This window comes from Lactuca sativa, chromosome 1 (assembly GCF_002870075.4).
Source record: "Lactuca sativa cultivar Salinas chromosome 1, Lsat_Salinas_v11, whole genome shotgun sequence".
NCBI classification, from domain to species: Eukaryota; Viridiplantae; Streptophyta; class Magnoliopsida; order Asterales; family Asteraceae; genus Lactuca; species Lactuca sativa.
Genome location: NC_056623.2, coordinates 105363737 through 105435825, shown reverse-complemented (window position 1 = coordinate 105435825; position 72089 = coordinate 105363737). Strand labels below are relative to the sequence as shown.

General features: G+C 35.6%; 2 protein-coding genes across 2 annotated transcripts; both read right to left on the bottom strand.

The window, feature by feature from the left end:
• Positions 1-28181: 28181 nt before the first annotated feature.
• LOC111879247 (F-box/FBD/LRR-repeat protein At1g13570) lies at positions 28182-41274 on the bottom strand. Its single transcript, XM_023875716.3, has 5 exons — positions 41180-41274; positions 30275-30369; positions 29083-29954; positions 28832-29002; positions 28182-28748 (listed from the first exon to the last, which is right to left on the bottom strand). Exons 1-5 carry the CDS (start codon positions 41272-41274, stop codon positions 28449-28451), a joined length of 1533 nt encoding a protein of 510 aa, XP_023731484.2. The 3' UTR covers positions 28182-28448.
• A 26378-nt stretch (positions 41275-67652) lies between these two features.
• LOC111879246 (uncharacterized) lies at positions 67653-68219 on the bottom strand. Its single transcript, XM_023875715.1, has 2 exons — positions 68199-68219; positions 67653-68081 (listed from the first exon to the last, which is right to left on the bottom strand). The coding sequence occupies exons 1-2, from the start codon at positions 68217-68219 to the stop codon at positions 67653-67655; spliced, it is 450 nt and encodes a 149-aa protein (XP_023731483.1).
• Positions 68220-72089: the final 3870 nt, after the last annotated feature.

Below are 72089 nucleotides of genomic sequence, written 5' to 3'. Positions count from 1 at the left end.
ACACAAATGTTCTCGATCAAACTTGAGCAATGGAAGACCCCGAACATGGCCTCCTATGACACGTTTATTGATATCCTTGAAATTTAGATGGGAGAGCCTTCGGTGCCACAGCCAGCTTTCGTCAGAATGTGCTTTGGATAACAGACAGATAGCTGGATTTCCTTTAATAGGTTTGAGATTGAGAGGAAACATTTCGACTTTGCGCTCTGATTTGAGAATCACTCTTTTTGTTTTCTTCTCTATTATTTCCGAACCCTCATCATCAAACGAAACTTTAAGATCGGTACCTCCAACAAGTTGAGATACACTGATGAGGTTATGTTGTAGTCCTTCAACATATGCAACCTTTCTAATCGTGAAGTCTCCATTTGTAATCATCCCATAACCTTTTATTGTGTCGTATGAGTTGTTCCCGAACTTGACATTCCCGCCGTTTGGAAGAGATTGGAATTCCCTCAGCTCTTCCTTCCTCCCTGTCATGTGACGTGAGTAGCCACTATCAATATACCATTCTTCGTCGAACTGCTCGTCACTGATAACCTGCAAAAATCAAGCAGATTTAGGAACCCAAAGTTTCTTGGGTCCACGTGAGCCTTTCACAGGAACATGAATAGTAAGAGAAATGTCAACTAGATATGTTCTTTTTATTAAAGTTGTTTCATCTTTCTTCTTAATAGTGAAAACTTTAATTTTGTTGGGATTTGTTATAGTCGGTTTGGATTCAGGTTCAGGCGTTTGTGCCTTGGAATGCTTTTGATCATTCTTGACTGAGGAAACCCTCGATTTTCCTTTCAAATATGTTGAAGATTTTGGATTTTGAGTTTGAACAGAATTGGATTTAGAATGGGGTTGAGAAGAATTAGAATGAGAGAATTTAGACTGAGAAGTTTTCTTGACTTGAGGTTCTAGGTGGCCCTTTTGTTTTTGGTCATTAGTGGGACCGAACCTTGAACCTTGGTAGCTTTTGCTCTCGAAACCGAACCTATGCTTTCGGTAGCTGGTGTTCTCTGAACCGAACCTTTCCCTTCGGTTGTAATTCCTTTCAGAACCGAACCTGTCCTTTCGGTTGTTATTACTTTCTTGCGGACTGACAGTACTTTTCTCTGATCTTCTGTCATAATCAGAAAAATGGGCGTTTTGAGATCGCCAGAACTGTTTTCGCTCTGAGAGATTCTTTTTGTATCTCAGATTCCTTTGCTGCTTTTGATCCTTTACTTGCTTCGGCTGTCGGTGGATGTTGGCTTTTTGCTTTTGCTTTTTGTCAGCCGGTTCACTTTGAACTGATGATGTTTCGCATGAAGGAGTGACTTCTTCTACAGGAACTTCGTTTGCACCACTGGTACTTGGCACATCGAAGTTGTCAGGCTTGTTTAGTGGCTCTGGCACATATCTTCCTTTGGTTTTCCAGGATGTTTGCTCTGACAGACCAACGGTTTCATCAGCATTATCTATAGGAGCAGACCAGAAAAATTCATCACAGCCATCTGCATTATCTTCGTTTACAATGGCGGTGAGTTCGGCTGTCTGATGTTCGGTTAATCCTATGACCTTATACACCTGATTTGGTGTTGTTCTCACCTTTTGGTACACAACTGCCTTTTCTTCTAGAATCGGGGACTTATTTTGGGACAAACGAGCAAACTCCACAGAATTTTCAGAAATAAGATTTTTGTGGTTTTCGAATTCGCTCTTGACAAACTCAGAACAGTCGACTTCATCCGCTACAGAAATTTCACTCATATCATCATCCTCATTGAGCTCAGACGCGTTTTCAACATCAATTTTATTTTCAGAGCTCAAGTTGGCATTCAATGAGTCAAACTTTTGTATGGTTTCGGTCCTTAGTTTCAGTTTATCGTTTTCATCCAAAAGGTTTTTCAACATTTACTTATGGTCCTTGGACTTTATAAAAGATTCGATTTTGTCCAGACCATACATATAAGTCGGATTCACATCATCAGACGAAACTACACTTTCACAATTATATGCTTCAGCGTCGATTTCATTTTCCTTAAATTCAAGGAAGGGCAAAATCATGCGATGAATTTTCTGCCCTATTTCACAGTTCAGATGAAGTTGAGTGATGTTAGCATAAAGACGTTTAGCAATCAAACAAAAGACATTTCTTTGTTTCAAAAGTTTTAAATTGTCTCTTTGCAAATAAATGTTTTCATCTTTGGATTTAATCAACTCCGACTCCTTCAGCTCTATCCACATCCTCCGTTCCTCACTCTTGGAAGACACCCTGCTTATTTGGTCAGTTAGGTTAGAATTGGTGACCCGTGTTTGAGTTAAACTGCTATCTAGATTTGAGATTCTTGAATTTAAGCTTTTTAATTCTTTTTCATATGAATTTTGTGGGACTTTGAATGAAACAAAAACGGATTGTACCTTCTTGATCAATTCATCTAGCTTATTGATCTGCACACTGAGAGGTTTTGCTGTGAAGCATAGGTCCTCTCGCTCCTTGGAGTCTTCATTCCCACCATCCGTATTGTATCCCCTCATTTGAGATACATCTGTCACCATCAAACACTTCCCACCGCTTTCTTCACCTCTTGCAACGTATGTATTTCCGTGAGATGGCTTCCTGACCTCATCATCCTCTGAGTCGGTTGACCAGACCTGCATGCCACCAAACTCATCATCCGCTGCCGAACCCTGCACAATTAAAGCATTCATTGAAGGGTTAGCAGTAGCTTTCTTTCTCTTGACCTCTTTCAGCTTTTTCACCAACACGGCCTCTTCATCTTTTTCCTCATCCTTCTCTGCCATTTTCTTTAGAACGCAGTCTTTGGCATAGTGGTTCTTTCCTCCACAGTAGTAGCAGTTCACACCTGAATCTCCTTCAACTTTCGCCTCTTTCTTTGGTTCCTCTGTCTTCGGTTCCTCTCTAACTTTTTCAGAACTGTAGCTTCCCTGCCAATTTCGGTTCTTATTGGTAGGGAACCTTTTCTTAATGAACCTCTTTGGATTCGACACCATCATTGCATAGTCTTCAGAAGTAAGATCATAGTCTTCTAAGTTGAGATCTTCATCTTCTACCACACTTTTGCTTTTGGACAAGAGGGCCAAGGACCCTAACCTGGAGACCACATTTTTCTCTTGCAAAACAATCTTCTCTTGGGATTTCAAAATCCCCACTAGCTTTGCCAACGAATAAGATTTAAATTGCTCATGAGCTTTAACAGTGGACACAACTACTCTCCACTCAGATCTAAGGCCATTCAAGAAGGTAACCTTTTGTTCAATCAGCTTCCTTTCTATATCATGTTTGATCATCTTACTAAGAAGATGATTGAAGCGATCGAATGTCTGAGTAACAGTTTCATCGGGATTCTGCTTAAATTCGCCAAACTCAGACAAAAGCAAGGTCTGAATAGAATGCTCCAAATCTTCATCTGTGGAATCTAGTTCTCGCAGCCTATCCCATATTTCTTTAGCGGTGCTGCATGAACTCACTAGCCTGAATGTATCTGATTGCAGAGCGAATCGAATCAGTCTTAATGCTTTAATGTTGCATTGAAACTTTTCCTTTTCGTCTTGAGCAACATCATTTACATCCTTTAACAGATCATTGTACTCTTTCTGAGTTTTAATGATTTTTGACGTTCCAGAGTGAGCAAATGGTCCAGAAACGATTGCTTCCCAAATAAGGTATCCATTTTCTTCCGATCCGATGACATAATCTTCAAAGTGATGTGCCCAGACTTCGTAATCCTGGGTGTAAAGAATAGGAATCTTCGTCGTCGATCGAATGCTGTTAGAGATATTGATGGGATTAGATTGTGACTCGTCCATGCTTGATCGTTTTTAACCTATTTGAAAGATCAGACTTGTAATATTTAATATTAGGGCAAACAAATAAATGCTGAGTTACGTCAATAATGGAATGACGACTCAATAAATATTAGTTAATGCGGAATAACCCTAATCGCAAACTCTTTCACAGAAAAGATGTGTATGAATTACACAGCCTCCTGCTCTGATACCAATTGATGAGATAATAATTAACTCTTTGATCGATTAGATCTTTGTAACAGGTATACGATGAACGTAAAAACAGTAAACTAAACACAAGTATGAATCAAGATGTGTCGAATGATTAGATTACTCGATCCTCAGCAGAGCTCGACTAAGAACTTCCACCGTAGAGGATACTAGGGTTACAAAACAAGAACGATAAATTTGCTTAACAATCAATCTCTAATCATCACTGATCGTCCTCTGTTCTAGGATGCATGCAAGCATCTATTTATACTAAACCCTATAAAATTCACGGATGGACAGGCCCATACCGGAGATACATATTGGACTAGCTAACGAGCCCAATAGATGCAACACAAAATATGACCCAACAGAATCTTATATGTCAAGGAGTCAGTGGGAGTCTCAATGGTCTTGAAAGGTTTCAAGAACAAATCAAGAATAAAACTTATCGATCATCACTAGCACACGACTTGAGGTTCACAACCTATCGTGTTGACACTATCTTGTTTTTGTGTCGTTCCAATCGAGTTAATTATGCATGTGATTTCTATGAGTTCTCATTTGAACACATAAAAGGAAAGCACCTTGATCAATTAAAAGTACATTGATAGGAAAGGGTGAGCTGCTTAACTACTTGGAAGACATGGTGGGCAGCCGTGTCACCACAAGACAAGAAATCAAGATTGAGAAGGTTCGGTCCATATGAGTTTGGATTTGTCACAAACTTTAGTTTTGAAAAATTCGCATGGATAGGAACACATACACCATTAAAATCTAAGTGTCATAAGATTCCCTCCTTCATGAAAATGATTGTGAGGAAATGCTTTCACTAAGAGAGATTTTAAGAAGATACTGATTGTCAAAATTATATTCTCAAATTCGATTATGGTTACGGTATCCCTTTCCATGATTCGAATTGTGAGATTTGGCAATTAGTTTGAATTGTTTAGACACACATATGAGCTATCTAAGGCAAAGGTGTATAAGTTTGAGAAGCTTAGATAAAGGATTATCAAAGCATTAGGTATTAGAAATATGAATTTAAGAAATTCAATAGGTATTGTTTTCTAGAAGTTAAGTTGTTTTCTGAATACATGTCAAAGCTAGTGGGAGCATAAGTGTTATGCTTATATGATAATAATCATCATGATAGTGGGAGCATAAATGTTGTGCTTGTATGATTATTAAGGCAAGTATTGCAAGTTAGCAATATTAATTGTAGAAAACAAGAGTTATACTTTGCAAAGTCGTAAAGGTTGAATAGTTGTTTTGCTATAATTAGGGGATCGAGAGAATATTATGCTTCATTTCAAATCTAAAGGCTTAGGTTGTGGAATGTTAATAAATTTAGTCAACGATACATAGTGTGTTCTCAAATTTCGATTATGATTATGGCATCCCTCTTCATAGTTCGAATTGTGAGAACGTGGCACATAAAATATTATGGCAGAAGATTGATAAAGTATCACATCTTTATGTAAGAAATTATGCATCGTATCCCATATGCTTCGGGTATAGGATTGATTGCAAATGCTATAATATTTGACCATTCTAAAATTTTCCAAATGACTAGCGCATTTAGAGGGAAAGAGGACTAGAATCAGTTTTAACTAAGATAATTAAACAACTATCAAAGGACGATCCAAACTTCGCTGAGGATTGGTTGCTTGTGAGTAGTTGGAAGTATGGTATTGGATGGACCATATTGACATTATTATGAATAGATAAGATTCTATTAAGAATGAGTTGTCATATGGCAAATATGGAAATGTTTCCATATTGGGAGTTGGACATTGAGAGTCTATGTCTAGATTAGAAAATTTTATGCAAAATGATGTTCGAAGGAATGTACTTTGAGTGAGAGACATCACGTCTATGGAATTGTCTTGTAACAATCTCCAATAGTGGACTTTGTAATTTTATTGCATAAAATATTAGAATCTAGTATACTCTATAAGTGGCCAGAATTTGATATTCTTACACTTGTGATAAGGATTGGGAGTTGTGAAATGAGTATGATTGGAAATGTGTTCATTTGATCTATTTCACAAAGTTAGGACCGTAGGTAAACATTGTGTGCATGCTGAGAGCATGAGACAAGTGTAGTAATAATTCAAGTAAGAAGTTGATAGCCCGAAACAACAAATAATGAGTAATCAATATGGTGATTAAATAAAATGTTTTATTTATACCCAGAGTTTGGGGCCATATAGGATTAGTATTATTCTTGTGTTTCACTTTGCATGTTTTGACTTCCTGAATAATTAAATTATTATTCGAACGGACCATAGTCATTCATATGTTGGAAGTAGGTATGAATGAAGACTGTCGTGAATTGGTGTGTGGATTGTCTAAAGTGTATTAGACATAAGCAAATGTTTGCTGCAACGTTCATGAGTGCTTATGAATATGATTTGAGCATTGGATTAAACCCACTCTCACTTGGATCACTTCATGGATCTTATCACGAGTGATTGGTGAGATGATAATATCTTATATTTTTGAAACCGAGATGTGTGAGTTGTATCTTGCGAGTCGGTTACACATTGATAATATGTAAACGCACCAGTAACTTGGTGTCATAAAACATATTGTTGTGTGTGATTTGGTGAGTGAGTGCAAGCAAGCATTGAATCAAAGTTTATTCGTTCCTTTTATCCAAAGTAGGATAAAAGTGATATATTTGGGCCCCTCGATGATTTAGTGATGGCACCTAAGCGCTTGGCCAAGCCGGGACTAATTTGATGTGTTCAAATGTAGTCTGTTGTCAGTCGTCATAAATCGGAAATCGGGAAACAGTATAGAGAGAATGATTTCTATCCATGTCTCATGTCTATACGATATCTAGAATGGAGGAATATATGATCCCTTATCTAAAGGACACGCATATCTGATAAGATCAGAGTTGACAGCAGCTTTTGAAAGCTACGATTGCAGATCAGGATCTGAAGTCGTACGCAGAATAGTTATTAGACTTATCCAAGTGGGAGACTGTTGGATTAGTGTCTAAGTCCATAACTATTTTGGTATGTACTTGACCCGATGGTGCATGGTCCTTTTGGGTTGCCTTCACCAAAGCAACTTGATAGGATGAATTATGGAGAGAAAGGATTAATTATGATTTATTAATATATTATGAGTATAATATATTAAAGGAGAAATCATATTGTTTAATTAATATTAGTCAAGAATTAATTGATAATTAGTTTTGTGGCTAAAAGAGATTAATTAAACTTAAGGGACTGGAACTGTAATTATAAGATAATTGCATTTGGGCTATGGATCACCTTGGAATAATAGGTTCGACGAATTCTATGGGGAAACCCATTAGAAATCCTCCAAGAGATATTCTAAAAGGGTCAATGGGCTGCTTAGGGCTTAAGCAGTCAGATTAGGGTTTCCTAGTTGAAAACCCTAATAGCCTACATGTATATATAGTACCCTTATGCCCCCAAAACGTGGCTAAGAGTTCCACTAGGGTTTCTGGACGTTTTGGGCAGCCTCCTCTCTCCTTATTCTTCATCCTCTTGCTCTTGGTGTTGGTGAGCCATTAGAGGAGTGACACTTGTGACTCTAAGCTTTCTAAAGTCATTACAAGGAGGATTTGAATTCTTATTGCTACATAACAATCAAAGGTAATTCTCTAAACCCTAATTTCAGTTTATAATATGTTAGTTCTAAGATTGTAAGTCTTGGATACATTACATGTACAATAGAGAAACCTAGAACCAAGCAACTAGGGTTTGCATTAGCACATAGGATGTTCTTATGGCTAAAACCCATCAATATTAATCTTGGAAAACCAAGATGCTCCCTATAATTGGTCATATAAATCATCGATCCTTGGCAATGGATAACGATTTTTCACTATAAGCTTACTCAACTGACGATAGTCGATGCACGTCCTCTTCGATCCATCCTTCTTCTTCTTCACAAAGAGGATTAGGTCTCCCCTAGGGGAACAGCTAGCTCTAATGAGTTCTGCCTCAAGAAGTTCCTACAATTGTTCATGTAATTCCTTCATCTCGGGAGGGGCAAGTCGATAAGGTGCCTTGACCACCGGTGCAACACCCATTACCAAGTTAATTTGAAACTCCACCTGTCGTTCGGGAGGCATCCTTGGTAGGTCCTTGGGAAATACATCCAAAAATTCTCGCATAATCGGTACATCAACGCCCTACTTCTTCTCTTCTTCCATCTGCATATCTACTAGATATGCCAAGTACCCAATACTTCCATGTTGCAAGTACCTCCTTGCTCTCGCTGCAGAACATATTGTTGGGCTTTATCTAGCTATGTCCCCCTGGACTAATAACACTCCCCCGCTTGGGGTCTTGGCCCAAACTTGCTTGTGACGACAAAGTATCTCAACATCAAAGGCATCCATCCAATTTGTAACAACCCAATTTTTACGTCCAAAAATTTCATTTTATAAATTACTTTAATTCAAACATTCGTAGGAAAAACATTGACAACTCATAACATCTTATAAAACTATGTATAATGTCTAAAAATCCAAATCATAAAATAGTGATAATGTCTGAGTACAATCCCAAGGAAACTCGTAGTGCGGAATCTGGGGTGTGTGTATGATGTGCAGCTACCACGCCGGCTCCTTCCCCTTCACTGAAGAGGTACCTGAAACAAAACTGAAAACTGTAAGCACGAAGCTTAGTGAGTTCCCCCACAATACCACATACCATACAATATATTGTCAGGCAATTCTGGGGCACCTGACTTCCCAGGTCAAACCATTCTGGGGTGTTTGACGTACCTAGGTCAAGCCATTCTGGGGGTGCTTGACGTACCTGTCGGTCTATTTCACCCGACTACCGGGGACTATTTCACCCCTACTACTACCACATAATCACATAGCATAATATAGTATACTGTCATACAATTTTGGGGTGTCTGACTTACCCAGGTCAAGCCATTCTGCGGTGCTTGACGTACCCGTCGGTCTATTTCACCCGACAACCGGGGACTATTTCACCCCTACTACTACCACATAATCACATAGCATAACATAATATACAGTCAGAAAATTCTGGGGTGTCTGACTTACCCAGGTCAAGCCATTCTAGGGTGCTTGACGTACCCGTCGGTCTATTTCACCCGACAACCGAGGACTATTTCACCCCTACTACTACTACCACATAAACACATATCATATAAGCACATAACATAACAGGTAGCAGCAAACCTAGATAAATATCACTAAACATCCAACTCCTACTAGTGGGCCAACATTGTGGCCGTAGACCCATCGCTACTAGAAGGTAACTCACCTCGAAAGGCTGACTGCTGAAAAACTGCTCGGCAACTGACTGACTGCTGCTCTGGTAACCCTCCGACTATAATCCTACAAAACACTCATCTAGAATCTGATATCTACTCTTAGGGTAAAATGACTATTTTACCCCTAACCAAGTCCAAGTCAAAGTTAACTTCTAGTTGACCCGACTCGTCGAGTTGGGCCGCCAACTCGTCGAGTCCCTAACTTTTTACCCGCCCTTATCCATGACTCTACTTGTCGAGTTCAGCAACGAATCGACGAGATCCCCCTTCTTTATGAACATTGAATGAATCTTCATCCGACTCATTGAGTCGGATGAACAACTCGTCGAGTTCACCTTCATCTGATAAACAAGTCATGTCCTTGACTCGTCGAGTTGTATGAACAACTCGTCGAGATCATCTTCAACTGTAAGGAGATTGCCTTGGACTCGCCGAGTTTGTTCTTGCACTCGTCGAGTCCCATGAACTCCAAATCTAAGGCTAATTCCAATACGTTGGGTCACTCCCTTGGACCCTCTAAAAACCCTTCTAGTGCTCAACTGGGTTCCTTCAAACCTTAACAGAAAAGGGGAGTTTTGCCTCGGACTTGCCGAGTCCCAAGAACGACTCGTCGAATCAGGCATGTCTAAGTCTCGTTTCTCGATTTCCAGCATACAACTCTTGACCAAAAGGTAGATCTAAGTTCCTTCAATCGTTCTAGCACGTAAAGTTACAAACTTTACGTGCATGCATGGGACTTTGAACTCAAAAGGACATAAAATAAGCTCTTATGATGCATGGGACCTTAGATGGGTGCAAAAGCAACCCTTAACTGCCTTGTGACTCCCTTAATGACTTGATTCTGAATCCTCAACCCCCAACCATGCTTGCAATCATGGTTGGTCACCAAAAATGGCTTATAAAAGCCCTAAATCTCCCCAAAAGGGATCTAACAAATGAAAGAGCAAGGTTACAACTTTATAACTCCAATGAACTATGGAAGATGCACAAACTCGGGTTCCCTTGGTCTTCACTTGTTTCCTCAAGCCTTTCCCTCCTTCCTTATGGTCATAACTAGCAAGATCCACTAAAATGCCTTAGTTCTTCTTAAAAACGGTTAGGGTTTGCTATGGGGAGTTCTGGAAGCATTGGGGACGAAAGGGAGGCTGAATAAGTGGTTTAAATAGGGTGCAAACCCTCATCTAGGGTTTTATCCAGACAGTGCCTACTCGCCGAGTCCAGACGCGGACTCGTCGAGTAGGTCATTAAACTTCTGTGTCCAATACGCTCCGACTCGACGAGTTGGACCTCAACTCGCAAGATACTAGAAAAAAATACATACCAGGAACCAGGTGCTACAAATCTCCCCCCGCTTATTTTAGACTTCGTCCTCGAAGTTTGCTATTTGATACCGGAAGAGTTCTGGATAATGCTCCATCATCTCATCTACCGGCTCCCACGTCCATTCTGAACCCTTCCGATGCTGTCATTGCACCTTCACCAGCTCGACCTTCTTGTTCCTTAGATCCTTTGACTTCCGGTCGAGGATAGCCACATGCCGCTCAATGTAGTTCAGGTTGTCATCAACCTGAATATCCTCTAGGGACACCACTGCCGAGTCGTCCACCAGGCATTTCCGTAGCTGGGAGAAGTGGAAGGTGGTATGAATCTGAATGATTTCGGCTGGCAGGTCCAGTCGATACGCCACCTTGCCCACCCGAGCTATGACTTTGAAAGGTCCAATATACCTGGGGCCCAACTTGCCCCGCTTCCTGAATCGGATGACGCCTCTCCAAGGCGACACCTTTAGGAGAACCATATCCCCGACCTGGAACTCCAGGTCTGAACGACGCTTATCGGCATAGCTTTTTTTCCGACTCTGTGCAGTCTGAAGTCTGCTCCTGACCTGCTGAATCCTTTCTGTCGTCTTGAGCACTACTTTGGTGCTCCCCATGACCCTCTGGCCAACCTCGCCCCAACATATCGAGGTTTTGCACTTCCTCTCGTATAACATCTCAAAGGGAGGACGATCGATACTCGCGTGGTAGTTCATGTTGTAGGAGAACTCAACCAACGAAAGGTAAGTATCCCAACTACCACCAAAATCTAACACACACGCCCGCAACATATCTTCCAGAGTCTGGATGGTCCGCTCGCTCTGGCCATCCGCCTGCGGGTGAAAAGCGGTGCTGAAATGCAGATGAGTACCCAACTCATCGTGGAATTTCTTCCAACACCTGGAAGTGAACCGAACATCCATGTCAGAAATCACAGAGACCGGTGTCGAGCCACCACTTCTCGAATATAGATATCAGCCAGCTTCTCGGTCGATATTCTCTCCTGGATCAGTATAAAATGGGCACTCTTGGTCAACCGATCCACGATGACCCATATGGAATCCACTCCCGCACGGTCCTGGGAAGCTTGGTGATGAAATCCATAGTAATATCTTCCCACTTCCACATGCGAATATCCAACGGGTGCATCTTGCCATGTAGCCTCTGGTGCTCGGCCTTGACCTTCCTGCAGGTCAAGCACCGCTCCACATACCATGCTACCTCTCACTTCATGCAGGGCCACCAATAATCAAGACGAAGATCCATATACATCTTCGTCGCCAACCGCTACAACTTCTTCTATCTCGTTGTTCCGATAAACCACTTCCAACTCGCGTTCAACACTTTCTCTCTAATATCCGATGAAACACCACCAAATTTGCATCAGGTATATTGAGTTTTGTTTTGATTGTTTTTCCTTCTGTTAAAGTGTGAATTTAATATGTTAATCTCTCCATTTGTTGTTATTTTTTCTAATATTATTTTTACATGTTATTAAGTTGTGAATCCTAGTTTGTTTTCTTATTTGCTAAGGTATGAATTTAATGTTTTAAACTACTTATGCTTTATAGTCGTTACTCGTTATGTTGTGAAATGAATTTTGAATGTATGTTATATTGTTAATGTTTTTTCTCAAATAATGTAAATTTAACTATTTTTAAGGTGTGAATTTGATGTGATAATTATTTTTTAGTTGTATTAATGTTAGTTTTAATTATTATTATATGGAAAATATAAGCTTTAAGTTGTGAATTCATGAGTTTTTATCCGTTTTAAGCTGTGAATTAGTGTTTGAACTAGTCTATTAAGCTGAGAATATAACTGTGAAGGTATATTTTATATGTATTCAATTGTAAAATTATTACATTGAGTTGTGAATTTTATGTATTAAACTGTGAATTTATTGTATTAAGCAGTGAATTGACTGTATTAAGCTATAAATTAACTGTCTTAAGTTGTAAATTTTGTGTAATAAACTGTGAATTTATTATATTAAACGAGGAATTTTATTTATTAAATTGTGAATTGGTTGCATTAAACTGTGAATTGGTTGTATTAAGTTGTGATTCTTTTTTAAAAATTTTGTATTTTCTTCGTAAATATAAGAAGAAAGAATCATTATACACATATATGGTTTTCTCTATCTTTAAATAAATTATATAAAATTTAAATTGTGAATACTATGTAAATTAAACTTTAAAAGAAACATTAGCCTCAATATCTGAAGGTATAAATGTAATTTTTTTAAGTTAAGAATATGATATTTTTGTGTGCTAAACTGTGAATTTACTGTATTAAACCGTGAATTTTGTGTACTAATCTCTGAAGTAACTATATTAAACTGTGAATTGATTGTATTAAGTTGTGCAATTTTTATAAATTGTGTGTTAAGATATGAATTATTTATGTATGAATGTTTGTATTAATTTTCTTATAAGTATATTAATTTTTTTGTATTGTACAAATATCTAAGAATGTAGTAGTTTTTATAATTCTTTTGCATTAAATTCTAAATAAGCGAATTAATAGGTTTATTAAATTGTGAATATAGTATTTAATCTGTCAATACATGTTTTTCCATACAGATATGATTTGGAAGGAATGAGGTTGCAACGGTGACACATGTGGTTGTTAGCAGCGTGTTGTAGCTGGTGGTGGTGTTGGCATAGTTTGAGTTCAAATTTTTTTTTTTGAATTTTTAAATTATTGTAAATTATAATGTATTATGTTGTGAATTTTATGCATTGGACTGAAAATGGGTTGTATTAAATTGTGTAGTATATAATTATTTTGTGCTAAAATATAAATGAAAATTTTAAACTGTAAAAATTACGAATTTAAAATTTTCTTACAAAAAAGACAAAAAAATCATGAGTTTTACATATTTAATATGTATTCACATGTTTATTAACCATGATATGGGGTTCTTAGACTTCTTATTCTTTATATATATATATATATATATATATATATATATATATATATATATATATATATATATATAGAAAAACTTGATAAATACGTTATCAAAACATTTTCGAAGAAACGTATTTTATTCATTTTAAAACGTTTGAGATGTCATTGTCAATACATAAACATAAGCATAAACAGAACTTATATTTATTTACACTAGTGATCTACATCTCTTTAATCTCTCAGTGTAATGTCACTTCATATCGACACCTATGATATAAATAAACTGAGTGGGTCAGGTTGGGAAACCTGGTGAGTACATAGGGTTTTCAACCCACAATAATATAATTATTAACTTTATCAAACCAAGCAACCCGATTACCCGTTCCCGTTATCTTCACTTTACGTCCCTAAAACATCTAACACAAGGGACCTAGTCTAAAGACTATCATCGGGATGGACACTACTGCTAAAGGGATTCCTCAGCAATAAATGTCCTTAAGGCAACCATGTGGGGGATGGAGTACACCTGGTGAGCACACAGTTCAAATAAACACACAATCCAAATAAACACCTACAGGTTGCGAGCCTGCTAGTGTTCCACTAGACTGTCTAGAATAGTCCGTGGTCGTCATCTATACTCCGCTAGATGACTGGATCATCCATAACATCTATAACGAGGCCTCTCATTATTTTATTTGGTCACACAGCAACTATTACATCTACCCATGTTTTACCCAGCACATTTTGTAGATATAAAATACATATATAGTTTATATCATTTAAAAAATGTATAAAATCTATGTGTAAGCTGAAAGTAACTATGCACTCACCTGAAAGGTGGTGACTCAGCACTCGGACAGCGCTTCGATACTCTCAAAACAATTTCCTTCGATAAAACCTAGTACCAATACCACTAGGGTTTAGTCTAACGATAACCGCGACAAATTAATAGTCTGACTATTATTATTATTATATAAGCGTTAAATAACACTCAATATAACTCATAATAATAGACCAAATAATTATTTTAAAGACCTAATAACATTACTATAATTATTTGAAAACTATATTAAAAGTTTCGTAAGCGTAGGTCACTTACAGCGGATTTTAAAAAAAAACCGGGATTTGCTCGGAGCAGCGTTTCCGAAACCGAAAGACCCTTTTTCTCGAAACTCCGGGAGCCTCCGGGCTTCCTTAGGGTGCTAGGGGTTTCATGTAGGGTTTATGGAGCTTAAGGAGCTAAAGAGAGAGAGAGAGAGAGAGAGAGAGAGAGAGTAGAGAGAGAGAAGAATTGAATTTGTATGGAAAGAAGGCTGCACCTCGCACCCTTTTATAGCCCTGGAACCTCGGTTACGCTAGGCGTACTCTCGCATCGTACAACACGTGTCATACTTCGGATGGTGGTACGTGGCTCATTTGGGTTCGCAAAGCATAGCTGTACGCTGGGCGTTCCGAACTCGGACGTTGGGCGTACCGAGGGCCAGGTGGCCGAATCCAAAGCGAGTACCCTGATCATAAATGGAGGGCTGGGATCGTGCCACGTCATCACTTTCCTCGCAGTTTCGCATTTTTCTTTCTCGATTTCTAAAAATCATAACTTTCGCATACGATCTCCGTTTTCGGCGTTCTTTATATCCACGGGAAGGTGGGAACGTACTCTACAACTTTCGTTTAGACTTCGTCGGCTAATTTTTACTCGATTTTAAATTTTATATTATTAACAGGCCGGGACAGGATTGGTCCGTTAAATCGTCATAACTTCTTCATCCGATGTCCATTTTCGCCTATCTATTTCTCATTACGCTACTCTTAACGAGATCTTCGATTCTTGTTTAGGTCGTGTCGGCTAAAAACCGCTCGATCTAATATTCGAATTTCGGGTTGTACACTGTTAATCTGAAACTTCGAAAAATCATAACTTCTTCATACGAAGTCAGATTTGGGCGTTCTTTTTATCGATGTTCTTAGTTTAACGTATTCTACGACTTTCGTTTAGATCGCTAAGGCTAAATCCCGCTCTATTGTAAATTCTCTATTTATGATTCCCGGTGCCGTGCCGGTTTTGCCGTAAAACTTCGACGGGCCATAACTCCTTCGTTATAACTTGGATTTCGGCGTTCTTTATATGTACGGAAACCTTGTGACATATTCTAAAACTTGGTTAAGATTATTTATTCTAAATAATCTTTTGTCGAAAAGTCGTTTTCGACCCCTATTGCCTCTAAATTGACTAGTCCGGATCTGCGCGCGTTACAATTATCTCCCCCTTAGGATGATTACGTCCCATAATCATCAATGAAATAGGATTGTATAATGACTCCATACGTTATATCTTCATCCTAGGTAATAACTGTAACTTCTATGATGCTTCGAACGAGTATCTAACTCTTGGACTCCTTGACTACAGGCGGTTCTCAGTCTTGCACCTGCTAGTTAGACTTTCAATCATGACCTTCGTGTCACAACCTCATTCTTTATCAGAGATTCCTTCTTCTTAACAAACTTAGGATAAGTTAATTTGATTACTACAATTGATCGATGTGTCATATTCTAATGACCTATCATCGTATGTAGCAACGCTTAGACTCAGGTCTCTTAGAGTCAAATTCCAGAACAGACTATACCTTCCTTCATGTTCTAAATCACATTTTAAAAAGGTAGCATTTCTAGCTACAAGCAACTATCGCGATACCTCTACCGATTGTTTTTATTATCTTTTATTTCAATCTTCCGGCTTAAATCAGATGCTACATCAAACTTGGTTCTCTGAACCACGTAACCTACTCATCGTATTCGGACTCAATGTGATATGACCACTAGTATAGGCCTCTACTACCATTCACACCTACTCATACTCGTCCCAAGTATTGTCTCGCAGTCCCCAAGTCCTAAAATCACAAAACAATTTAACACATACGAGTGTGTCCAAATAATCATAAAAATTTCCCTAAACTCTACTAGGACTTCTTCCATGCGTATCTTCAATCATCAATTCCACTTCAACTCGGTTGGTGATGGAAATTCCAGATGATAGGAAAACTTTAGGAATTACATCAATCGTTCTATCCCCCCGCCAATCAAATGTGTACATTCAGATGTACCGTACTTCTCTAGACGTATTGATTTTATCAAAGGTATTCTAAAGGCAAGATACCTCCCTTATGATATCTTCCGATAGGTATCATTCACTATCATAAGCCTTTTCATTTCCACCATTTACATAATTTGCTACCAGCCTTCACCATGACGTTACGTTCACGGAAGCATGCGTTCAGTGCATCAAGACGAGAATATAGATAAAGAAGATTTAGACGTGTAATCCTCCTTATTACTCCGAAAAGTTACATGCCAGTTCTAATATCGTAATTAAACATTTAGAAACCTGAGCACATAAAATTTCCAGATCCGGTCGACAATAGACCATAGATCCGAACAAATAACATCATATCAGGCACAAGCATTTAGCACATAAAAGCATTTTAGGCACAATCCCTAAAATAATCTAGTTCTCACACCTCACAATCATCGCTTAGCATTCTAAGTTTAAGTCTGGAAATAAATCCATATTCCTAGTTCGCTTAAACTAATGCTCTGATACCAACTGTGACATCCCCATTTTTCACAGCCAGAAAAGACCGATTTTGTTTATGCTTTATAAAAATCAGAGTACTTCTTTTAATAAAAATATTGCGGAATTTGTTCCCAGAAAAACTCGATAAATATGTTATCAAAACATTTTCGAAGAAACGTATTTTATTCATTTTAAAACATTTGGGATGTCATCGTCAATACAAAAACATAAACATAAACGGAACTTACATTTATTTACACTAGTGATCTACATCTCTTTAATCTCTCAGTGTAATGCCACTTCATATCGACACCTATGATATAAATAAACTGAGTGGGTCAGGTTGGGAAACCTGGTGAGTACATAGGGTTTTCAACCCACAATAATATAATTATTAACTTTATCAAACCAAACAACCCGATTACCCATTCCCGTTATCCTCACTTTACGTCCCTAAAACATCTAACACAAGGGACCTAGTCTAAAGACTATCATCGGGATGGACACTACTGCTAAGGGGATTCCTCAGCAATAAATGTCCTTAAGGCAACCATGTGGGGGATGGAGTACACCTGGTGAGCACACAGTTCGAATAAACACACAATCCAAATAAACACCTACAGGTTGCGAGCCTGCTAGTGTTCCACTAGACTGTCTAGAATAGTCTGTGGTCGTCATCTATACTCCGCTAGATGACTGGATCATCCATAACATCTATAACGAGGCCTCTCATTATTTTATTTGGTCACACAGCAACTATTACATATACCCATGTTTTACCCAGCACATTTTGTAGATATAAAATACATATACAGTTTATATCATTTAAAAAATGTATAAAATCTATGTGTAAGCTGAAAGTAACTATGCACTCACCTGAAAGGTGGTGACTCAGCACTCGGACAGCGCTTCGATACTCTCAAAACAATTTCCTTCGATAAAACCTAGCACCAATACCATTAGGGTTTAGTCTAACGATAACCGCGGCAAATTAATAGTCTGACTGTTATTATTATTATTATATAAGCGTTAAATAACACTCAATATAACTCATAATAATAGCCCAAATAATTATTTTAAAGACCTAATAACATTACTATAATTATTTGAAAGCTATATTAAAAGTTGCGTAAGCATAGCTCACTTACAGCGGATTTTAAAGAAAACCGGGATTTGCTCGGAGCAGCGTTTCCGAAACCGAAAGACCCTTTTTCTCAGGACTCCGGGAGTCTCGGGGCTTCCTTAGGGTGCTAGGGGTTTCATCTAGGGTTTATGGGGCTTAAGGAGCTAGAGAGAGTGTGTAGATAGAGAGAGAGAGAAGAATTGAATTTGTGTGGAAAGAAGGCTGCACCTCGCACCCTTTTATAGCCCTGGAACCTCGGTTACGCTGGGCGTAATTCCGAGGTACGCTGGGCGTACTCTCGCATTGTACAACACGTGTCATACTTCGGATGGTGGTGCGTGGCTCATTTGGGTTCGCAGAGCATGGCTGTACGTTGGGCGTACCGAGGGCCAGGTGGCCGAATCCGAAGCGAGTACCCTGATCATAAATGGAGGGCTGGGATCGCGCCACGTCATCACTCTCCTCGTAGTTTCGCATTTTTCTTTCCCGATTTCTAAAAATCATAACTTTCGCATACGAGCTCCGTTTTCGGCGTTCTTTATATCCACACGAAGGTGGGAACGTACTCTACAACTTTCGTTTAGACTCCGTTGGCTAATTTTGACTCGATTTTAAATTTTATATTATTAACAGGCCGGGACAGGATTGGTCCGTTAAATCCTCATAACTTCTTCATCCGATGTCCATTTTCGCCTATCTATTTCTCATTACGCTACTCTTAACGAGATCTTCGATTCTTGTTTAGGTCGTGTCGGCTAAAAACCGCTCGATCTAATATTCGAATTTCGGGCTGTACACTGTTAATCTGAAACTTCGAAAAATCATAACTTCTTCATACGAAGTCAGATTTGGGCGTTATTTTTATCGATGTTCTTAGTTTAACATATTCTACGACTTTCGTTTAGATCGCTAAGGCTAAATCCCGCTCTATTGTAAATTCGCTATTTATGATTCCCGGTGTCGTGCCGGTTTTGCCGTAAAACTTTGACGGGCCATAACTCCTTCGTTATAACTCGGATTTCGGCGTTCTTTATTTATACGGAAACCTTGTGACATATTCTACAACTTGGTTAAGATTATTTGTTCTAAATAATCTTTTGTCGAAAAGTCGTTTTCGACCCCTATTGCCTCTAAATTGACTACCCCGGATCTACGGGCGTTACATGTTTCGATCGAGAAGATGAGAATGGGGTTTAGTCGATAGTTGAAGATGATTTTAGTAGGTGCGATGGGGAAGACATGGCGTCCAGAAGTTAATGACGTCTAGAAAGTTTTGTAATACTTAATTAGGATTAATCATAATCTTTAATTTTGGAAGGCTATTTTAGTATAATCATATGAAAATTTTATATCTAGATAAATTTTTAAATATTAGATTAATTTAAACCTAATTAAAGTATGAGTTTGGATATAGATATGAGTTTTATAGTTTAAAGTGGATACATATGTAATTTTAAAACTTGTAAGGACATAGAAATAGAATTTAGAGTTTGTAAATATACAAACAAAATTCTCTATTTCGAGTAAAGAGGTACTAAGGGAGAATTGCATAAATTAACCATTAAGAGATGTTACTTTAATCTTTTACTAGATTATGACAAATGTGGGGAAATGCATAAAAAACATAGAAACATCTACATATATTCCATAATAATTAAAAAATATATTTATGGGTAATGCTATTATTGAAATGTGAAGAAGATACAATGAAATCGATAAATATCTATAATCTTTGAAGGACCTCTTTGTAGTCAACATTTTTTGTTTTATTAGTTGAACGAACTTCCTCGTCACATAAGAGTACCTTCAACCCTTTTTTGTTTGTTACACAGGAAACAACTACATATGGCTGACCATGAGTGAAGACAGGTCTACGCAAGTATATTCCAACATTTGATAATGACTGTCCTTGACTTTTGTTAATGGTCATAGCGAAACAAACAGCTATGGGGAATTTCCTCCGCTGAAAATGAAATTGAATTTTTTTATCAGACATGCTTAACTTCATCCGAGGTATATAAGTAGTCTCGTTGAAAAATTATTGTTGATACCTTAGGAGTCCTTGATGAACCAGATCTCTTGAAACAATTTCTTCCTCCTTGTAAAACAATTTATGTTGACTAGTGTTCAAAATCAAATCTTATTGGTGAAAACTGTTATCAAACCAAAAAACAAATCAGTGTATCCATATATTAGAGTAAATTTTGAAAAGACTATGGAAAGAAAAAGCACTCAATTGAAAAACCTCCACAAAAGCTTATTTAACTTTCTTCAACTTATTTGACCCAAAAAGCTTATGAATCAAGAACACAAACATACTTATTTGACTTTCTTCAACTTATTTGAGCCAAAAAAACTCATGAATTAAGAACATAAACATACCTCTTTTACATGAACTACATGCTTTTCTTGGCAAGTACGCATACAAATCTTATGCTCTTCAACTGTCTTCAGGGATTTTTTTTCTAGCTTCATCCTGGAACAAAAATTAAATTTTGGAAAAGAGATGTGAAATCAGATCGTGAATAACTACATAACATATAAAAGAAAATTATGAAAAGAATAATATTAAAGTGAAAACACACCTGACTTGTATCTTTACCTCAGTTAGTTTCCCCTCATCTAGAACATCAAAAATGCTTGAAAGAAGTTTCTCATGTCCTTATTCTAATAAAAGACCCATAAAAAAATGCCACGTAGCACTTTTCTACACCTCTACTTTGCCACATGGAAACCATAATAAAATTCAGGTGTGCTCCTAACTCTTATGGAACGCCTCAGAGGTACATACTCATCTATCGGCTCAACAAGAGTTTCCTACTCGGGTTGATTGCTAGTGTTTGAGGTTCCTTCACCACTTAACTCTTGAAGTTCTTCAAGGTCAATTTGCCTCCTACTGTTTCCTTGGTTTATAAACGCTCTCTCTCTCTCTCTCTCTCAAGACCCCTCTCCTTGCTATAAAGACCACATTCTCACTGGGTCTATAGTAGAGATAGCCGAAGGAATTCTGTGGGTAGCCGATGAAAATACATCGCTCACTACGAGGTTCGAGCTTGTCCTGCGCCTTGCGTGTCACGAAAGCCTTGCAACCCCAAATCTTGATGTGGTCTAATTTGGAAACTTTCCCAGTCCACATATCGTGAGGTGTTTTTGCAACCTTCTTGGTAGGGACTAGATTAAGGATATGGGTGGCAGTCTCTAAGGCATACCCCTAGAATGAGATTGGTAATGAAGCTCGACTCATCATGGAACGAACCATGTCCAACAAGGTTCGATTGCGCCTCTCAGCCACACCATTAAGCTGTGGTGTTCTGGGAGGAATCAACTGTGAAACAATTCCACATTCCTTAAGATAGTCAAGGAACTTTGTACTAAGATACTCTCCTTCTTGATCGGATCGGAGCATCTTAATGTTCCTGCTCAACTGATTCTCCACTTCCTGTTTAAACTCTTTGAACTTGTCAAAGGTTTCTGAATCGTGCTTGATTAATTAGACATGACCATATCTATAATAATCATCAGTAAAAGTCACATAGAAGCGGTTAGCATCCCTTATGGCGGTTATGAAGGGTCCACACACATCTGTGTGTATGAGGTCCAACAAACCTTCGCCCCTATCACAAGTACCAGTGAAGGGTGGCTTTGTCATTTTTCCAAGCAAACAAGACTTGCAACTATCATCTGACCTTAAGTCAAATGACTCCAAGACTCCAGCCTTCTAGAGTTGGCCTATGCGCTCTTGTTGACATGTCCAAGACGACAGAGCCACAAGGATGCCTTATCCAAACTAGTGGAAGAATCAATGTGTAAAACATTATTTCCTAAGTTTTCTACAACATTCACAACTTCATACACACCATTACAAGGTAATGCTTTAAAGTAAAATACATCATTATAGAAAACATTAATAGCACCGATTTCATTATCAAACGAAAAGGTAACACCTTGTTTGTACAAGCCATGAAAAGAAATAATATTTCTTGCCATTTCAGACGAGTGACAACACTTATTCAAATCTAACACTAACCCACTACTGAGCAACAAATAATAAACTCCAATCCTGGTGACAGGTGAAGCTTTCCTATTCCTCATGATCACGTTTATCTTTCCGTGCTCCACATCCTCACTTCTTCTTAGGCACTGCAAATTAGAACATATATGAATACCGCAACCTGTATCAAGAACCCAAGAAGTAGTATGTGGTGAGTTATTAGACAATATAGTGTAAATACCTGCATTGGTAGGTTTGACCTTCCCATCCTTAACATCTTGCAGGTACTTGGGGCAGTTTTGCTTCCAGTGCCCCTTTTCCTGAAAATAGAAGCATTGAGCTTCCTTTGGGTTGGACGAAGGAGTGACAGAACCACCTTTGGTTCCACTTGAAGAGGAGCTAACATTAGTTTCCAGTGCCCCTTTCCCTTGGTACCCTTCGAAGGGGTTTTCCTCTTCTTCCTTCTACTTTGCCCACTTGCCAAGACAGGGTCGGTGTTAGGAGTAGGAGTAGTAACAACCGATTTACCCTGGAGACCACTTTAGGCGGTCTTCAAAAGTCTTTGAAGCTTGCTGAGTGTAACTTCCTCATTGTTCATGTGATATGTCATTCAGAATTGATCATAACAAGTAGGTAAGGAGTGCAGTATGATATCAATAGCCAACTCCTTCAACTTCAGCAAACGGTCCACATACCTTTGCATTTTTTATAAGTGGCCCGTGATGGATTCACCATCCTTCATTCGGGTTGTTATCATGGAAGAGATGATATCATACCTCTCTTGATGAACACTTTGATAGTAGTGGTCCATCAGATCCAAGTGCATCTCAAAGGGGTAAAAATCCTCATAGGACTTCTGGATTTCAGCTGTCAATATGGCCAACATGATACATGCCACTTTGGTAGCATCTCTCTTATGTGCCCTAAAGTCATCGATCTCCTCTGGAGTAGCAATAGACTCATCAATTTCTTTTAGCTCCTTGTCGAGGACATATTATTTGTCCTCATAACGCATGGCCATCCCGATGTTCCGGATCCAATCCATAAATTTGGAACCATCAAAGATGACTCTCCCACAAAGGTTCACGAGAGAGAAGGAGTTGGTAGGGTTTGAGCCAGAAGCAACATTGTTGGAAGACATCTGAAAAGAAGAAAGATAAGTTTAGAATAAATATGGAATCCTTAATAAGATACCCAAATGTAATATTAAGGCTAGGACCCAACACAATACTTTAAAACTTGGAAGAGGGATGCCGTAATCTAAGCTATAAAATATTTGAAGGTAGGCAAATGACGATTCACCAATTTCCACCATAAAAATGAAATAAATTATTAGGTTTTAATTGAAACTCCTAGATCTTTTGAGATTCATTGAAATTTTCAATGGCATGTTTAAATCTCGATTCTACCCTCTAAAGTTTGTGACTGGGATGCCGAGAATCACAAACAAGGTGTGAATAACCATGCAAATTAACTTGGTACCCTTAATCTTTATCACCTAATCGATGTGTCGGTTACCCACACACGCTCCACCGATCTGTGATAAATATTAAGTCACCCTTTGCCACTCTTACTAGTCCATGTTAGTGTCCCGGTTACTCACACACGCTCCACCAATGACTTGGTAATGTACAAAGTGTAATTTCATGGTTAGCACCAAATTCACATTTTCCTAAAGTAACTAAGATTGGGAATTAATAAAAGGTTTAGTTACTTTATTTATCATTATACCTTTTAATGAGAATTATAGTCCTTGTCCTACTCGTTCAGATAGGGCTGTCAAATCAGGCAGTCGTGTCGTGTTTTGGTCTGACACAACACGACACCACAATGTTTTGTATAACACAAACACGATACGAAATGATGTCGTGTTTTTTTTCATTAACACAAAAACGAACCAATAAAAATACAACAACACGACACGACACGACAAAGATAATATTACATAACTATTAGTGTATTTCATTCATACTTAAAAATATATAACACGAGAAAAACGACAAACACGAAAAACCCGACAACCACATGCTTAATCGTGTCGATTTTTGAACACGGACACGACATCGTGTTTTTTAATCTTGACACGAACACGACACGAACACGAATTCAAATTTTGATTTCATCCCGATTTCGTTTCGTTTCATGTATTTTTGTCGTGTCGTGTCATAAATTGACACCCCTACGTTTAGATAATGACCCTCCACCAGTCAAGGAAGCGGCGGGTAAGAGTGGACACTTATTAAGCTGTCATTTTATAGGCAACAACCTTATACCCCCATTATAGACCAGCTTCAAGAATGAGGCCTACTAATGGTAAAACTGACTTGCTCTTATATATATATATGTATATATATATATATATATATATATATATATAGAATTAAGTTCATTTGAGAACAGTATTTATTGTGAGAACGTGAGAACATCATTTGTATGCTATTATTCTTGTTTGAATTTAATATGTATAGTATTGTAGTAATTAAAATATGAATATATTCAATTTTATATTGTCATTCTACTATAAAATTTATATATATATATATATATATATATATATATATATATATATATATATATATATGTAGTAATTTAGTATATTCTAATGTGAATGTTAAATATGTGACTCTTCATATATTCAATGATGAATAATGTCATAAAGTTGTAGATACTAAATTTTAATGTGAATATTAATGTGTGATTGTTCATATATTTGTTGATGAATAATGTTATAACGTTGTATATACAAAATTCATAGCAGAATAGTAACATAAAGTAGTGTTCTCACGTTCTCACAATAAATATTGTTCTCACATGAACCTAACCCTATATATATATATATATATATATATATATATATATATATATATATATATAATACTATAAAGTATAAGAGTTGAATTTTAACTTTTAAAACTCTAGGGTATCGAATTAAAGTTTTCTAAAGTGACTTTACAAATTCCAAAACTTGAGGGCAAGATTTGAAACTATTCAAAATCTTTCATTTCATAACTTATGAGTTTAATGGTCTATTAAAAGGAAGACTCTTCATTTTATGTAACCTATGGTTCTTTAATGGATCTTTAAAAGAAATGACTTTTGGTAATCCATAACTTGAGGACAAATTATGGACTCCATTAAAAACATTTAGATCAAGAATTAAACTAACAAATAATTTGCAAATGATTCCTATGATCTACCAAGACTCATAAGTGTATGAACATTCATATCAACAATTTCAAGAATCATATAAACACACATAAAATTTGAAATTTTGATAATAACCTTTGAAATTGGATTAGCATAATCATTACCACATCAAATACGGGTTTTATAAGTCCAAAACAGTTTAGTGTAATGCTTCTAATCCAATTCCATCTTAAAAACTCGAAAAACTACACTCTGGGCCTCCTACTCGTCGAGTGCACGAACCTACTCGACGAGTAGGATGAAGATACACTTGGGCTCGTCGAGTCCCCCATTGCACTCGGCGAGTCCACTGAACAGTGAACAGTTTTCGAAATTTTCAAGCATTTTGTATCAAGTATATAGAAAACAAGCCTAGGCTCTGATACCACTGATGGGTTTTAAGCAATCTAACACTCCTATGGTGTGCATGCAACCCTAGAAACCTTGGATCTATGTTTTCTCTAATATACATGCAAATTTGTTTTTCCAATATTCTTATCCTAACTAGCATGTTATAGGGAACTTGCAATATAAAAAACTAGTAGAATAACATACATTTGTGTGTTGCTTGATTCCTTAAGACTCTATAAGCCTAGCACCCCAAGTGTGATGCCTCAAATGTTTCACACAACACCACAACACTTGGAATAACTTGAGATAAGAACACTTTGAGCACAAAATCGGCTAGCCCTCACCCTTACTGTCTTAGTGCCGATTTTGCTAGCCTATAGGGTCTTTATATAGTGTGCCACATGTAGGGTTACACCATGTAAACCCTAATGTGCATAGCTTTTCATATTCCCATGATCCATGGAGCACCCAATACGTCCTAGCCCAATCTAGTGAATCATGGATCATAAGCCCACAATATAAGAATGAAATATTTACACAATCAATCCGCATATATTTAATTAGTCTCTTTTGATCACAAAATTAATTCCAAATTAATTCTTGATCAATACTAATTAAACAATATGAATCATATTAATATTAACAAATCATAAGTGTCCTTATTCTCATTTTGTCTATCCAAATGTTGAGATGTCATGCAACCCAAATGGACCATACCAAGCCGGGTCAAGTACATACCAAATATAGTTATGGACTTAGACACCTTATCCAACACCATCTACTAATAGGGTAGCTCTGACAACTAGCAATCTACAAGTTACAAAGCATCCATCTCCATCATCTCCATTCCAAATCTAAAAAAGAAAAAGAAAAAAAGTTTAGAGACGAAAATATTACACCTTCAACTACCTTGGTGATGGTTTTCGCCGGCGTCACCTGGTTTTGGTTTTGACGATCAATCTGTGGTGGTACATTTAAACAAACCAGAAAAAAAAAATTATTAGTTACCTAAAGAAAAAATTAACAAATTATTGGATATAAGGAAGTGCCTTTGAAGAACCCTTAGAGTGGTGCGTTGAAAAATCGATTCATGGGTGTTTTGATTTTGATTGATTGCGCCATCGATCCCTCTGGAGGCGAGGTAAGCTTGCGTGGTGTGGACTGTGGTGGCTATCATGTCTTCTGCGGTGGGGGACCCCGAATCTATGAAGCTTGAGATGAAGAAGAAACATAGAGAAGAAGCGTCATGTATTAGGCAGTGGAGCGATCGGGGAAAAAAGAAACAGGGGATAAAAGAGGCGGTGTATGGTTGAACCTGATCAAAATAAGCGGTGATGAAAATACATCGAGGTACCGATTGGATTTAGAGGTGGTGGATCATAAATGGAAGATATGTGTCCAATGGATCATAAATGCAAGGCGGTGGGAAAGACCATCATAAAAAGATTACGAAGGAAAAAAAATTAAAGGAAACAAAAGAAATCCACAAATAAAAACAAAGTACTGTTTCTAAAGAGGCCTTAGATTTAAGATATTATATAATAACAACATGATAATTTTTAATAGCATATATTTATATATATTTTTAAATATGTAATTGTATTTTTCGCAATGTGTGGCCTTTCGCCTAATTTTTAATAAAATTTAGATATAGTTATGTAACATTTCACAAGATTCTAATATTAAATTACAATCATTCAATGCATGGGTAGAGAGGCTAGTGGGTGTTGTGCCCCCCTAATTCCATTGACATTAGTATATTACTACTCAAAGCCCATCAACTATATACTCCATCTCTTTCAAAGCCTACCATCAATTGTATGCTTCATCTCATTCTATATGTATTAAAATGTAATAAATTTTATTGGATATTAATGTTTTGTTATATATTATTCATTATTTATTACTTAACTTTTTCAAAAAACATTAAAGTTATAACTAACTCACATACAATATAGACATATATCTCACTCAAACCGTTTATTTTATATATATATATATATATATATATATATATATATATATATATATATATATATATATTATGATGTATGTCTAAGCTCCCGTTAATCTAAAATTCTAGCTCCGTTCCTGATGCAATGCAAATGCAACACAAAAGTTGTAAATTTGACAATTTTTTTAACAAATAATCCCATATTTGTATACTAAAAAGACATTTCAAAGAGTTTAGTAGTCTTGCTTGTCCATTTGGAGACATGAAGCCAATTCTGAATTTTGGATTATGATCAAAAGACTTTTCGATATGCACTTTAGTTTGAAAATTGAAGAAAATACCTTAAATACGGGGAACCATTTTTGGCGCTACATAAGTTCCGAATTTGTGGCATACTATATGTGACTTTAATTATTATTATCAATATCAACCAGATATCATTAATGCAATATGGATGGTGGAATACGCGCTATTATTCACCAACATTCCATGTTCTTTATCATTAGCAAAACCAATTAACCAAAACCAAAACCTTTCTTGGTGGTTTTAAATTGTAAAACTTAGCTTTCACTCAAAATCCAGAAGATCGTCTCTTCTTAGTGCATAGAACTATTTACATGTGTTAACACACACCAAACCGAAGCAAAAATCAAAACGAGTAGGGACGTTTCAAATTACATCATAAAGAAAATACGCTCGTAAGGTAGAGCGTTTAAACCTACCTTACAATGTTGTTGAACATTCTTACAAAATTATGTCTCCGAGTTCAAGTAGACCACTTCTGCTTTTGGTGATGCTCGAGGGAAGCGCATAACATCCTTAGAGATGTCAAGTATTTTTTTAGCATCAAGATCTCCACTTGTTGTGATGGTAAACTTCTGGAGAGAAGGGCAATGAGCAAGAAGAAGCTTTATAAAAAGCAGTTCCGGTTTCGATCCTTCTACATATGTTATCTCAACAGTTTGTAACTGTTCCAATGTACAATCCAAGCAGTTTGCAGCCTCTAAATGATCTGAAGCTGGTCCCACATCATAACGAATGGCTTGAGGTTCCTGTAGAAAAAAAATAAAAACGCAAGAGTGGTGAGCATCCGCATCCTACTCTAATAAATATACTTGAAGCACTCGTTACTTACATTCTCCACAAATCTCACAGACAGACTTTCTAAATTCGGCGAGTTCCGAAGCAAACAAAGAGCACCATGAAGTTGATCCAAATCAGAAAGTTCATAATATAGCAAACACAGATGCTTTAAACTACTAATTGCACATGGAAGCAATTTTGGAAGCTTTTCTGCAATCAAAACCTGTGAAGTGAAAGTGAGATCATAACTTACATAAAGAAAAGACAAAAGGTATAACACTAAAAGTTCACTTTGTATCATACCTTAAAGAAAAGACCATCAAGATATAACGATTTAATTTTGGGTAAGTTACTTAACACAATGGACAATGTCTTTCTTTCATCTCTTACAAACTCATCTATAGGTTTCAGAAAAGACATAAAAACCTTCATAAGGCATGGATTGTGCAATAAGTGAAGCACCATGGAATCAGGAGATTCGAAGACAATCAAATTCTTCAGTTTTGTAGCCTTGATTTTGAAATTGTAAACATTTGTGCACCTAAACAGGGACAACTCCTTAAGTTGTGGTAAGTTGATCTCAGTTCCACACAAATTAGCCCCAAAATCAACGTTACAGAGCTCAAGATCATTGAGATAAACAAATCCTTCAAACTCATCTGGTGGCTTGAAAAAACAGTTTTCCAGTTCCAACTTTCTCAATTCTAGACAAGAAAACACATAAGAAGGAAGTTTATAACATTGACTTGAATTAGTTAGGATGAGTTCCTTGACACCATTTCTTGATAAGAGTAGCATCCATTGATCAACTTCTTCAAAGCTATCAAGAAACATATTTATATTTGGTATATCGAGAAGAAATTTCGAGATATGACCCTTGTGAAGGATCAAGACTTTGTATATGATCATTATAAACCCATTACGACCAAAAGCTCCATTTTTTGAATATTTGTTGAAGAATTGCTCATCAAAAACCAGCGCCCCCATTTTGGTCCATCTGTACCTCCACTTTTTTGATAAAATGCTTGTCCTTACAGCCTCTTCAAGTGGGACCCGCTCTAAGATTAAGTCTATCAAGTGCTCAGGCAAGCTACTGATTATATCTTCTTTAGCACAAGTTACAACCTCAACTCTATGATTCTCTGTTGTTAGATCCGGAAGAAAACAGGACCAAACTATTTTAAAAAAAATACAAGGCAATAAGAAACATAACTCATGATAAAGGAATTATTTTATTTGCAATACTCATGATTTAATGGTTGTAAGCACTTTTTTGAGGATATGTGACTCATATATAACATTTTGTAGCCCTAATAGATATTAATCCAACCTAGAGCAATATAAGGTATCCGAAAGCAAAGGTAGAGACGTTTTCAGTTAATGGTTAATTAAAAACAGTTAAAGGAGCTATAGTAGTTAATGGGTTATGTACTTATGTGTGATGGAATACGCCAAACAAGCTGACCTCATATACGTGCTTGTGAAAAACTGTTACCTATATCACGAAATCCTAGAATGTGTAGAAGGAAAAGATCCTTTTGGTGTATCCTCAAGTTTCTTGTTGCATTAATGGCTTCCCCTAGCAAAAACCTAACTTAAAACAACTTACATGGTCACATAATATACATATTCTACGGGCAAAAACTAGATTTTACTCTTCATATTCGAACTCATGTAATAAATCTTCTGGAAATCAGTTTCCTGATTTCTGTTTTCCAGTGGATACGTAATGCTCGACAACGACCACGAAAAACAGCGCTTATGTTTCCAACTAGAACGAACAATAAATCCTAAACAACGATCCAAAAAAACCTTTTCCACATGACTTTCAAAGAATAAAAACATGGAGTTTTATGAAAAGAAACTTACCCATCTTACAATCTGGCGAAACAATTAGTTTACCGTCTGTGTAACATGTCGAGAATTGGGAATTAGGGTTTACTACCACCAGTCCTAAATCGGATATGTAGTAAAAACTAAGCTGTAAATATCATCGTTAGTGTTCCTTTGATTTTTTGGAAAACGCGGGATTTTATTAAAAGAACCACAGGCTAAAAAAGTAAGGCCGGGTAGGAAAGACAAAAAGAAAAAAATATTACAAAATGTGACATTTACACCGACTAACCCAATTATAATTATCAAAATTTTCGAGATATGTTTTACCAAACTAAACACTATGGTTATGTTAGTGTTAGTCTTCCTTTGTGTTTTGATTCGTGAAGAGTGAAAAACACATAAGATTACCATTTCGGAACTCGTATATTTTTTGTTTTAATATATTTCGTTAAAATTCTCAATTAATTGTTTATATGTTTGAAAAAAATAGGAGTGAGCGTAATAACCGAAAAACCGAATCAAAATCAAATTAACCGATATAACCGAACCATAATAATCGAACCATTTTAAAAACCGTTGGTTCGGTTTCTAATTTTTGTTAACCGATAACTAACGGTTTGGTTATGGTTTTATAGGTTAACTGAACCATTATTAACCGAACCGCTAACTTATATTTTAATATATAAAAATTATAGATTATATATAAATTAATATATTCAAACTTATTTAAGATTTATTAAAATATTGAAAATATAATCCATCAATCAAACCATCAAAGACTGATTATATAGACACACACAATCTTCCAATCATGCATTGAATTAGATTATTGATTAATGTTGTAATTCATAATCAGCTACTTCTACAATTTGTAAACATTATTCCCAATTAGTTTAATCTTCATACTTATAATCGTAACCGAAGGCTTCTCACACCGTTAATCCTAATCAAATATTGTTTTGACTTTATAGTCCTATTCGAATGATTTTTTGACTTTATAATCAAGACTTCTAGGTAAGTTAAGTTTTTGGTTCTTCTTGTCTCTGTGATATATTAAGAATGTATTTTTTTTTGAAATTTTTTGGCTTTTTTTATTTACTGTTTTTGACTTAATCACAATGAATGTATATGAGTGACTGCCTTTCTTTTATTTATCCAATAACACATAATATGAATGTTTGACGCTTTTATTTTATAGTTTTTGATTTAATTGTATTGAACGTGTATGAATGTTTGACTTTATTTTAATATTAATATCAATTATCAATATATGAAATTATTAATGTCAATTTTTTTTTAATGTTTTATATTTTTATTGAATGTTTTTTATTTTGAATTTGACTATGTGTGATCTCACTCTAAGTATTAAATATACACATTTTATTCTATTACTATAAGCTAGGTTACAAACATTGGCATCGATGACTTTTTGGTATTCTATTTTCATTTTTTATGCCAATATATTTTCGTTATTTATATTATTTTGAACATTATAGTTAACCAATATTAACCATTAACCAAAACCGTTAACCAATAAAAACCATTAACCATAACCAATATTAACCATACCCAATGGCTACCAAAATGCATTAACCAATCATAATGGTTATGGTTCGGTTTTAACCAATTAATAACCGAACCAAACCTCCGCACACACACCCCTAGAAAAAAAAACTAGAAAACTGGTCCCTTTAAAATTATGTAATAGTCCTTTTATTTGAAAAAAACAACATAAATGATCCTTATTTTTAGAATTTATAGAACGGTGTGAGGGAAATTATTCTAATTGCTCTTATGTTTGAAAAATAACATAATTGATCTCTATTGTTTTTTTAGAACGGCATAGTTAGATTATGTTAGTGGTTCGAGTCGTACAATGACATGCAAGCAAAGAGTATGCCTTTCCCGAAACTTCACCCATGGGCAGTTACCCCATTACCCCTTTCCCCGTTTCACCTATGGAAAAACCTCCAAGAAGTCTCGAACCTGAGACCTCCCAAAGAAAAACCACTCAGACAACCGATCTAGAGCAGTTTGGTAACATTATGTTATATCTATTGATCTTTTTATTTTTTTTATAAAGTCACTGTAAAATTATCTAATGGTTTTTGTATTTGGGAAAGTTATAAAATTGTTCTTTGTAATATTAAATTTATCTAATGATTTTTATATTTGAGAAAGTTATAAAATGGTTCTTTGTAATATTAAATTTACATAAAGATAAAAATTATAGTAACAACGTATGTGTATGTGTATGAAAAAGTTATGGAGTCTATATAATATCAATGTTACTTAAATGGTCTTTGTCATAGCAAAATTACATAAAAGGTATCAATGTTACTTAAAAGGTCTTTGTCATAGCAAAATACCATCTTCAAAGAAATGGTGTAAATAAGATAAAATTATCGTAATGAAGATATCATAGTGAAATTATGTAAATAGTCATTGTATAAGAGAACATTATATAAAAGATGTCGGAATATAAAAATAATAAACACCATGTAACGCGCAAGCATCCCTACTGCCATAAACTTCAAATTCTATTTTATTTGAGATAATGACTTAGAAGACCATTGAAGTTTTAAATTTGTTCAAAAAACACCATTCAAGTATTACATGTTCAAAAAACACCATCAAACTAAGACATATGTTTAAAAAACACCAACGAAGTACATATTCTGTCCAAAAAACAACATCTTTATGGTTTTGGATAACTTACATGTTTAGCCCCTAACTTTTTTTTCTTAACTCGGACGGCCCGTTGCGTTTATTTTTATTTTTCCTTCGGACCATGATCGAGTTAAAAGACTAATATACCCTTATTAGTTTCATTTAACACTTATTTTTATTACTTGTTAATTATTTATAGAATTGATATATTTATAATAAATAATAACATAAATTGTATAAATGATTAATAAATAATAAAAATAATGTTAAATGAAAGTAGTAAGAGTATATTAGTCTTTTAACTCGATCAGGGTCCAAAGTCGAAGCAAATCTAAACTAAAGGGACCGTCCGAGTTAAGAAAAAAAGTTAGGGACTAAATATGTAAGTTATCCCAAACCATAAATATGATGTTTTTTGAACAGAACATATACTTCGTTGGTGTTTTTTTGAACATATGTCTTAGTTTGATGGTGTTTTTTGAACATGTAATACTTGAATGGTTTTTTTCGAACGAATTTGAAACTTTGATGGTCTCTTAAGTCATTTTCCCATTTTATTTTGCTTGTCATATTTCAAAACTTTAAACCATATCCAACTCGGTGAACACCATTTTGTACACCAAAATGGTTTTAAAAACGGTATAAATAGTATTTCAATTCCAACATAACACCACTTTACACATTTTCTACACCAAAAGTATATATATATATATATATATATATATATATATATATATATATATATATATATATATATATATATATATATATATATATATAAAAGTTCAATTGAGAAAATAATAAAGGTTGAGAATGGGGGAATCATTCTCAGCCACTCATTTAATCTAAGCATAAAAGACACGATGACAAACTTGTAAATATGATAATAACCTTCAATCTCAAATACGTAACATCGATTTATTTGTTGAATACTCCGAATTTGAATTTCCCAGATTCGCAAACGAACTCAGTTGGAATCGGAATTTATTTGTTGTTCATGAAATTGGAATTGGAGTTCTGGACCCGCAATCACAGTCGACATTGAAGGACTCGGAATCGGTACTCACAGGTTCCTAAAAGACTGGAATGAAACTAGCAATGCTCTCTTCGGTTTTCATCCGGTTGGCAATCCTATCCTCGCCGAGGAAGGGGAAGCCCTTCGAGTACCAATCCGGTCCATGTGCGAATTCCTCTATTTGATGTCGATTCACCCACACTTCCATTATCGGATTTTCGGAAATCAAAATCAAAATGTGAAATCGATCAGACATAGGATGTCGCATCTGAAGTCGGAAGCTTTTGAAATTGGAACATATATTCTAATCGGAATAGTTCGCGTCTTGATTATTAGTATTACAAAGAAATTTGGAATCAGGATTTCAAGGTTTCAAAATTGAAATCGGATTTTTTTTTGGAATGAAATGAAAATCGGAATTGCACGCTTCAAAGTCGAAATCGGAAGTATATAATGATTTGAATTTGATAACTTGAATCGGAAGTATCATGTTTTTAACATTTTTAAAAAAGTTAACTTGTATGCACTCCAACTGTTTGATGAAATTCATAAACTAAATTACCACGTTATATTCACATATGAATATGTTCTCCGACCTGAATCAGTATATGATTATTAAAAAAAACAAATACGCAAGTCTGTATGTTATTCATATGTGAATAAAGTATAAAAATTATATATATATTTGTGAAAACACATTGTAATATTCATATGTGAATATACTATGTAATATTCATAAGTGAATATATCATATTATATTCACAAGTGAATATACTATGCAAAATTCAAATGTGATATACCATGTAATACTATGTAATATTCACATATGAAAATATCATATAATATTCATAAGTGAATATACCATCTAATATTCACAAGTGAATATACTATGTAATATTCACAATTGAATGCATCGTCTAATATTTAAATATGAATATACTATGTTTATTATATGCTATATTCATATAAGAATGATATTTAAATTATAAAAAAAATTAATCATATTTTTTATTCATAAGTGATAATGTATTTTTTTTAGAAAAAAAAAACATTGTTTTGAGGTCCTAAGCAAGTTTGTAATTCATATGTGAATAATATATAAGAATTATATCCGTATGTGAACATATGTATTATTCACAAAGGAATATATATATATATATATATATATATATATATATATATATATATATATATATATATATATATATAATAATCAAATGTGAATATATATATGTATTATTCACAAATGAATAAAACTGTCAATAAAACCGAGGACTACAAAATATATAAAATTAAAGATAAAAAAGTATTTGATAAGAATATATATTTATTCACATACAACTAATCTTTTTAGGTTAATAAAATAATTATATAAGCATATATATTTTTATTAATGTTATATTCATTTGTAAATAAATGATAATTTTTTTTTCCGGAAAATTATAAAAATAGAAAAACATCATTTTGAGGCCCTAAACAGTCCCGAATGGCCGAAAAACACCGTACGTCACGGCGAAGCGGTGAGTTTTGTAAATCACACCATTTTACATCAAATATGCGAATTTCATCCAATTCCGAGACTAAACTTCATTGCGGCAAATTGTTTTGATGATGTCACTAAATTTTCATTCCTACTAGTGATGACATCATCATGACATGCTATTTATTCATATATGAATAAAGTTTAGAAATCATTACGACATATTTACTGATGATGTTACTAACTTCAATCATACTAGTAAAAACATCATTGTAATCTGCTATTTTTATTTATGCGAATAAGCTATACATGTTGATTTATTTATTTTGTGAATACAACCTTTATATATAAAAATAAATAATACACTATAAGAATTGGTTTATGAATAGTTTTTTTTGTATATTGTAACAATATTATTTTACATGTAAAATCAGCATTATACTAAGACAAACAACATTGTATTGGTTAATGAATATCATTTGCATTTGAATTTTACACGATCAAAATGAAGAATATATTAAATTGTATAACATTTAAATGTGAATATAAAACATATTGTCTTCGTCAATTATATCTTCTCAATTACGTCAACCAATCGTTAACCATCAGGATATGAACCAACCATTGATTGAAATGTTATTCTTTTATTGAGTGATAACGATGCCTGAAAAACATGTGAATACACATAAAAAAATGTTAAAAATATACTTTTAGTTCATAATAATAGCGATTTATCACATTCTAATTATCATATGGTATATTCACACATGAATGTATAATCATATGTGAATATTATATGATATATGTTGTTTATATTGTATATTTACATGTGATATTACATGGTATATTCACAAATAAATATTACATAGTATATTCACATATGAATATTATATGGTTGATTCACATGTGAATAGTATATGGTATATTTACTTGTGAATATTATACATTCTAGTCAAATCTAAATATTGCATGGTATATTCACTTATGAATATTAGACAGTATATTCACATATGAATAATATATAGTATATAAACTTGTGAATATGATACAATATATTCATATTTAAATATTAAATAATGCATTCATTTGTGAACATTACATAGTATTTTCACTTGTAAGTATTAGATGATATACTCACTTATGAATATTAGATGGTATATTCATATGTGAATATTACACAGTTTATTCACATACGAATATTACATAGGATATTAACATATGAATATTACAAGATATATTCACAAATATATATAACTTTTATATGTTATTCACATATGAATAACATACAAAAGTGTATATTTGTTTTGTGTTTTAATAATCATATACTGATTAAGGTGCGAAAACATATTTATATGTGAATATAACATGATAATTTAGTTTATGCATTTCATCAAACACTTGGAGTGCATACAAGTAAGTTTTTTTAAAAATGCTAAAAACATGATACTTTGACTATTTAAAACTTATAAAATAGTAGATTGATAGATAATTATATTAAATTTTTCAAAAAAAAAAAATGATTTAACATTTTTCTAACCTTAATTCAGAAGTTTTGTCTGATGATCGATGTTGAATGAATGATATGAAGTGAAATTGTTGTTGATTATCGATGATGTTGATCTAATGACACTGGGAGTATAATTAATCGTAGATGTTGAAGATATGCTCGAATTCGAACATAATTGAAGGTTGGATTGAAAGAACCAAAAACAATTTTTTTTTATCTACTGTTGAATGATGTTGATGAATGTGTTTTTGACGAAGATGGATGATTGATTAACACTGGATGATGTTGATCGAGGATTTAATTGAAGAAATCTGGATGATCGTTAAAGGTTGGAGAAGAAATTTGGATGATGAACGATCGAGTAGTGGTGAATTTGAATTGTTATCAAATTATCCACTATTATGTATCTGTGATTGAAGGATATCATATCATATTTACAATTTTGCCACCGTGTATTTTATGTTAAGATGGTAATTAAATGATTGGCTGAGAATGATTCCCCCATTCTCAACCTTTTTTTCTCAGTTGAACCCTCTTCTCTCTCTCTCTCTCTCTCTCTCTATATATATATATATATATATATATATATATATATATATATATATATATATATATATATATACACTAGTGGTGCACCCGCGCAAAGCCACGGCATCTACAACTAGAGGGATTAAAGGTTCACCGTGATATATCCATGTTTTGTATGATTGACTGAAACCATATATAAGAACATGACGTCTCATTGCTTTCGGATTCATGAAGTAACGATTATCACATTTCTCACATGGACATCTGGTTTCACCTTTACAATCCAGGTGTAACATGGATCTCTCGACAAAAGTGTCGAGTCCTAGCTAGAACTCAGGAGATTGACGATGTGGATTAGTAGTCCAACTTTTATCAATAGACATGATGCAACTGAAACATAATTTAGTGTTTAAGGTTTACTTTTTGGGAAACAAAAATCAAATAGAGTATTCATAAAGTTGATGATTCAAAAAGTATTCCAACATGGGATAACCTAATTAAAGCTAAAGTACGTTGCTATTAATAACCTAATTTAAAGGTAAAGTTGTAATGACCAACATTAAGTCACTAAAAGTATGTTGCTATTAAGTTGGTTTTATAATTGATTTAATTTGATTTTATAAAGGTAACTTAATTTGATTCTAAAGGTAAATTAATTAGATTTTCTAATTAATTTAATATTTTCTTTTTTGTTATTAGTTTAATTTATTAAACTAATTTTATTTTAATATTAACATTAACTTGATTTTAAAACTACTTTAAGTTGATTTTACAATTAATTTATTATTTTTTTAATGTTTTTTTTAAAATTAATTTAATTTTATTCTATAATTAAATTAAAATTACTAGAAGTACGTTGCTATTAACAACCTAAGTAAAGCTAAAGTTGTAATGACCAACATTAAGTCACTAAAAGTATGTTGCTATTAAGTTGGTTTTATAATTGATTTAATTTGATTTTATAATGGTAACTTAATTTGATTCTAAAGGTAAATTAATTTTATTTTCTAATTAATTTAATATTTTCTTTTTTGTTATTAGTTTAATTTATTAAACTAATTTTATTTTATTTTAATATTAACATTAACTTGATTTTAAAACTACTTTAAGTTGATTTTACAATTAATTTATTATTTTTTAATATTTTTTTAAATTAATTTAATTTTATTCCATAATTAAATTAAAATTACTAGAAGTACGTTGCTATTAATAACCTAATTAAAGCTAAAGTTGTAATGACCAACATTAAGTCACTAAAAGTATGTTGCTATTAACTTGATTTTAAAACTACATTAAGTTGATTTTACAATTAATTTATTATTTTTTTAATGTTTTTTTTTTAAATTAAGCCAAATATATACATCCAATTTGCATATTCCAATTTCATACAATTAAGCCAAATGTATAGATAAATTACAATTAAGCCAATTTCATCCAATTAAAGCCAAACATTAAGTCACTAACAAAATTAAGCACTTTGAAACCATATACAATACATTACTAGAAGTAAGTTGCTATTAATAACCTAATTAATCCAAATGTATACATCAAATTTGCATATTCCAGTTTCAAAAAAACTTATACATCTAAATTTCATTTTAAGGCAATGTGGTACAAACATAAATTACAATCCAACAAATGTATATATTCATGCCAAATTTCATTTTTAAGCCAATGTAATCTAAACATAAATTACAAAACATACACAAAATGCATAATAAAATTCTCACAAATCTGAAAAAACACACAATCCAACAAAATGCATACAATCCAACAAAATAATCCAACAAAATGCACAACCACTTCATATCTCAAAATACAAACATCATCACTCAACAAAATTCAAAATTACTCACAATTTATCATCTAAATTAACACCAAAACAGAAAAATCATAAAAAAGAGGAGGAATTCGACCTTGATTGGGGGCAATTTCGGAATGTAGCTCATGGTCGCCGGTTTTGGGGCTGTGGCGGTCTTCGGGGTAGGAGGGGCTAGCATCGGTCCCAACAGGCACTTCCTAGTCCACCAAGTTGGAAGAAATAAGCGAAATTGAAGAAAGAAAGGAGAGAAAAACGAGATAAGAAAGACTACTGAGAAAAGAAATCGCAGAAAGGTAAACTGGAATGGGATATCTGCGAAGCGCATTAGCGGCGACAGGCAATAGCGGCGACGTATGCGCAATAGTGGCGACACTAGGGCAATAGCGGCGACCAGTGGAGGGAAAAGTCAGTGCTTCTTTTCGCTTTCCTCTACAGCCGTTGGATTGAAAAGAAATCAGACGGATGGGGTTAGTTTGACGCGGATCGTTGTAATAGAGCATTAGCGGCGACGCCTTTAGCGCCGACATGTAACGCGTCAATTACATGTTGCCGCTATTGTTTGGTGTCGCCGCTAAAGGCGTCGCCGGTAATGCTAACTTTTCTTGTAGTGATACGTTTGGAAGTGTAAGTACATTCATTGTAGTAGTGCATGTCATATTATTTTTTCCCCAAAACTCTGCTATGTCACGTATTCATGTATCAATTCAGCAAAGCCATTGTAATTTAACTTTTTCAAACAAAAGTTATGTTTGAGTAAAGAGCCATTTATCAACAAATCACATAAACGTGGATAGAATGCTAGTTTTATTTTCTTTTGTACTAGCAAAAGAAGTAAAAGGAACCATTTATTAGCAATAGCGGCGACGTATGCGCAATAGCGGCGACCAGTGGAGGGAAAAGTCAGCGCCTCTTTTCGCTTTCCTCTACAGCCGTTGGATTGAAAAGAAATCGGACGGATGGGGTTAGTTTGACGCGGATCGCTATAACAAAGCATTAGCGGCGACACCAGTCAATAGCGGTGACATGTAACGCGTCAATTACATGTCGCCGCTATTGCCTGGTGTCGCCGCTAAAGGCGTCACCGGTAATGCTAAATTTTCTTGTAGTGATACGTACGGAAGTGTAAGTACATTCATTGTAGTAGTGCATGTCATATTGTTTTTTTTCCCCAAAACTCTGCTATGTCACATATTCATGTATCAATTCAGCAAACCCATTGTAATTTAACTTTTTTCAAACAAAAGTTATGTTTGAGTAAGGAGCCATTTATCAACAAATCACATAAATGTGGATAGAATGCTAGTTTTATTTTCTTTTGTACTAGCAAAAGAAGTAAAAGGAACCATTTATTAGCAATAGCGGCGACGTATGCGCAACAGCGGCGACCAGTGGAGGGAAAAGTCAGCGCCTCTATTTGCTTTCCTCTACAGCCGTTGGATTGAAAAGAAATCGGACGGATGGGGTTAGTTTGATGCGGATCGCTATAACAAAGCATTAGCGGCGACACCAGGCAATAGCGGCGACATGTAACGCGTCAATTACATGCCGTCGCTATTGCCTGGTGTCACCGCTAAAGGCGTCGCCGGTAATGCTAACTTTTCTTGTAGTGATACGTATGGAAGTGTAAGTACATTCATTGTAGTAGTGCATGTCATATTGTTTTTTTCCCCAAAACTCTGCTATATCACGTATTCATTTATCAATTCAGCAAAGCCATTGTAATTTAACTTTTTCAAACAAAAGTTATGTTTGAGTAAAGAGCCATTTATCAGCAAATCACATAACCATGGATAGAATGTTAGTTTTATTGTCTTTTGTACAAGCAAAAGAAGTAAAAGGAACCATTTATTAGCAATATTTCAATATATTAAAACCTTCCTTCGTTATGTACTAAGTCTCATATTGTGGGATCCGCATAGACTAATTCTGTTGAACTATATATCACCTCCTTTAGTAATTTCAATCCTCTGATCAGCATCACAGGCTCCACTTGCTTTGATGGTCACTCTCTCAAGAGAAGACAAACAAACCAGCAAAAACTTTATATATGACAGGAAATGTGATCTTTATCCTTATACAAAAAACATCGCCACCTTTTGCAAATGATTGAGCATGCAATCCACGCAGCTGGTGGCTTTCAAAGATTTGAAGCTGGTCTCACATCTACTTCAGACTCCTCAAAAATAAAAAGATAAAGATAGTTAGCATCCACAAGCAAATCAATGCAAAACAAATAAACATCCAGCATTGTTTAATTTTTTCTGCCTGCAAAAGTTGTAGACTATGTAGTTTTCGTGAACATGGTGAACAACAAAAAGGGTGTTGTAAAGCTGATTCATATTGCAAAGCTTAATATACAACAATGAAAAACGTTGGAACTTGTAAGCTGCTAAAATTGTGTGGAAGTCATCGTGGACCTATAATGAAAAAGTGTGAGGAGGTTATAAGTTAGCACACACATGACATGAGGTACCATTTGAGGAATATATTAAACATAATTTATAACTGGAATATGACAGCTGCCGACTATCAAATGTTTTAATTATCGGCATGTTGCTCAACACCCTGCCTAAATCATTTCTCCCAAACATATATGCCAATCTCACATCATGACAAGTTTTGACTAGGAAGACTTGCAGCATTGCTGCCTCGATGTTAAAATTCCAGACATACAAGCACATATACAACAACAGATTCTTCAACTCTAACAAATTGACTCCTACACAAGTTAGCTCCAAAGTCTATGACAAAGTTCCTCACCCATCATGAATCCTTCAAAACCGAGTGGAGCTTAAAAATACAGTTATCCAGACTCAATTGTTTAAGTTCACGATAGTCAAAGACATGGGATGCATGGGAGCTTGTAAGTCCAGTTTGAGCTTGAAAGGACAAGCTCCCTAACACCTTTTTCTTGACAATATCAGCATCCAATGGTTGACACTAGAAGATGACAAGATAAGCATTAGGTATGTGTAGGTGGAAAGGGAGATCAGACCCTCATGGAGGCACAAGAGTTGGTTTTTTGTCATCATCCAACTAATGATCCTTCACGAGGGTTCGATCTCCATTTTCACCCTACAATACCACGCATCCATCAAGCAATGGATGTTGATATTTTCAAGAAAGGTGTGAGGATGTTGATGCTGAGCAACCTACCGAAAATCAAACAGTTAATAGTTGATGGCAACTTCCTTCGGGTAATAAACTTCTTAATCTGTTCCTCAAATGGTCTCGTGCTTTTTTGGCTAACTTAAAAACTCTCCTCAATATTTATGGTTGTAGTTCCGACATGTGATTTACACAATGTTAACATCTTATCGCATCTTTCATTGCTGCACATTAAGTTTAGCAAAATCAATCAGGTTCACAGCGCCCTATTTGTAATTCACAACTATAGAAATTTGCAGCGTCTATGTGTGATCGTCTTGGAGTAGGAAAACGGTGAAGACATGCTAGATGGGTATTTGTTCTGCTTTGCTTCGTTTATGGATGCTAAACATTTTCATCTTTTATTCGTTAAAATCCTGAAGTCGACATGGAGCCAGTGTCACATTTCTTGAAAGCCATTGGATTTTTAAACTGCATACTCAAATGTTTGCAAAATGTTGCGATATTTTCTGTACAAAAATCAAGAACAGTCATGTTGTTCATTAAGCTTTTGTTGGGTTGTTTGCCTTCTCTCCAGAGTATCACCATTAAGGTAAGTGCAGCCGGTGATGCTCAGCTGAGGCTTAATGTAGCTAAATTCTAAAGAGGTTAAGCATATAATATTGTGGGACACTAAGACGAAGGAAGGCTGGAACACATAATCACAATTGCTGATAACCGATTCTGTTTTAGATGTTTGACTAGTGCAAAGACAATAAAACTAACTACCATGGTTATGTGATTTGCTACTAATCGATTCTTTACTCGGTGACAACTATTTTTTATTTGGACGATTGTGTGGGTATTTCAAAATGCAATGCTAAGATTGCAGGAAATAAAACTAGGATACTACATTAAACAAATATACAAAAAAGTACGTTGCTAGATCTAGAACATAAACTAAGAGTAAAACACTTTCACTTATTTGTTTATTCTTCCATCTTACAATCATGTCTTTAAGTTAGATCAACTTAAATTTAAAAAAAAAAATTGTCATTAAGCATTGTACTTTGAATGATAGCAATGTACTCTGAAAAGTCTTTCAAAATGCAATGCTAACATTTTAATATGAAACTAGGATGCTATAATAAACAAATATACAAAAATACTTTGCTATTTCTCGCATCTAAAATTAAGAGTAAAATTCTTCCAATTATGTTTATTTAAGCATCTTACTTTCATTCTTTAGGTTACAAAACAAAATTTTCAAATGTTTTCCTATTAAGGCTTTGTACTCTGAATGATATCATTCTACTCTGAAAAATCTACAGAGTTCTAATTACTCTGTATTTGCATGCATGATGTTACAATAATCGTGGAGATCTTTTAAAATGCATTGCTAACATAGCAGAAAATGAAACTATGATATTATAATAAACAAATATACAAAAGTAAGTTCTGGCCGGATGCAGTAAGGCTTTTTAACGCTCTAATACCAACTGATTAATCTAGAAATCTGGAAATAAAAGCTTGCATTTGATAATGAGGCTAATAATCTCTTTTGAACACAAGTAGTGTATTTAGGTTATCTATACAATGACCCAAAAGGAAAAAGTTATTACCTCTTGTAATTAAAGAATCTTATAAGAAGATTTTTAGTAACCCTCCCAAATCCAGAACCACAATATGTACAAGTATTAGCAAACAGTCAATATTCAATAACCAAAAAATGTAATTAGAATTTGATGGGTGACACAAGCATATTAATGAAACTTCAAATCATAAGAAATTAAAAATTACATCTTGCCATTAGTTGAGGATATAATCGACTATGAGAACATCAACTCCCTAGACACAAGTGATAATGTAAAATGTGACATTTAATCTAGATTGGAAGAAGTAATATTTCCCCATTTTTTATAATAAACTAGACCTGGCAATGGGGCGGGTTTGGAGCGAGTCGACCTTGATCCAAACCCTTTTAATAAATTTAAAAATCCGATCCAAACCCGCAGGGTTTTGAATAATCAAATCCATACCCTTATCACCGAATCAACGGATATCCAAACCCGCCCTATAGCCCATAGGTTTTTTGAATAATCAAACACATTTTAATTAATTCATAAAACTATATTTCTTAAATAAAACAAATGTTGATTTAGAAAACACATTACATACTTGAAGACTTCCGATTGGAATTAAAAATCACTATTGTAGTAACTTCTGATTTAGTAAAAATTGTAGTGATAGAAAATAGCAATGACAAACTTTCTTTCAGTATGAATGAATTTATTGATTTATGAATGAAATATGATGACTGCTTGATGAAATATAAATGAAATAACATCATAATTCTTAGTAGAAGACTGAAAGTCTATAAGTTGACTCCTTGATTCTTATGTGTAAACAGTTTAGACTTTGGCATTTTTCCTTTGGACTTTTGATTGGAATTAAAATTAAACTTTAAGCAATATAAAGTATAAACCAATAATTCAAAATTTATATGGGGCAGGTTATAAACGGAGTGGATCAGTGATGATCCATACCCGACCCTTTTAATAAAAGGATTAGCGGGTATGGGTCGTTAACGGGTAAACGAATCAAAAACTATGCTCCAAACCCATATAATTCTTAAGGGTTTGGATCGGATCAGGATCAGGCCTATAATAAACGTCTTCAATGTACATAGCTTTCAAATTAAAAATATGGCTACAAATTCAACACAAATTTGGCCTTTACCTTAATAGAGTGTTACCCAAACGACACCCTCTATTAAAAGCAACAACGACATACCCAAATAAGTACTTTTATGTATTAATATGAAACACACACACACACAAAAATACACAAATTCTCTCTATTATATGAATCAAGAAGAATTATTGAGTTAGAGAGTATAAATGGAACCTTGAAGAAGCTGTAAGTTAAAGGTGATACTAATTGAGAAAAAGAAATTCCAAACATTAATATCTTTATTCACCTGCAAGCAAAAGAGTAAAACTCTGATGAATTTCCGTATGTTTTCAAAAGTAACTAACAAAAAACGATAGTACACATAATAAGTCAACATAAATCTGAAATTGGAGCTCATCGCCGGAAACAATGGATTTATTGGGTTCCAAACTCCAGTAGCGTCAAGATGAATACCAAAATCAAAAGAGTGAAAGAAACACCAGGGGGAATTTATACGAGGAAGAAGGAAATTAGTTTATATTGATCAGTTTGGCAGTAAAAAACGTTAATAATTACGATGTCAACTTTAAGGGAGTGTGGGCCGCTACCCCACAAATAAAAGGAAATTAACCATAAACGACCAAAAGAAGACAAAAAGGTAAATTATATCAACCCAACAATTACAAATTAAAAGTTTACACTTTACACGCATAAACTAATAAAAAAATTTGTAATGTAACAAAAAGAAAAAATGAACAACGCACGGTCTTAGCCTAATGAGATAATTATTAGAAAATAAGCCGCTTAGACGTGATGATTTGAAAATAATTAATTAAGTGTTATTTATAGGTTGATATGAGAAGCTGTGTTTTAATTAATGGCAATGTGGGATGAGGAATTAATGAGGTTTTTGTAGTAGGCTTAGGAAATACGGTTGTTGATAAGTATGTGAGATGGGCATAAGTTCAATTATGTAGCGAACAAGGAACATAATAAGTTTTGGGAGTTTTTCTTGGGGTGAAAGAGTATGCCGTAAGATTTAGATTGTAGGGTTACGTGAGAGAGATGGTTTCCTTGCATGGTCATAGTAAAGTTAATGATTGGAATTTGGATTTGCATATAAGACCTCATGAGCCGCCCATATTAGATATATATTTTTTAAACTAGTTTTTAATCCGTGGTGTGAGCCATATTATAAAATTAATTAAAATTTCATATTAAAAAATTAAAGTTATTAATCAATTATTTTAAAAAAATTATTATTTAAAAAATATTTTTTAGTTATCAAATTATAATCGTTGATTTAAATAAATACGTGAAATTATACCATCTTATAATTTGTATCAATTTTATTTTATTTGTTAATATAATGTTATTAATTTAATACAATTAAAGTGAAAAATTTTAAATTTTGAATTAAAATTTAATATAATTAGGGTGGGAAATTTAAATTTTAAAATGAATAATTAATATGTTGACAAGTGGCATTATATGGGACATATAATATTAACTAGGTGTGAGACCCGTATATTATACGGGTTGATTTAAAAAAAAACATTAAATTAAAATGTAAACATAAAATATTTTTACATGTACAACTTTAAAATAAGAAAGAAAAAATGTATTTATTGCAATTTAATATCATATATATCATATTTAATACTTTACATATATTAAACGTTTCATCACCGCCTCCTACATCAATTAAACGTTTCATGACTAGGATACATTCTCTAATTGGAGCAAAATCGTCAAGCTTTTCATGATAACAATACCACCGGCGCCACTGGCCTCACGGTGAATGAAGCCAATGTCGCATATGACTCCTCATCATCACGACCACCACCACAACATCCCCGTGGAGGTCTGTAACACCCGCATATTCAGGTTAGTCAATTTAAAGACAATAAGCGTCAAAAATAACTTTTTTTATATAACATTATTTAGAATAAATAATCTTGACCAAGTTATAGTATATGTCACAAGGGTTCCGTACATATAAAGAATGTTGAAATCCGAGTTATAACAAAGAGTTATGACCCGTCGAAGTTTTACGACAAAACCGGCACAACACTGAGAATCGTAAAAAGTGAATTTACAATAAAATACTTTCTATCCTTAGCGATCTAAACGAAATTCTTAGTATATGTTAAACTGAGATTGCATAAAACGAACGTCCAAATCTGACATCGTATGAGGAAGTTATGATCTTTCTAAGATTTAGCATAACAGTACACAACCCGAAATTTGAATTTTAGATCAATCAATTTTTAGCAAAAATAATCTAAACAAGAAATGAAGATATCGTTAATAGGAGTTCAACGATAAAAAGACAGTTGAAAACGGATCTTGTATGCAAAAGATACGGACAAAACTTAGTCCCTACTCTTCGAGCGCGGTGAATTCAATACAGTTTTGTAAATCTAAGATAGAATGAGAATTAGCCAACGGGATCTAAATGAAAGTTGTAGTACTCATAAATACCAACGCATGGATTTAAAGAACGTCAATAATAGAGCTCGTATGTTAAAGATATGGACGAAACTTAGTCCCTACTCTTCGAGCGCGATAAATTCGATACAGTTTTGCAAATCGAAGATAGAATGAGAATTAGCCGACGGGGTCTAAATGAAAGTTTTAGTACTCGTAAATACCAACGTTATGAACTTCCTTCTCATGTGTTTTATTGTCTAGAGTTGACAAAGTTAGAACTACATAATTGTTTCTTCAAGCCACCAATTGAGTTTGAAGGATTTCTTAATCTTGAAGATCATTATCTTCAAAATGTTGATTTTGGGGCTAAGTTGTGTGGAAATCAAATCTGCTTGCCACAACTAAAGGAGGTGTCCATGTATTCATGCATAAATATATACAATTTCAACATCAAGGCTACAAAACTACAAAGTTTGTTTGTCATTGCTTGTCCAGATGCCACGTTGCTCCCATTATTGCATAGTCAATGTCTTTCTCTCTTTGCTATAGATGATTTTGTTAGAGGGGAAAGGATGCATTTGGCCAGGGTGTTAAGTAACTTTCCTGAAATTCAAGCTTTATTTATCGATGGTAATTCTCTTAAGGTATGATAAGAACTAAAAAGTTTAATGCTTACCATTTACTCTTCCTCAATAGAAGTATCCAGTAATTGTTCCTACACTCCTAACTTTCTCATCTAATGTAATTATCATGTTCTTTTAGGTAAGGCAAAGACTCACTTTCACTTCACAGTTTTTATGTGCAGAAAATGTTCCAAAGTGGCTTCCAGATCCGGTTTGTAATTTAAAGCATTTTTCGTTTAGAAAAATTCAATTTGGTGATTGGATCAACTTGATGGTGTTCTTTGTTTGCTTCGGAACTCGCCAAATATAACACAACTCCTTGTGATGCACTTGGAGGTGGTAAAGTATATTTGTTTTTCTTAGAGTATATTACAGAATGATCCTTTTGGTTTGGTCGAATTCTCAGTTTTGGTCCCTAGGTTTAAATTTGGATAGGATTCATCCCTATGATTTGTAAAAATTACATTGTAGGTCCTTGGTCCATATAAAAAGACCAAATTAACCTTTCTATCTTTTTTTTCTTTATATATATATATATATATATATATATATATATATATATATATATATATAGGTATATTATTGTTTTTTATCTTTATTTTAATTGAGTTAGTATAGATTATTTATAAAATTATTTTTATTTTTTAAATCAATTATCTAAAGTATATAAAATCATATTATTATTATTATTATTATTATTATTATTTATTTATTTATCTTTGTTTTTGTGCTTTAAATTTTTTTTAATATTTTTGACGTTTTACTTAAAAATATTTGTTAATGCTATATTTTTTTGACGTTTTGTTCGTTTAAATTATATAATGATTTGTTTGACCCTTTTTTCAAATAAACAAATTAAAACAATAATCCGAACATGAACAAAAATTATCATTGATTTTGTTAAACGAACGAACACGAATAATGTTCTCGTTCGTTCATTTATGTTTGTGAACGTTCGTTTATGATGTCTTCTTCTATTCATTTATGTTCGTTCATTTAATTTATTTATATTCATTTACGTTAATTTTTTTTTATTATATTATCATATTATATGTTCATATACTTTCAATTGTGATTGTTTATCTTTGTTTGTTTATGTTCGTTTAGTATGTTCATGAACATAAACGAACGAACAAAAACAAGATAATTTGTTAAATGAACGAACACGAAAAAAAAAAATCTCGTTTGTTAAAGATAAAGAAAAAAGAAAGATAGGGTAATTTGGTCTTTTTATATGGATCAAGGACCTACAATGCAATTTTCACAAACCACAAGGATGTAACCTATCAAATTTTAAATTTAAGAACCAAAACTTAGAATTCGACCAAACTACAATCACCATTTCTGTAATTTACTGTTTTTCTTATATGAAACATGAGTTGGATGCTAAACTATGGTTGCATTTTATTTTATTTTATTTATTTATTTATTTATTGTATTTTCAGGAGTCTCAAGTTGATGTGGGACCAGCTTCAAATCATTTGGAAGTCCCGGACTGCTTGGGCTATACATTGACTCAGTTGCAAAAGGTGTTGATAAAATATTTAGAAGGATCATGACCTGAACTGCTTTTTATAAAGTTTATTCTTGCTCACTCCCCTTCTCTTGAGAACTGTTACATTATCCCACGTGGAGCTTCTGAAGTTCAAATAAGACTTGACGTTGCTATAGTTCTTATGTTGTTCCCTCGATCCTCGCCTAAAGCAAAAATTATATATTTGAATGTTCATTACCCTTAAACTTTGTTCAAAAAAGTACTTTGTTAATATCGGAGAATAATTATCATTATCCTTAAACTCTTATAATTAAATTAACAAATTCATGTCAAACACCAATATCATCATTTCACTATTCAAGCCTCCTGCACAAAACACCATCAACACTTGTATCAGTTGTACCTCTTGTTGTTTAACATATATAGCCTCTACTGTTATTTAGATACAAACTATTTTTCATGTGGTTTTTTGTGACAACCCGAAATTTTCATTTGTACAAACCCTAAAGTCAAGCACTTCAATTAAAAGTCAATTACATTTATGATAATTGTTAGCCAGTTTAAAGTCCGTTTGAGTGTTTTTAGTATTTATTCTTCAAACGAACGAATGAAAGGAAGTACCTTCTCGGGTCTTGGAGTACCAAACCCACACATATCACCCTAATAAAGAGTTCACAGCCAAACTTTTGGAGTTTGGGCCGTAAACTGTCAAGTGGCCATGAACTCATGCCCTAGGCATGAGTTTACTCCCCAATTCCTTCATTTCTCACTTCCGCCCTCAAGAACTCTCCCCATTCTCTCTCAAGTAGCATCCCGTTCTTCACCCGATCTTCCGAAAACATAAGTATTTCTTGACTTGATTTGCTGTTATAACCTAACATCTAGTTGTTATACATCATTTCATCATTCATTATTGATTTTCACTTAGATCTTCAAGTGTTCTTCAAAACACCAAGAACAGACACTAGTGTTCTTGGACCTTAAACACCCAATCAAGCTTCTATCTTGTAAGTACACTTGCCCTAGCTTCTTGTGTGCTTAATATGAACTTGTTTACACTTGAAAATCTCCAAGAAACATAAGATCAAAGGAGTTTACAACCAAGGATGTTCTTGGGTCGTAAACCCTTCCAAGTGGGGTCGAATGGACCCTAATCCCTTCCCAAGCCTTGGATGCTAGCTTTGATCCTTCCTAGAAGTGTTTAAGCCCTTAAACAACAATCAAAACATGTCCCCATAAGATTTTACGGCCGTAAACACATAAGGATATGGTCCTTAGTCCGTAAACTCTACAAAGTAGTGATATTGTGCCCCTAATGCTTTCCTAAGGCTTGGACTTGATCATTGGATGCTCAATCATTACTTATAAGACCTCAAAACACAAAATGGCACTTAGTACCATGAGTTTACGGCCTTAAACTCATGGGGAAATGACCATGGGCCCTAAACTCCATAAGGAGTGGTTCTTGGGCCATAAACTCCAATGCCATACCATACAACCCTTAGATGCAACCCTTTGGTACCTATAACACTTGAATCAAAGTGTTTCCATGTCCTAGGGTGTCTTAACTTGGTTAATTAGTTGTTAAATGACTAAGTAGATACATATATTTTTTATTATATGTTAACTAGGATCATTGTGTGTGTTCAAGTCTTTACTTGACACCTAGCACCTTGTCCAACACTTCCGTATAAACCACTCACTAAAGGTAAGTTCATACCCCTTAATTAACCTTTGAAATGTTTTTAAATGCTTTTATGGGGGGGAGGGGGGAATACAAGTTGAACCATGTTAGTTATTAGATCAATCACATGTGATTAATAACTAGCATACAAATGGACTTTTCATACTTTAAATTGTTTTACCAAACAAATGACTTCAAACTGCTTATCAAACTATTTTACATGTTAAAATCTTTATCAAATTCACTTTTGTATACTAAGCCTTTCTTTTACAGTTTTCAAACTTATATATATTGTTAAAACCATGTCTACTACATATATAGTTATATAAATAAGGTTTGAAGGACTTAGGACTGATAACTCACTTTACTTCCTATTCCTCGTTTGGTTGTGGACTTAAAGTACCTAGTTGTTTGTCCGAGTGTCGTCGAATCCTTAGTTATATATTATGTATATATGTATAGATATAAAGACTTTTATCTCAGTTCAGTACATTTAGTCATACAAACAAGTCTACTAATAAACTACAATATGTATAGTTTAGGGTTATACTACTTACTACTTCTAGTCCAATGGAGCATACAAGAGTCAGTTCATTCATGAATCATTACTTATTACTATGAGAACTTATACAACTATACTATGATGAGAACATATACAACTATACTATGATGAGAACATATACAACTATACTATGATGAGAAACAATACATTCATTACACAAGTACATACATTACATATACAAGTATACTATAACATAAATACGATCCACTGTATCGGAGTGTGCCTTCATTGTCATGGCCCGAGTTGTAACCAGAATCTCCTGGAGGGAGAGCATAAGTTTGCGTATAGATCTATACTGGATTGACTATCCTACACCTTATTGCTAGCTACAGTGGTACCGACAGGTCTTCGGGTGCTAAATGTCATACCTTTTGACGACTTACATTGTTGTGTTCACAGTTGATAGTATGGTACAATTAATCACATAATACCTTGATATAAATCCGGTTTAAGGTAGTTAGTACGACAGTAGTTCCTATAATACAACACTATAGTACTACATTAATTTACCCTTTACATTTATTTGGTGATCATTTCACTTAAACATTAATGTACAAACTATATTTTGATAACGATGGTTACAAGAAACAAACATACAAAACAGTTGTGCCTTGGTAGAAGGCTGCTTTTAGTAGAAAATATATGATTTTCTAGGAGTTACAAACTTTTACAAATACTTATATACATTCACATACTTTTACTACAAACGGTTACAAACACTATTTCAAACATTTTGATACAAACACTGTTTCAAACATTTTGATACAAACGTAGACACTAAATACTTATGAACTCACCAGCTTTAATACTGATAAACTCTTTCAAAATAACTTGTATTCTCAGGTCATCAGTAGACAGGTACTAATGCCAACTTTTGAGAAGATGGAGCGCATACAAGACTCATCTTATATTTTCATTCATATTTTGGTGTCTTATATACTATAGAATACACTTGTATTAAATTTATATATCTAATCCAATGGATGATGTTGTTTACTTCTTTACTATTATAATGTGTTGTGATACTTTACATGACGTCCTCTGCCCCAGAACGTTTCCGCCATTCTTGGTTTTGGGGTGTGACATTTTTAGGGTCATGCTAAGCACAACTCAAGTATGACAATAAACTACATTGTATAACGAAAAGTACACTAAAATAATTATTTTTAGTAAATAGTTATAGCGTGCCATTATAATTACAAAAGAATCGATGCCTTTCATTGATAAAGGAGGGGATTAAATACCCACTGTACATAGTGATTACAGGAGGAAATTGGGGAAAATCTAGGCTAAATAAGGAAGAAGTAATCTACATTAATTACACAGTAAATATAAGATCAGGAATATACAGAAGGTATATATTTTGGTTAATACTCCCCCGCAACCGAATGGTTGGCTGGCTGAATAGACAGACTGGAACGGAAACGGATGAATAGGTGACGGGGTAATTCTTTGGTAAATATATCTGCGTATTGGTAATCCTCAGGGACATGAAGAACGTGAAGGGAACCCATGCGAACTTTTTCGCGAACGAAATGGATGTCACTATGCTTCGTGCGTTCGTGCTGAACCGGGTTTTAAGTAAGATATACGGTTGAAATGTTGTCACAATATATAATTGTCGCTTGGCGAAGTGGAAGATGTAGCTCGAGGAGTAAGTTGTGTAGCCATGTAGTTTCAGCTGCGGCGTTGGCGACGCCTTTGTACTCGACTTTGGCACTGGACGGGGAGATAGTTGGTTATCATTTGGACGACCATGAAACAAGATTATCACCGAGAAATACACAGTAGCCGGATGTGCACCATCGAGAGTCGGGACACCCCCAATCTGCATCAGAGTAGGTAGTGAGTTTTGTAGATTTGGAGGGAGAAATATGAAGTCCATGATGACGGCTGCCTTGGAGGTATCGTAGAATACGTTTCAGAAAGTTAAAATATGGATCACGAAGGGCATGCATAAAAGGCACACTTGTTGGACAACATACGCAATGTCGGGGCGAGTGAAGGTTAAGTAATGTAATGCTCCAGCAAGGCTGCGATATAGAGTTGTGTCTTGAATTAGGTCGTCGGTGGTTGCGCTGAGTTTAGAGTTAGTGTCGACAGGCATGGCACAAGGTTTACATTGTGTATGTTCGCTCAGTGAAGAATATCATCCACATATTGTTCTTGTGTAAGAAATAATCCTCCATTTTCATGTTTCACTTGGATGCCGAGGAAGTGATGAAGTGGCCCAAGGTCTAACATAGCAAACTCTTTAGATAATAGAGTGATGAAGTGGCGAAGAGTTGCGTCGTCAGAAGCGGTCAAGATGATGTCATCCACATAAAGAAGAAGATATGCCATTTTTGTGCCTTGTTGGAAGACAAAAAGAGAGGTATCACTTTTGGTGCTTTTAAAACCACATGTGTGAATGAATGTTGCAAAACGATGATACCAAGCTCGCGGAGCTTGTTTAAGCCCGTACAAAGATTTGCGTAACCGACAAACATGTGTCGGGTGTTGCGGGTCCATGAAACCAGGGGGTTGGAACATATACACGGTCTCGTTGAGATTCCCATTTTAGAAAGCATTCTTTACATCTAGTTGGTGCATAGGCCATGATCGGGAAACGACAAGACTAAGAACAGTGCGGATTGTGGTAGGTTTCACTACAGGACTGAATGTTTCATCGCAGTCTACTCCGACTTGTTGGCATTTTCCATTAATCACTAAGCGTGCTTTATATTGTGCAAGTGTTCCGTTTGCATGAAATTTGTGCCGGTATATCTGTAACGCCCGTAGATCCGGGTTAGTCAATTAGAGGCAATAGGAGTCGAAAACGACTTTTCGACAAAAGATTATTTAAAATAAATAATCTTAACCAAGTTGTAGAATATTTTACAAGGTTTCCGTACATATAAAGAACGCCGAAATCCGAGTTATAACGAAGAAGTTATGACCCGTCGAAGTTTCGCGACGGAACCGACACGACACCAGGAAGCGTAAATAGTGAATTTACGATAGAGCGAGATTTAGCCTTAGCAATCTAAACGAAAGTCGTAGAATATGTTAAACTAAGAACATCGATAAAAAAAACGCCCAAATCTGACTTCGTATGAAGAAGTTATGATTTTTCGAAGTTTCGGACTAGCAGTATACAGCCCGAAATTCGAATATTAGATCGAGCGGTTTTGAGCCGACATGACCTGAACGACAATCGAAGATCCCGTTAAGAGTAGCATAACAAGAAAAAGATGGGCGAAAACGGACGTCGGATGAAGAAGTTATGAGGATTTAACGGACCAATCCTATCCCGGCCTGTTAATAATATAAAATTTAAAATCGAGTCAAAATTAGCCGACGGAATTTAAATGAAAGTTGTAGAGTACATTCCCACCTTCGCGTGGATATAAAGAGCGTCGAAAACGGAGCTCGTATGCGAAAGTTATGATTTTTAGAAGTCGAGAATGCAATTTGCGAAGGCTGATAAGGAATTGATGACGTGGCGCGTTGTGGGCCGTCCATCGCTGATCAGATCTTGCTTCGGATGAAGGACACTTCTCCCTCGCTTACGCCCTATGTACCCTCGCCCTTATCTCTTCCGGAGTGCAAGACAGCTGGTCCGAGGTGGCGCCCTTATCCGAGCCATTACGCCCAACATAGGTCCGAGGTACGCCCAACGTACCGAGGCCTCGCAGGCTATAAAAGGGGGTCGAGATTTCTTCATTCTTCACACCATTTTTCACTTTGCTCTCTAACTTCTTTCTCTCTCTAAGTGTTCTAAACACTCCTAAACCCTAGGGAACCTCCCTAGCACCCGAGGGAAGCCCCGAGGCTCCCGGAGTCCCGAGAAAAAGAGCCTTTCGGTTTCGAAACACTGCTCCAATTAAGTTCCGGTTTTCGATAAAATTTGCTATAAGCGTGCTACGCTTACGCAATTTTTAATATAGCTTTCAAATAATTATAGGAATGTTATTAGGTCCTTAAAATAATTATTTGGGCTATTATTATGAGTTATATTGAGTGTTATTAACACTTATATAATAATAATAATAGTCAGACTAATTAATTAGTCACGGTTAACGTTAGACTAAACCCTAGTGGTATTGGTACTAGGTTTTATTGAAGGAAAATCGTTTTGAGAGTATCGAAGCGCTGTCCGAGTACTGAGTCACCACCTTTCAAGTGAGTGCATGGTCCCTTTCATCTTACACATAGATATGAATTATTTTACATAAATTACGTGCTATGTGTGCATATTATCTGAATACTTGTTGTCTATGTTGGATGAATGATTTTATACATGTTTTAAATGATTTAAACTGTATATTTATTTTATATCTACAAATATGTTGGGATAAAACATGGGTAGATGAAATAGTTGGTGTGTGATGAAAGAAAATAATGAGAGATAGGTGATGATAGGAAGGTGATGATAATTAGGTGAGGATAGATAGGTGATGATGAATTGGTGATGTAGGATACTACAACCTTGTCCGACAATTTGGAGATGTAGTCATCTACCAGAGTATAGATGGCGACCACGAACTATTATAGACAACCCCGTGGAAACACCAGCAGGCTCATAACCTGTAGGTGATGAATTACGAGTTCAGGCGATGTTGTAACTATGTATTCATGCGATGATACTCTAACCCCCTTACTATGAATTATGAGTTCAGGCGATGTTGTAACTACGTATTCATGTGAGGATACCCTAACCCTTGGTGGGCACGTATTGAGGGAGTAATCCCTAAATCAATACCGTCTAGCTGATGTAGGTGATGATCCTTAGGGAAAGTTCTTAGGAACAAACATAAAAGGAGATGTGATGTAAGGAGATGAGATGTAAAATATGATGTAGGAGACGACCCTTAGGATAAATCCTTAGGGAAGGTACTTAGGAATAAAGAAGATAATGGGGATGGGTAATTGGGTTAACTGTTTGATGATTGAACATAATAAGTATATTATTGTGGGTTGAAAACCCTATGTACTCACCAGGTTTCCCAACCTGACCCACTCAGTTTATTTATATCACAAGTGTTGATACGAAGTCACATTACACTGATAGATTAAAGAGATGTAGATCACTAGTGTCAATAAATGTAAGTTCCGTTTATGCTTATGTTCCTGTATTGACAATGACATCCCAAAAGTTTTAAAATGAATAAAATACGTTTCTTCGAAAATGTTTTGATAACGTATTTATCGTATTTTTCTGGGAACAAATTCCGCAACATTTTTATGAAAAGTACTCTGATTTTTATAAAGCATAAACAAAATCGGTCTTTTCTGGCCGTGATTTTGGGGATGTCACAATATCCACATACAACGTATGAATTGAGCCTCCGGGGGGACGAGGTACAAGTTTCCATATGATTTTATCTATTAGAGCTCGATGTTCATCGGTCATGGCGGAGTACCAGTTTGGATTAGATAGGGCATGTTTGTAGGATTTGGGAGGAGGCGAAATGGTGGAGGTATTGGTGTTGGTGTGAAGGTTGAGTGGTGGGTTTGGTTTGGTGATCCCAACTTTCGAGCGGGTGGTCATAAGGTGACTTGATGTAGGAGGGGGTGGCGGAGGTGGAGGGGGTGGTTGGCATCGCTGGGAGTAAGTAAATGGGTAGTATGAGGGTGGAGGAGGGGTAGGGTGGGACGAAGTGTCGGGGGTTTGGTTGGAAGAAGGAGGGGAAGAAATGGTTTCGGTGGGAGCGGAATGAGTGGGGGAAGGGGGTTATGGTTCGAAGGTGGTTGAGTAGGAGTGGATATTGATGTTGTTAGAGGGTGGAAGAGGAGAGGAGAGGGTTATGTTTCAAGGAAAGAGTAATTGTGTGGTGGGTTTGGTCTGTGAGATGCATAAGGAAAAGAAGTTTCATCGAAGGTTACATGTCGGGAGAGAATGAATTTACCGGTGGACATGTCGAGGCATCTATATCCTCGGTATTGGGCTGGGTATTTTAGAAAAAAGGCAAGGTGTAGACTGAGGTGCTAGTTTGTGTTGGCGGGTGGTGGTTAGGTTGGGAAAGCAGGAACAACCAAGGATTCATAGGTGGTCGTAATTTGGATGTTTGTGTTGTCAAGTAATGGAGTAGGAAGGATGTTGTGCAAGTAGGTAGCCGTATGAAGGGCCTCGACCCAAAAGGAAGGAGGTAAAAAAGCATCTGTAAGTAAGGAAAACATGATTTCGTTTATGCAACAGATCATTCGTTCGGCTATTCCATTTTGTTGAGAGGTGTCTCGGCACGAGAAGTGAATGTAAAGACCTGTGGTGGAAGCAAAATTATATAAATGGTGATTGTCGAATTCACCACACTTGTCACATTGGAAAGTTTTGAGGGTGATATTGAATTGAGTGTGGATATATTTGTAGAAGGCTTTGATTTTGGAAAAAGTTTCTGATTTTTAGTTTAAGGGAAACACCCATGTAAAATGGTTGAAATCGTCAATAATGATGAGGTGGTATTTAAAAGTAGTTTTGCTGTGGATAGGTGAGGTCCAAAGGTTGGCGTGAACTAGATCAAATGGTTTGAGAGTGAAGGATGTGGAGTTTTTGAATGGTATATGTTTGTGTTTAGCAAGTTGGCAAGAATGACAAACTCATAAATGATCATTTTTATTGCAAGAAATATTTTCATTTTGAATAAAAAAATATATTACATGATAACCCGGATGACCGAGTCTAAAATGCCAAAGAGGTGAACTAGAAGAATCATAAAAAGATGAAGCTGGAGCGTTGGCTTGTTTGCTGAAGGGGTATGATCGTCGGAACTGTCGTGTCTAGAGAGGTGCTTCTTGGTCTTGTAATCCTTTATAGAAAAACCAAAGGAGTAAAATTCAATAGAAAATGAATTATCACGACAAAATTTACGAACATATATAAGATCTTTAACGGTATGAGGTGTGTGGAGTACATCTTTTAGATGAATAGGTTTGGATGGATGGGGTAATGTTGTGTGACCTGATCCAAGAACTGGTACTTGATTACCATTTGCAACAAACACAGATTTAATAGAAGACAAACTATGGACCGAGATTTTACCTTCGTTGGTTGTGAGATGAGATGTAGATCCAGTGTCCATGTACCAATCAACATGTTCTTGGTCCAGAATCATAGCTAAAAAAGCAGCCCCGAGTTCCGAAGGTTCAAGTGGGTTTACCTCCATAAGATTGGCTTCAGCTAGTGGTTGTCGTGGTTGCTGCTGGGCAGAAGAGGTAGGCCAGGGAGAAGCCCATACAACTTGAGTAGGTTATGGATAAGGTGGTGGTGAAGCCCAATATGGGTGGGCCTAGAATGGTGGTGGGTATGCGCCCCATGTAGGGTGTGTTTGATTGGACATAGGGCTTCTGTGATTATATGACTGGCTTTGTGTTGGCCGACTAGAGGACGTATTGTTGGGAAACATATGCATCAAATACACTCTATAACTATGCAACGGAATAATCGAAACAACAAAACGATTTACTTAAGTGTACATGCACCCTATGGATCTATGGCTTCATACTATTACTTCTACCCTAGGAAAACCGAAAACATAAGAAGAATACTAACCTCTTTAGCAACCAATGATCTTCGAGCTTGACTCCTTGTGCGTGCCACCTTGTTTGGATGATGAGGATCCAAACTAGAATCCCTCTCTTGGTTCACACCCAATGAACTCAACAGAGTAGAAACAAATATAAACTAGGAAGGATGAACTCACGGAAAGTTCTTCCACAATGAGGGAGAAAGAAGGTGGCGAATACTCAAGCCAGAAAATGAGCAAGGAGGAATGAATCCCTAAGGCCCTATTTATAGGCTTTGATACCTCCTAGGGTTTTATCCTTCCACCCATGTGGGATGGGATATGCTATGAACGAAATTCCCTTTATCCAAAGGGAATTTTCGTCCAACCCCCTTCCTTATAGGGTTCTGGAATGTACCCTGATCAAGCAATTATTGATTAATTCACATTCAACCCTTCTATTAATTAAACTGTTAACTAATTCCCAAATTGTTTTCCAATTTAGTTTCTATTTAATTATTAAACCATAATAATTAATAAACTAATTACTCCTATTATATATTCTACTCAATTTTGAGTCTTGAGGGCAACCCAAGAGGACCCTGCTATTATTAGAAATATCACAAACTAGTTAATGATCTTGGACACACTTCCAACAGTCTCCCACTTAGACAAGTCATCAACTAGATATGCATGGTTCTATATTTCTCAAATAATCAACAGAGAGAATGCCATCCAATGCATCTGCCGAACTCTGATCTAATCACTATCAGCCCTCAGATAAGTGATCAACTATACCTTCATCCTAATGATATCTGTATGAATTCGAAGCATGGATAATGGTCAATCCCAGAATTCAAAATTATGTTTCCCTATATAAATTTGTGATGACTACATCTGACTACTAAATCGAACACATCAATTCTAGTCAGTACCCGACCAGGTTTTAAGATGTCAGCACCAAATCATCGAGGGGCCCATAGATATCGCTTCTCCTATTAAGGCAGAAGGGACGAATAAACTATGACTACATAGTCCTTGTCTATTTCATCATATCACACATGAATGCACATAGAGCAAAGCGCCACATGTATCTGGGTTTGAAGAACAGAAGATATTAGCATCTTAGAATTACTTGTGACTAAATCCATGAAGTAATCTCTAAGTGCGGATTGTTCCAATGCTTAAATCTCCATTAAGCACTGACGAGTGTTGACACAATCACTATGTTATACCAATCAAAATGGTCAATCCACCAACACTCATGACAGTCTTGAATCACTACTTACTTCCAAGAGTATGACCGACTGTTGAGGTTTAAGTATTTAGTACTCGGGAAGTAGGTTCTAAACATGCAAAAGTGAAACATAGTAATAAATAAACAGAAATGATAGCAATCCGGCACTTTATTAAGTCTCTACAAAACAAACATCACTTCTATTACAAATTCATACTGCTCAATGTTTCAAGGATTATCAAACTAAACAACTAAACAACTATTCCATATCTTCAGCAAATCTTACGCCTATAGATCTCGTATGACTATCATGCTTGATCCTTGATAGTGGTTTAGTGAACGGATCGGCTGGATTCTCCTCTGACGATACTCTGCTCACAACCATATCTCCATCCTCGACTCGATGTCTTACATAGTGGAACTGTCTAAGTATATGTCTTGAGTTACCATTGTCTTTAGGTTCTTTAGTCAACGCGACTGCACCCTCATTGTCACAAAAGATTTCCAAAGGATCCTTGATGCTCGGAACGACACCAAGATCATCAATGAAATTCTTCAACCATGTAGCTTCTTTTGCAGCTTCACTAGCTGCTATATACTCTGACTCGCATGTAGAGTCTGCCACCGTCGACTGCTTGGAACTCTTACAAGTGACCGCTCCTCCATTAAGAAAGAATACCCATCTTGACTAAGAACATGAGTTGTCCCTATCAGTTTGGAAACTTGCATCTGTATAACCTGTAACTTTCAACTCATCCTTATCCCCATATACCAAGAACATATCCTTTTTCTTTTTAGGTATCTCATAATGTTCTTTACTTTCGTCCAATGACTTTCGCCTGGGTTGTCCTAAAAACGGCTCACCATACTCAGAGCAAATGAGACGTCGGTACGAGTACATGTCATGGCATACATGATCGATCCTATAGCAGAAGCATACGGGACTCAACTCATTCTTTCATGTTCATCACTAGACTCATGACATTGATTTTTACTCAACTTTTTCCCGTGTTGCATAGGTAGATACCCTTTCTTAGAGTCCTGCATCTGGAATTTCTTCAAGATCTTATCCAAGTATGTACTTTGGCTTAGCCCTATCAGACGCTTTGATCTATCTCTATAGATCCTTATACCAAGTATGTATGCAGCCTCTCCTAGATCCTTCATAGCGAAACAACTCCCAAGCCACGTCTTAACACCATGCAACGTCGGGATATCGTTTCCTATAAGGAGTATATCATCCACATACAATACTAGGAAGACTACATTACTCCCACTAGCTTTGGTATATACGCAGGACTCCCCTTCACTTCTTGAAAATCCAAACTCCTTGATCTTTTCATGAAAGCAGAGGTTCCAGCTGCGAGACGCTTGCTTTAGTCCATATATGGACCTTTCAAGCTTACACACTCTATTTGGATATTTTGGATCTATGAAACCTTCAGGTTGTGCCATATACACTTCCTCTGTGAGTTTTCCATTAAGGAAAGCAGCCTTCACATCCATTTGCCATACGTCATAATCATGAAAGGCTGATATGGCAAGTAATATCCTAATAGACTTGATCTTGGCTACTAGTGAAAAGGTTTCCTCATAATCTATTCCGTGAGTCTGAGTGTAACCCTTTGCAACCAACCTAGCCTTGAATGTGTGCACATTCCCATCCATGCCTGTCTTCTTCTTGAAGATCCATTTACACCCAACTATTTTAGTGCCAGGTGCAGGATCAACCAAATTCCAAACTTGGTTGTCATGCATAGACTGAATCTCGCTCTCCATGCTTTCCTTCCACTTAGTAGCTTTAGTGCCTGCCATCGCTTCCCTATAGTTGGATGGCTCATCCATATCAATCAGTTTACGATCACTGATCAATACGTCTCCTTCTGTACTCACATGGAAACCATAGAATTCAGGAGGAAGACGAACTCTATCGGATCTACGAAGGGGAGGTGGAGATATATCATTTTGTTCAACAGGTCGCTCAGCCTCGGTTTGAGTTTCCTCAACGGGCTGCTGCACCTCAAGTTGAGTGCTAGTGTCTACTAAAGGTTCTTCTTCATTCAATTCTTGAAGCTCTTAGATCTATGCGGCTCCCACTGTCCTCTTTGGAAATGAGATCCCTCTCAAGGAAGAATACCCTTCGAGAAACAAACACCTTGTTTTTCGAAGGCTTGTAGAACAAGTATCCAAACTATTTTTGCGGATAGCCAATGAAGTAACACTTCTCTGATCAGGGTTCAAGCTTGTCATTTTCCTCGCGACGAACAAAAGCTTCTTAGTAGGTACGAGGTTTAGGATATGGGCGGCTGTCTCTAAGGCATACCCCCAAAAAGATATCGGAAGTGTAGCTTGACTCATCATAGATCGAACCATGTCTAACAATGTTCGATTTCTCCTCTCAGCTACACCATTCAACTGCGGTGTTCTAGGAGGAGACAATTGTGAAACTATACCACAATTCTTAAGATGATCGTAGAATTCAAGACTTAAATACTCTCCACCCCTATCGGATCGGAGCATCTTGATCTTTCTGCCCAATTGGTTTTCTACTTCGTTTTGAAACTCCTTGAACACCTCAAAGGTTTCCAACTTATGATTGATTAGATAGATATATCCATATCTACTAAAATCGTCGGTAAAAGTCACAAAGTATCTTTCGCCATGTCTTGTGGCAGATTTGAAGGGTCCACAAACATCTGTGTGGATGAGATCTAACAAATCCTTTCCTCTTTCACAATGGCCTATGAATGGCGCCTTTGTCATCTTGCTAAGTAAACAAGATTCGCATACATCATTCGATTTGAGGTCAAATGATTCCAAGATTCCATCAGATTGGAACTTGGCAATGCGTTTCCTATTTATATGGCCAAGTCGACAATGCCACAAACACGATTTATCTAATTCACTATTAGATGAACCAACATTCATAATTAGTTTATCTATATCACCATCACAAACAATACTTTCATACACACCTTTACGAGGACTAGCTTTGAAAATAAAACAACCATTCTTATAAACCAAAATGTCACCATTATCATTATCAAAAGAAAATCGAAAACCATCCTTATAAAGTGCATGAAAAGAAATAATGTTTCGTGCCATATCAGGCGAGTAGCAACAATTAAATAAACTAAGACAAACACCACCACTAAGCATTAGCTCCTAGTTCCCAATCCTTGTAACAGATGACTTGTGCCTGTTTCCCGTGATTAGGTTGAGCTCAACATGCTTCAACTTCCTACTTTGTCTTAGTCCCTGCATATCAGAGCAAATGTGAGTACCACATCCTGTATCAAGAATCCAAGAGTTAGAAGTAAATGTGCTATGGAGTTCTATCATGAACATACTTGAGGTGCTAGCCACCTTGACTTTTCCCTTCTTAAGGTCCTCGAGGTATTTAGGGCAACTACTCTTCCAGTGTCCCTTTTGCTGGCAGTAAAAACAACTGGCCTCACTTGGATCTGAAGAAGGAGGTATTTCACCTTGGGCCTTTTTCTTGGGAGGAGGACCAGAATGTCCGACCTTACCCTTACCCTTCTCTTTGGGTTGAGGCGCCCTTTTCCTTTTGGCGGAACCACGGTCAATAGCCAGCACGGGAGCAGTAGGGTTAGAGTTGTTAGGCTTCTTCATGCTTGCTTCAGCAGTTTTAAGCATGCCATGTAACTCCATCAAGATCTTGTCGAGGCCATTCATATTGAAGTTCATGATGAACTGAGAATACGAACTAGTAAGTGAGTTCAAGACCATGTCAATGGACAACTCCTTAGGCAGCTCAACACCTAGATTCCCAAGTCTGTCTATGTACGACTTCATCTTTTGGACGTGCACACACACAGAAGCTCCCTCTTGTAGCTTAGATGCCATGAGGGATTTAACGATCTCGAATCGTTCTTGCCTTGCTTGCTCTTGAAACATTTCCTCGAGCTGTTGGTTGATATCAAAAGCACCCCATGTCTCAAAGTTCTTTTGGAGACCAGAACCCATGGTTGCTAACATAAGGCAAGCCACTTTGGTCGATTCATCGTAATTCTTGTTGTAGGCAGTAACTTCTTCTGGGGTAGGGTTTTCTCCAAGCACCGGGACATCTTCGTCGAGAACATACTCCTTGTTCTCATATCTTAACGTGATCCTCAAGGTTCTGATCCAATCAAGATAGTTGGATCCATCCTCCTTGAGTTTCTCCCTATTAAGAAACAGCATGAGAGAGAAGCTTGAGTTTTGAGTTGGAGGAGGAGGTGGAGGGGGAGGAGGCAAATTGTTGTTGTTGTTGTTGTTGTTTGCTTGGTTCGACATCTACAAAAGATAAGACCCCAATTAGTTTGATATAAGTCCTTAATTAATAATCACCCTAAATGAATTATTGGATTAAGGCTAGGATCCATGTTTGGCTTCGTGACGCGTAAAGGGATGCCGTAAACACACCACAAAGTTATTTAAGTAGACAAAGCTCTTTGTCAATTTCAATCACCATGAAATTCCTAGATCTTTGAGATTCATTGACTATCAATGGCATGTTCATCTCGGATTATGTTCATCTCAAATTCAATGACGGGGATGCCGCGGATCATTGAATAGATGGTGGATCACCCATACAAAATTATGTGGTCCCCGACTCAAGTTACGCTTGAGATTCGCGAGTTTCACATCATTGTCTACTTGTACTCTCTAATTGACGTGTCGGTTAACCACACGAGGTCCATCAACAAGTTATAAAGAGAATGTGCAATATTTACGGACAACATAAGATTCACTTTGTTTAAATAAAACGGGATTTTGTTTTATAATTGTATTTAAAATATTTTTAAATTGACCATTATCACTATCAAATCCTTTCGGTAACTCCATTCACAAAATGCAATGGGGCGGTGAGGGTGGTAAGCGCGAAACATATTAAAAACCGACCTCATTAGGAATCATAGAGACCTCCTTAAATCCCTACATTAGAACGGGTGAGCCTAGTCGAGGTAAGAACGACAATGTCAATATTTAAAATACGCGAGGACGCATATTGCAATTCTTTTATACAATATATGGATCTTACATATATATAAAGGGGCAAATTTAAAACTCTTTAAATCTAGTTGTCTATTATTAATTCAAATTAATTACAAGGATGCAATATAACAATTAATAAAACATGAGGGATTAATATTCAAATTCATAAAACTATATTATAAACAATATTAAAATATTTAAAAATCACCATTTAAATAATATTTATCTATTATCAGATTTACACAATTGAAATTTGACATTTATCCATATTAAACAAAACTTCAAATTTAAAATGGAACAAAAATCCCGAATCTGCTGAGCTCACGTTGTGAGCTTATAGCTCTCACGTCGTGAGCTGTGATTAGGGTTTCATACATTTCAAACTTTTCAGATCTAATCCAATTAGGTAATTATCCATGCAAGATAAAGTCTTAATTTGAAAAATAAGCAAGATCAAAACCGATAGTTCTGATCTGCCAATGTTCACGTCGTGAACTACTTTTTTCACATCGTGAACTTAGGGTTTTTATCAAATTACGAATTTTTCAATTAAACTTTCATCATTCAGTTCCAAAGCAATATTTTCAGAAAACATGGATGTAGGGTGATAGTAACCATTAACCAATGGCTCTGATACCACTGTTGGTAAACATATGCATCAAATACACTCTATAACTAGGCAGCGGAATAATCAAAACAACAAAACGATTTACCTAAGTGTACATGCACCCTATGGATCTATGGCTTCATACTATTACTTCTACCCTAGGAAAACCGAAAATATAAGAAGAATACTAACCTCTTTAGCAACCAATGATCTTCGAGCTTGACTCCTTGTGCGTGCCACCTTGTTTGGATGATGAGGATCCAAACTAGAATCCCTCTCTTGGTTCACACCCAATGAACTCAATAGAGTAGAAACAAATATAAACTAGGAGGGATGAACTCACGAAAAGTTCTTCCACAATGAGGGAGAAAGAAGGTGGCGAATACTCAAGCCAGAAAATGAGCAAGGAGGAATGAATCCCTAAGGCCCTATTTATAGCCTTGGATACCTCCTAGGGTTTTATCCTTCCACCCATGTGGGATGGGATATGCTATGAACGAAATTCCCTTTATCCAAAGGGAGTTTTCGTCCAACCCCCTTCCTTCTAGGGTTCTAGAATGTTCCCTGATCAACCAACTATTGATTAATACACATTCAACACTTCTATTAATTAAACTGTTAATTAATTCCCAAATTGTTTTCCAATTTAGTTTTTAATTAATTATTAAACCATAATAATTAATAAACTAATTACTCCTATTATATATTCTACTCAATTTTGAGTCTTGAGGGCAACCCAAGAGGACCCTGCTATTATTAGAAAAATCACCAACTAGTTAATGATCTTGGACACACTTCCAACACGTATAACCAGGTCGAGAAGGAGATGCAGATATAGGCGCTCGACGATTTGTGTTCTGCTGCTGGTTAGGGCGGCCTCTGTTTCCAGATTCGCCACATTAGAAATTAGAGTTTGCTGGTGGGTTGTGTTCAACAACAACAACGATCTTTGTGGATGAGTGCGAATCTCGAGCACGTTAACGCTGAGTTTCAAGTTGAAGCATGGAGCACGCGGTATCCCATGGAGGTAGGGTCTGATTGATGTAGGCGCCGACTGTGTCGAATTTGGATGGCAACCCGCGGATAAGTTGAAGAACCGGACGTTTCTCGTTGACAGGGGAATCGACGTCATTCAGTTGACTTGCCAGATCTTTGAGACGTTGGCAAGATCTTTGAGACGTTGGCAATAAGCTTCAAGGGATGACATTGCTCGAAGGGTAAGGTTTGTGAACTCGTGTTCAAGAGCAGCAGCACGAGGTCCTTTGTTGTTGAGGAAGATATTTTGAATTTTGAACGAGGCTTCATATGCTGTGGAGTCCGGTTCAAGCACCCACGTAAGGAGATCGTCTGAAATCGTTCCATAATTCCATTGGAGGATGATGGCATCAATCTCTGTCCAGTTTTCGTAGGTCGGGTCAGTCTTGGATGGGGGGTCGGAACCATCGATATGGGCAAGGACTCTATGATACCTTGGTACAATCAAGGGTGAGGATCTTGTTCTGTATTTTTGTGACCGTGTAGACGGGATGGAGAGCTTTGACAGGAGTTGGGTCTTGTTTGTCTGACATCGTGAATATAGAGGATGATCATAAACAAAGTAAAGATGTCCCGCAGTAGCTGAGACAGTAGGGAGAGATTTTGAGGTAAGGAGCACTTGGCTCTGATACCATATAATTACAAAAGAATCGATGCCTTTCATTGATAAAGGAGGGGATTAAATACCCACTGTATAGAGTGATTACAGGATGAAAATTGGGAAAAATCTAGGCTAAGTGTGGAAGAAGTAATCTACATTAATTACACAGTAAATATAAGATCGGGAATATACAGAAGGTATATATTTTGGTTAATAGCCATACCTATAAGCTTGTGGTTTTTTGGTTCAACTCCAATTCAAATCCAATTCCAAAACTATTGTGTAACATTAATTAATTCCGGCCTCCAATATGTGCAATGCACTTAGTTTATGATATGATCGATATTAGCAACATATGATGACATGAAACTTGTAAAATGCTTAAATGTTTTATTGTACATAATGCTATTATTTGTAGAGGGATGTAGCAATATTGCTATTATGGGTTTGCTACAGAATTCCAATATTCAAAAATAATATAGGATCATACTCATAAAGAGCTTAATGAAACATGTCAAAGCACTGAAATTTTTGTGGTGGGTGGACCTATATGGAACCGATCGGGTACCTTCAAATTTTTTTTGTAGTGTATAAAAAAAATTAAAAATTGTAATTATAGTGCGTAACTTAGATAAATTAGAAACTAAATATTCAAGTATTATTAACTATAGGATTTTCAAAGGCATCCTTATCAGTCTCTCTTAAAACTTTATCCATCAAAACAAGAATTCATTTGTTATGCCCTGTATTGGACCTGTAAGTCTGTAACACGCAAACCTATTTGTTGGTAACTGTGGCTACACATTTCGAAAGGAAAAAAAAAATATACTTTGCAACTGAAAAGTTTAAAGAAAAGGGTCAAGTTTCTTACCCTGCTTGTAAATCTTAATTTCAAGATGAAAAATCTACTTACATTAAACAATCATTATTTTGCGATAACGATGCAAGAGTCCACACAACTTCAACTTGGTTAGTTTCAGCATCCAAACTTTTTATGTAATTTTTTTCATTTTGACTTTATACGTATGGAACTGTAAGTACATTCATTGTAGTAGTGCATGTCATATTGTTTTTTTTTTCCGAAAACTCTGCTATATCATGTATTCATGTATCAATTCAGCAAAGCCATTGTAATTTAACTTTTTCAAACAAAAGTTATGTTTGAGTAAAGAGCCATTTATCAGCAAATCACATAACCATGGATGGAATTTTAGTTTTATTGTCTTTTGTACTAGCAAAAGAAGTAAAAGGAACCTTTTATTAGCAATATTTCAATATATTAAAACCTTCCTTCGTTATGTACTAAGGCTCACATTGTGGGATCCGCATGGACCAATCCTGCTTTTGGGTAGACCCATGTGAACTATATCACTTCCTTTAGCAATTTCAATCCTCTGATCAGCATCATAGGTTCCACTTGCTTTGATGGACACTCTCTCAAGAAAAGACAAACAAACCAGCAAAAACTTTATATATGACAGGATATGTGATCTTTATATACAAAAAACATCGCCACCTTTTGCAAATGATTGAGCATGCGAGCTGGTGGCTTTCAAAGATTTGAAGCTGGTCTCACATCTACTTCAGACTCCTCAAAAATAAAAAGATAAAGATAGTTAGCATCCTCAAGCAAAACAATGCAAAACAAATAAACATCCAGCATTGTTCAATTTTTTCTGCCTGAAAAAGTTGTAGACTATGTAGTTTTCATGAACATGGTGAACAACAAAAAGGGTGTTGTGAAGCTGATTCCGATTGCAAAGCTTAATATACGACAATGAAAAACGTTGGAACTTGTAAGCCGCTAAAATTGTGTGGAAACCATCGTGGAGCTATAACCAAAAAGTGTGAGGAGGTTAAGATGAGATTCTAAGTCAGCACACACATGACATGAGGTACCATTTGAGGAATATATTAAACATAATTTATAACCGGAATATGACAGCTACCGACTATCAAATGTTTTAATTATTGGCATGTTGCTCAACACCCTGCCCAAATCAGTTCTCCCAAACATATATGCCGATCTCACACCATGACAAGTTTTGACTAGGAAGACTTGCAGCATTGCTGCCTCAATGTTAAAATTCCAGACATACAAGCACATATGCAACAACAGCTTCTTCAACTCTAGCAAATTGAATCCTACACAAGTTAGCTCCAAAGTCTACGACAAAGTTCCTCACCCATCATGAATCCTTCAAAACCGAGCGGAGCTTAAAAATACAGTTATCCAGACTCAATTGTTTAAGTTCACGATAGTCAAAGACATGGGATGCATGGGAGCTTGTAAGTCCAGTTTGAATTTGAAAGGAAAAGCTCCCTAACACCTTTTTCTTGACAATATCAGCATCCACTGGTTGACACTAGAAGATGACAAGATAAACATTAGGTATGTGTAGGTGGAAAGGGAGATCAGACGCTCATGGAGGCACAAGAGTTGGTTTTTTGTCATCAGCCAGCTAATGATCCTTCACGAGGGTTCGATCTCCATTTTCACCCTACAATACCACGCATCCATCAAGCAATGGATGTTGATATTTTCAAGAAAAGGTGCTTTTCCTTACACACTGGAACCGCATTTATGAGCTCCATGTCTATTTGTTGGCTAGTCGAGAGCTTAAAAAATTGATTCTAGATAATAGTATACATAAGTAGTCCTCAGTTTTTAAGGGTTCATGATAGTAGAGGAAGTTTATTTTAAGAAATGTTGAATTTGGAGCTAAATTAGGTAGAGGTCCGATCAGGTTGCTGGAGCTGAAGAAGCTAAAATTGGAAATGTGGAAGAATGTCCAGAACTTTGACACTGAAAAACCAAAGCTGCAGGTCTTACCAGTCCAAACCTGTCCATGATCAAACAGTTAATAGTTAATAGTTGATGGCAACTTCCTTCGGGTAATAAACTTCTTAATCTGTTCCTCAAATGGTCTCATGCTTTTTTGGCTAACATAAAAACTCTCCTCAATATTTATGGTTGTAGTTCCGACATGTGATTTACACAATGTTAAGATCTTATCGCATCTTTCATTGTTGCACATTAAGTTTAGCAAAATCAATGAGGTTCACAGCGCCCTATTTGTTATTCACAACTACAGAAATTTGCAGAGTCTATGTGTGATCGTCTTGGAGGAGGAAAACGGTGAAGACATGCTAGATGGGTATTTGTTTTGCTTTGCTTGGTTTATGGATGCTAAAGATTTTCATTTTTTATTCGTTAAAATCCTGAATTAGTCGACATGGACCCAATGTCACATTTCTTGAAAGCCATTGGATTTTTGAACTGCGCACTCAAATGTTTGCAAAATGTGGCTACATTTTCTGTACAAAGATCATGAACAGTCATATTGTTCATTAAGCTTTTGTTGGGTTGTTCGCCTTCTCTCCAGAGTATCACCATTAAGGTAAGTGCAGCCGGTGATGCTCAGCTGAGGCTTAATGTAGCTAAAGTTTAAAGAGGTTAAGCATATAATATTGTGGGACACTAAGATGAAGGAAGGCTGGAACACATAATCACAATTGCTGATAACCGATTCTGTTTTACATGTTTGACTAGTGGAAAGACAATAAAACTAACTATCGTGGTTATGTGATTTGCTACTAATCGATTCTTTACTTGGTGGAGACTATTTTTTATTTGGACGATGTATCTAAAAATTGTGTGGGTATTTCAAAATGCAATGCTAAAATTGCAAGAAATGAAACTAGGATACTACAGTATACAAATATACAAAAGTATGTTGCTAGATCTAGAACATAAACTAAGAGTAAAACACTTTCACTTATTTGTTTATTCTTCCATCTTACAATCATGTCTTTAAGTTAGATCAACTTAAATTTAAAAAAAATGTCATTAAGCATTGTACTTTGAATGATAGCAATGTACTCTGAAAGGTCTTTCAAAATGCAATGCTAACATTGTAATATGAAACTAGG

Coding starts and splice junctions, on each gene's coding strand:
- LOC111879247 (XM_023875716.3), bottom strand. CDS start 41,274: ATGAATGTACTTACACTTCCATACGTATCACTACAAGAAAAGTTAGCA. Junction 29,003..29,082: donor TTGATGGTCTTTTCTTTAAG/GTATGATACAAA, acceptor TTCACTTCACAG/GTTTTGATTGCAGAAAAGCT. Junction 28,749..28,831: donor CTGTGAGATTTGTGGAGAAT/GTAAGTAACGAG, acceptor TTTTTTCTACAG/GAACCTCAAGCCATTCGTTA.
- LOC111879246 (XM_023875715.1), bottom strand. CDS start 68,219: ATGAAAGGCATCGATTCTTTT. Junction 68,082..68,198: donor TGAAAGGCATCGATTCTTTT/GTAATTATATGG, acceptor TCACGATGTCAG/ACAAACAAGACCCAACTCCT.